Source organism: Vulpes vulpes, chromosome 1 (assembly GCF_048418805.1).
Source record: "Vulpes vulpes isolate BD-2025 chromosome 1, VulVul3, whole genome shotgun sequence".
NCBI lineage: Eukaryota > Metazoa > Chordata > Mammalia > Carnivora > Canidae > Vulpes > Vulpes vulpes.
Genome location: NC_132780.1, coordinates 81,019,271 through 81,090,898, shown reverse-complemented (window position 1 = coordinate 81,090,898; position 71,628 = coordinate 81,019,271). Strand labels below are relative to the sequence as shown.

General features: G+C 44.8%; 2 protein-coding genes and 2 pseudogenes across 2 annotated transcripts in view; 2 read left to right on the top strand and 2 right to left on the bottom strand.

Annotated features, from left to right (window-relative positions):
- RAET1E (retinoic acid early transcript 1E) overlaps window positions 1–11,955 on the bottom strand; it is a 16,010-nt gene extending 4,055 nt beyond the window's left edge. Inside the window, 5 exon segments of the mRNA XM_072748105.1 lie at window positions 10,166–10,240; window positions 11,085–11,261; window positions 11,264–11,356; window positions 11,541–11,801; window positions 11,949–11,955. Of these exon segments, the coding sequence (XP_072604206.1) occupies window positions 10,166–10,240; window positions 11,085–11,261; window positions 11,264–11,356; window positions 11,541–11,801; window positions 11,949–11,955 (613 nt within the window).
- A 361-nt stretch (window positions 11,956–12,316) lies between these two features.
- On the top strand, window positions 12,317–12,662 carry LOC112919438 (ATP synthase membrane subunit K, mitochondrial pseudogene; annotated as a pseudogene).
- Window positions 12,663–39,247: 26,585 nt separating this feature from the next.
- Window positions 39,248–46,922, top strand: LOC112919519 (UL16-binding protein 1-like). The gene is made up of 5 exons (XM_072718794.1): window positions 39,248–39,639; window positions 43,449–43,712; window positions 43,947–44,222; window positions 44,903–45,035; window positions 46,287–46,922. Exons 1-4 carry the CDS (start codon window positions 39,294–39,296, stop codon window positions 45,025–45,027), a joined length of 1,011 nt encoding a protein of 336 aa, XP_072574895.1. The 5' UTR covers window positions 39,248–39,293; the 3' UTR covers window positions 45,028–45,035; window positions 46,287–46,922.
- Window positions 46,923–55,650: 8,728 nt separating this feature from the next.
- On the bottom strand, window positions 55,651–56,721 carry LOC112919408 (zinc-regulated GTPase metalloprotein activator 1A-like; annotated as a pseudogene).
- Between the last annotated feature and the right edge of the window lie 14,907 nt (window positions 56,722–71,628).

Here is a 71,628-nt window from a genome sequence, read left to right as displayed (position 1 = left end):
CGATTATGATTTGTGATAGAGGAAATAAATCATTGATCTCCTAGTTCTAGTTTTTCTCCTTTCATCTTTATCAGAAAGAAAATATCTCTGTTTTGAAAACCTAAACATCAAAACCTTATCAGTGGCTGCAGAATCTGTATATGAGGATACATATATCAGGTCTGTGGGCTGAAAAGATGGAGATGTGTTATTGCTTTATAAGATCATTAAGAGTAAAGTCCAGCAACTTGGGATTTGCTCATTATAGATCCATTTATGCAATGTTGGAAAAAGATTGTTATCCTAGTGACCACCATAAATGCTTTACAGGCATTAAGTAAGTTAAACTAGTGCACACAAAGTGCTTAGAATAGAATCTAACTCATGGTAGATGCTTGATAAATGCCAGTGATTATTATTATTATTACCAGCTCCACTTCTCAAAAACTACGGTCCACAGAAATGAAGGAGCTTCTCCAAGATCAGAGATGTGCAACCCCTGAATCCTGAATCTCCTACAACCTGCCAGCCAGAAGGTCATTATACTATGATTCCTCCTTGTCCACACCACTTCCCAGAGTCTACTCTGCCCACATCCCTGAAGGGACAGCTCCCGCTTCCAGGTGCCCCACCCCTGTCCACTCAGGGAACCGATAGTGAGCACCCTGCCCAATCTGAGCCAGTCAGATACTCCCTCCTAGGAATATTTTGTATTTTATATTATAGAATTGAGAAACAGATGGAATCAATGAGAAGAACACAGCTGGAAAGGCAAGTGTAAGAGCTCCATGTAAGAGGACGATGGAGCAGATAAACTGCTCAGCAGAGAGACAAATGGAGCAGTCAGGAGGGGCAAGCAGAGAACAGTGGACACATAGCCCTGAGGGAGGAACAGAGTGAAGACAGGAGCTGACAACTTTAAAGCCCCAGATGGCTTTCCTGAGTTCCCCCTTGGCCTTGTACTTGGGGTATTTGCATGGACTTATTACTTGCAGCCAAATGATCCAGGTTTGTCTGGATTAAATCTCTGCAGATTGCAAACAACAAGCCACTTCATATTGGCTTGAGGAAAAAAGGGCTGCTGTGCATAAACATGTAAGATGACTTGCAGACAGGGCCAGACCGGCAACTGGGTGGGAAGGAGGACTTGGACCCAAAGGTGGAGAGCCCTGAGCAACCAGGCAGCTGGTCTCCCAGGGGCTTCTTCTCTCTTCCAGGACCAAGTGGTCTTGGTCTTTCTGCACCCACGATTCCTGCCTCTCTCAGTATGGCATTTTCTGCCCTCCTTGTGCCAAGCCTCAGTTTACCTCCCCTCAATTCTAGCAATGCATGGAAACTGAGAGCAACGACTGCCAGTCCCAGGAGAAAGATTCTGTTGCTGCCAGTGTGAGTCCCCAGGTGCAGTTACCAACGTGCAGAGATCATGACAGACAAACATGGCCTCAGGCACTGCCTTCTCTTCCCCCCGCTAAGGATGGAGTGAGAGAAAGGACGGGGGAGGGAATTGGGGAAGATCCTAAAAAGTTGTCTTCTACATTGACTAAGGCAATGCCCAGCGTTTGCTTGGATGCTTCTATTGTTTTTTATTTTAAATTTAAGAAACACTTATTAAGAAGTGTTGTGTTAGGATGGCCAGGAACTGTTTTGAGTTTTGCCCAACTGACTTTTTGACTCACAACAACCTATGTCGCATATACGATGATTATCCCCATGTTTTTTTTTTTTTAAAGATTTTATTTATTCATGAGAGTCACAGAGAGAGAGAGGCAGAGACACAGGCAGAGGGAGAAGCAGGCTCCATGCAGGGAGCCTGATGCGGGACTCGATCCTGGGACTCCAGGATCATGCCCTGGGCCGAAGGCAAGTGCTAAACCACTAAGCCACCCAGGGATCCCTGGACTCTCACCATGTTTATAGGGGTTGGGAATATCCTACTTCACATATCAAAGCGATTCCATCTTCGGGCAACTCTACTATATTCATTAGGATGTTTTTCCTTCTATTCAATTATAATCTATTTGTAGCTTCCAAGTATTTGTCTCAGTTCATTTTGTGGGGTCTCTCAGAGCAATCTGTACCTTCTCCTGAGTGACAGTCCTTCGAATATTTAAAAACTGGCACAATATCTCCTCTGCAACTCAGCCTGGTAAATATAGCACCAACAGCAGCACCTGTGCCAATACTTACTGGTTGTGTGGCCTTGGGACAGGCCTACTCTCTTTAAACCCCAATACTCTCATCTATAATACAGAAACAATTGCATTACCTTACCTCCACACTTGTGGTGAGGTGGGTAGATACTGGTTTGGTGGCCAGGAGTGTTAGGGGGAAGGAATATCTGGGGGTGAGGTGGGGTGTGATGTGTAAGGGACAGGGACAGTGGGTGAGAATTGCCTAGATGCCAGAGAAAACCCACCAGCAAAGCCCCTCTATTGCTCACTCCATCACCCTCCCTTTTGCACATGTTCATTTGCCTGTCGGCTCCACCATTTTCTCCCATTGACCAAGAATTCCCAGCCTGTCATTTGCAATCATCTTTTGAGACCTTTGTGATAACCGTGCCTTTAAGTTTTGTATGTCATGGGTGTTCACTTGCTAGGCCTGCTGTAACAAAGTTCCACAAAAATGGTTCTGCACTCAATCCCAGTGATGGTGGAGGAGAAAGGTCCCAGCACCAATGAGCAACTTTCCAGACACTAGCTGTATATCCTACAATTTAATTCAATTCTAACACTGTCTATGTGGAGATAGCGTTAGATCCCACATGTCAAGGGTTCAGTCCTACAAGGCTCCCTGACACACCACCCTTCAGATACCAGATGCAAGTCCAGACCGTCACCCATGCTTCTTCTGACCGACCAATAATCCCCTCCTTGGATTTCATTAATTTGTGAGAGCAGCTCATAGAACTTAGAAAAAACACTTTTCTTAGTGCATCACCAGTTTATTGTAAGTGGATAACTTAGGAACAGCCAGAGGGAAGAGATGCACAGGGCAAAGTATGGGGAAGGGCACAGAGCTTCCATGTTCTTTTCTAGAACATCAGTCCCGCAGTAAGTTCACTGATCCAGAAGTTCTCTGTACTCCAACTTCTTGGGTTTCTATGGAGACTTCATTACATAAGTAAGATTAATTAAATCAGTGGCTCAGGAGCTCTGAGTAGCTGAGTCTTGCTCTCTAGTACTGAACAGTCTTTGGACTTTAGAGGAAAAAAGAAAGTATTTATGCTAGACTCTGGATCAGATTATCTTGAATCTACCCCCTGCCTAGTGTCTCCTGATTTAAGACATTTCCCATCAACTCTTTTCCTCATCATTAATTTTTGCCTAATCTCCTCTTTCTTCTGTCACGACAGCAAAAGCAATGTCAAGAAATGCCAAAGGCAACAAAGTAGGGCTGTGTCATAAGCACACTAGCTCTCTTTATTCTTAGGTGCTGATTCTTCCTCTGGTGGGGAGACCTATGAGACACAGTGGGGAGGCTCTCCCCAAAGGTGGAGGAAGCATGGGAGGATACATTTTTACTCCATATCTCTAACACAGTCTTTCCTGGGCCTGCCCTGCCTTCCATCTCCCCTGAACTCAGCGTGGACTTCAATATTCACCAGGTGGACCCTGCCCTGTCCCTGTCCAGACCTGTAGCCCTTCAGTAGCAGACTCAGGTAGCCTAAAACAAGCTGGCATAGTTCCAAATCCCAGGTGTCCGTGGAGGCCCACCTTCCTTTAAATCCTCATTGTTGAGACCTAGTTTCTAAAATGGGTCATCTGCCTTCCTCCCTGCTCACTAATTCCCTTTGTGGCTGGGCATCTAGCCTAAACTCCAGCCTGCTTGGTTGAGGCAGGTAAGTCATCTTCAGGCACCTTCCATCAGGGGCGAAAGGCAGAGAACCCCGTGTCTGCAGCTCTGTGCATGGCATCCCCCACCCTATGAAGAGATCACCTGGATCCATCATGCTACTTCCCGTGCCCACATCTGCATATGTTTATTCCCTGGGCTCCTGCTGCCACCCTGCCACCCACCAGGTGGGCCCCTAAGGCAGCAGCCTGGTGTGACTTAAGCCAACATTTGCCAAGCATGTTTGGATACTCTTACTTTGTAAGTTCACATTTCACTTCAGAGTCCAGCTTTTAAAAAGAAATAAGCCTCAACCTTCTTGGGGCTTCCTGCCCTTTTTCACTGCTCTAAGATAGTGAGGCTTCATCATGGCTTAGAACTGAGCCTGTCCAGGTCAAAATTACTTTGTGATAGGAGGCTCGTATTTTTTATCAGGAGACAGTGAAGGGGCAGATGTGAAACTCAGAGGCTCTTCTCCTTGATTCTTTAATTTTTTTTTTCTTGAGAAAGAGAGAGAGAATGAGCAAGCAGGGGAGGGGCAGGGGGGAGAGAATCTTAAGCAGGGTTCCCATGATCCTGAGATCAGGACCTGAGCCAAAATCAAGAGTTGGAAGCTCAACTGACTGAAGCACCTGACCAAAAGTCTACCAGGAAATCTGTGACTGACTCATTCTACACACACACACACACACACACACACACACACACACACACGGAAGGCATTCAATCTCCTCCCAGGAGAATTATGTGTCTGTGCCACCCAGCTCAGTTACTTGTCTTATCCAGAATGTCCTTCCAGTGCTCCAAGAACCCTTCTTTTTGAGACCTTCCTGAGACATTCAGCTCTCTAACATTCTCTCCCTGCTCTTTAATGATCTGGTTGGTGCTGGAATCAATGTCCAGTGATCTTCACCAAATCAAAGATGAGAGAAATCTATCCATAAAAACAGAATCCACGATCCACTGGTGTGTCCACCTGCCTCAGGTTTACTGAGCATCTTGACTTGGAAGGTGGGAAGACCATCCCTTCAACAGCTACAGAGATCACTCGACAGAATCCTTAGGGCCCAACATGTCCTATAATTTGTGTCCAGAACATCTATATTCTCTCTATGCACATTCCAAGCTACTGCTCTAAGTCCGGTTCTTATTGTCAGTTAGGTTTTCTGGGCCCCTGAGGTAGGACCAATTCAGTTTTTCCACAGCAGCAAAGCTGCCCATCTCCTCTCAACATCTATTCTCCTGCCCACCCCATGGTCTTCAGGGCCTGCGTCCCAGCACACCTTTTCTTGGGCCCACACTTTCTCCAGCTCAATATTAGTCAAGATCATCAGGAGTCCTTGATCTACCACTAACACCTCCTCCACCACTGGGCACATACACATCCCCTTGTCACATATACTTTCTCCCCTACACTCAAGCCTGCTTGCTGCACCCTCTGCAAAGACACACAGGTTCCTTCCTTTAGTTGTACCTTTGCTTTTCATTGACTGCATGTGATGGTTAGTGGGCTGTTGCTGGGGCAGGGGGAGATCTTCCTTCTTTTTCTATCTTCCTTTCTTTAGTGGGGGGGGGGGGTTTAAAAGATTTATTTATTCATTTATTTTTAATTATTTTTCAAAATTTAAATTCAATTAAGTAACATATAATTATTATTAGTTTCAGAGGTAGAGTTCAGTGATTCATCAGTTGCATAACACCCAGGGATCAGTATATCAAGTGCCTTCCTTAATGTCTATCACCCAGTTACCTAATCCCTCCACTCCCCTCCCCTCCGGCAAGCTTCAGTTTGTTTCCTTCTCCTTTTTTTTTTTTAAGATTTTATTGATTTATTCATGAGAGACACAGAGAGAGAGAGAGAGAGAGAGGCAGAGACACAGGCAGAGGGAGAAGCAGGCTCTTTGCAGGGAGCCCGATGTGGGACTTGATCCGGGTCTCCAGGATCACGCCCTGGGCTGAAGGCGGTGCTAAACCGCTGAGCCACCCGGCCCGCCCATTCAGTTTGTTTCCTAATTAAGAAACACCGTAAGTCTTATAGTTTGCCTCCCTCTCTGATTTCATCTTGTTTTATTTTTCCCTCCCTTCCCCTATGATCCTCTGTTTTTTTTCCTTAAATTCCACATATGAGTGAAATCATGTGATAATTGGCTTCTCTGACTGACTTCTTTTACTTAGCATGATACCCTCTAGTTCCATCCACATCCTTGCAAATGGCAGGATTCATTTTTGGATGGCTGAGTAATATTCCATTGTGTATATATACCACCTCTTCTTTAGCCGTTCATCAGTCGATGGACATCTGAGCTCTGTCCATAGTTTGGCTATTGTGGACATGGCTGCCATAACCATTTGGGTGCAGGTGCCCCTTCGGATCACTACATTTGTATCTTTGGGGTAAATACTCAGTAGTGCAATTGCTAGGTTATAGGGTAGCTCTGTTTTCAACTTTTTGAGGAACCTCCATACTGTTTTCCTGAGTAGCTGCACCACCCTGCATTCCCACCAACAGTGGAAGAGGGCTCCTCTCTCTGCATCCTTGCCAACATCTGTCATTTCCTGACTTGTTAACTTTAGCCATTCAGACTACTGCTGTGAGGCAGTATCTCACTGGGGTTTTCACTTGTAGTTCCCTGATGCTGAGTGATGTTCAACACTTTTTTCACGTGTCTATGAGCCATTTGTATGTCTTCTTTGGAGAAATGTCCGTTCATGTCTTCTGCCCATTTCTTGTTAGGATTATTTGTTCTTTGGGTGTTGAGTTTGGTAAGTGTCTTAGAGATTTTGGATACTAGCCTTTTATCTGATAAGACTTTGCAAATATCTTCTCCCATTCCATAGGTAGCCTTTTAGTTGTGTTGACTGTTTTCTTTGCTGTGCAAAAGTTTTTTATCCCGATCAAGTCCCAATTGTTCATTTACGCCTCTGTTTCCCTTGGCTTTGGAGATGTGTAGAGCAAGTAGTAGGAGTGGACGAAGTCATAGAAGTTGCTGCCTGCATTCTCCTCTAGGATATATTTATTTAAAAGATTTTATTTATTTATTCATGAGAGCCATAGAGAAAGAGAGAGGGATGCAGAGACACAGGCAGAGGGAGAAGCCGGCTCCACGCAGGGAGCCCAACATGGGACTCGATTCCAGGTCTCCAGGATCAGGCCTTGGGCTGAAGGTGGTGCTAAACCGCTGAGCCACCAGGGCTGCCTCCTCCTCTAGGATTTAGATGGATTCCTGACATTTAGGTCTTTCATCCATTTTGAGTCTATTTTTGTGTAGGGTATAAGAAAATGGCTCGGTTTCATTCTTCTGCATGTGGCTGTCCTATTTTCCCAAAGCCATTTGTTGAAGAGACTGTCTTTTTTCCATTGGATATTCTTTCCTACTTCGTCAAAAATTAGTTGACCATAGAGTTGAGAGTCCAGTTCTGGGTTCTCTATTCTGGTTCATTGATCTATGCATCTGTTTTCGTGCCAGTTCCATACTGTCTTGATGATTACAACTTTGTGATCCAGCTTGAAGTCCGGAATGGGATGCCTTCTGCTTTGGTTTTCTCTCTCAATATTGTTTTGGCTATTTGGGGTCTTTGTTGGTTCCATACAAATTTTAGGATTATTTGTTCCAGCTCTGTGAAAAAAGTTGATGGTATTTTGCTAGGGATTGCATTGAATATATAGATTGCTCTGAGTAGCATAGACATTTTAACAATATTTCTTCTTCCAATGCATGAGCATGGAATGTTTTTCCATTTCTTTGTGTCTTCCTCAAGTTCTTTCATGAGTGTTCTATTGTTTTCTGAATATAGATCTTTTTACCTCTTTGATTAGGTTTATTGCCAGGTATCTTATGGTTTTTGATGCAGTTGTGAATTAAATCAATTCCTTAATTTCTCTTTCTTCTGTTTCATTGTTAGTGTATAGAAATTCAACTGACTTCTGTGCATTCATTTTATATCATGAGACTTGGCTGAATTCCTGTATTGGTTCTAGCAATGTTTTGGGGGATCTTTTAGGTTTCTACATAGAGTATCTTGTGAGAGTTAAAGTTTGTCTTCTTCTTTGCTGATTTGGATGCTTTTTTCTTCTTCTTTTTGGTGTCTTATTGTGAGGCAAGGACTTCCAGCATTAGGTTAAACAACGGTGGTGAGAGTGGACATCCCTGTCGTGTCTTGGCCTTAGGAGAAAAGCTCTGTTTTTCCCCATTGAAAATCATACTCAGGGATCCCTGGGTGGCTCAGAGGTTTGGCGCCTGCCTTTGGCCCAGGGCAGATCCTGGAGTCCCGGGATCGAGTCCCATGTCGGGCTCCCGGCATGGAGCCTGCTTCTCCCTCCTCCTGTGTCTCTGCCTCATGTCTCTTTCTCTATCATAAATAAATAAATAAATCTTTAAAAAAAAAAAAAAAGAAAATCATACTCATTGTGAGTCTTTCATATATGGCTTTTATGATATTGATGTATGTTCTCTCTATCCATACATGGCAGAGAATTTTTATCAAAAGAGAATGCATATTTTGTCAATGCTTTTTCTGCATCTATTGAGAAGATCATATGGTTCTTGTCCTTTCTTTCATTATGTTATATATCACATGATTGGTTGGTGAATGTTGAAGCACCCTTGCAGCCCAGGAAAAAAATCTCACTTGGTGTGCTTATAGCAGCAATGTCCACAATTGCCAAAATATGGAAAAAGCCTAGGTGTCCATTGATGGATGAATGGATAAAGAAGAGGTGGTATATATACACAATGGAATATTACCCAGCCATCAAAAAGATGACACCTTGCCATTTGCAATGATGTGGATTGAACTAGAGGGTATTACACTAAGCAAAATAAGTCAGTCAGAGAAAGACAAATACCATATGATTTCACTCATACTTGGAATTTTTTTTTGCTCTTTTTTATTTTATTTTTTTTAAATTAATTTTTATTGGTGTTCAATTTACCAACAAAACACCCAGTGCTCATCCCATCAAGTGTCCACCTCAGTGCCCGTCACCCATTCCCCTCCAACACCCGCCCTTCTCCCCTTCCACCACCCCTAGTTCCTTTCCCAGAGTTAGGAGTCTTTATGTTCTGCCCCCTTCCTGATATTTCCCAACATTTCTTTTCCCTTCCTTTATATTGCCTTTCACTATTATTTATATTCCCCAAATGAATGAGAACATACTCATACTTGGAATTTAAGAAATAAAACAGTTGAACATAGGGGAAGGAAAGGAAAAATAAAATAAGATGAAAACAGAGAGGGAGGTAAACCATAAGAGACTCTTACTCATAGGAAACAAACTAAGAATTGCTGGAGGGGAGGTGGTTGGGGGCATGGGACAATTTGGTGATGGGCATTAATGAGGGCCTTTGATGTAATGAGCACTAGGCGTTATATGTAACTGATGAATCACTAAATTCTACCCTTGAGCCAAAACAAAACAAAACCCGGGCAGCTTCCTTGTTCAAACTCTTTTATTTGTGGGCAAATAGCTTCCTTTTGTAAATTTAAAAAAAATGACCATGCCAACACATTGTAAGAGCCCCTTCAAGGGCCATGGGAGGAGTCAGTGCAAAGAAGGTTTTCTGAAGCTGAAGCTTCATTAGCTTCTTAGCAAACCCACCTGTGGTAAAAGATCATATTTAACCTTGGCAGTCAGATTGTCATTAATGTCAGTTTTTGCCACCAAAGGTTGGTCTTACTTTGTAGTTCCCTCATGGTCCAGAGAAGAAACTTCTGATAATGGAACAGCTATTATGACATTACAAAAATTGTTGAATACATCATGCTATCCTCCTAGATCAAAAAATTTTTTCATCAAAAAGCCAGAGGAGGGTAGCTCGCCTGGGTGGCTCAGCGATTTAGTGCTGCCTTCAGCCCAGGTCATGATCCTGGAGTCCCAGGATCAAGGCCCACGTCGGGCTCCCTGCATGGAGCCTGCTTCTCCCTCTGCCTGTGTCTTTGCCTTTCTCTCTCCCTCTCTGTGTGTGTCTCTCATGGATAAATAAATAAAATCTTAAAAAAAAAAAAATTTAGAAAAAAAAAGCCAGAGGAATCTTGGGGTAGATTGCAACAAAACAACACCCTCCCCAGGATATAGATCTTAAACCCTTCCCCACTTCAGGAGTAGATCCTTGGCTTGCCCCTCCCCTCACTGCACTATTGTGCTGCCTGTACCAACTTTTACCATACCAACATCAGAATAACTCTAGCCCCAATATGAGGTGTGGAGACTCAACACTAAGAAAGATCTCATTTCTTTGTAGAGATGGATCAGTGGACAAGGGCTTGGATGAGACCCATGGCTCACCTCTCCCAAGTCCTTAGTAGACTACATTCTCCCCCACAGCTCGAGGCAAGCTTGCTATACACTTACTTGATATGCAGAAGTAATTAGGACTGAACTGATCACTACTAGGATGATCCATAGCCTTTTCAGGATGGATGAAGACTGATTGGCAATTGGGACAGTTATTGATGGTGCTAAAACAAACAAAAAATAGAAGCCCTGTCAAACCTAAAAAAAAAACAAAACAAAACACTGTCCTGATAATTGCCAGAGGGAATGATTTCCAGGTAAAGGGAATTAAGTATCCACTTATTCTGATGAGTGCTGAGTAATGCATAGAATTATTGAATCATTATATTGTATGTGTGAAATTAATATATACTGTAAGTTAATTATATTGTAATAAAAACAAATAAAATACCTTCTTGAACACTTACCTTCCCTAGGCAACCTATGGCATGCCCAAATTGATTCATGCTGTGGCACTCTATCAGATCCAGGTTGTGCCCTATCCTCATGGAGCTCATATTCCTACTGAGGGAGACAGCTGATGTCCATCTGGTTATCACACAGTTTTATGTGTTCACTGTGGGCAGAACTTTATGAGGGTGACAGAACTGAGGATGCTTCATTCTGTCTGGGGGAAGTTGTGAGGGCTTCCTAGGAAGTGACATTTGTGCTGGTTAAAGGATAAATAAAACAGAGGAAGAAGAGAGGGCTGGAAGCACAATGATATTTATAGGTTTGGGGACTGCCTAGCAGTGCAGGGTGACTGGATCATTGGTTAGCAGGGAAGAGGGCCCCTGAGCAGAGGGAGGGGAGACAGAAAGGAGCATAGGCAGGAGGGCCTATGGCAGTCACTGACTTTCCAGTCCACCAAGAGATCAGTCAGGCAACTGATCCATCAAACCTCCAATTGCACACACATCCTCCTATCCACACAGGGAAGGCATTAGACCTATAAAGAGAGCTGCTGCAAACCTCCTTACCGTGCTCATTTAGTTACCTGAAGGCTCCAGCATTTTCTCCCAATGTTCTAAGAATTCCTGAAGCCATTGATTGCAGTCTCCCATTGAGATCCTCCTGAAATAGTCTGCCATTCCCTTACTCTCCCACTCCTCCTTGATACCTCCGGCTCCAGGATTCACGACTGTCCAGCTTATTTTCATTGCATCAAAAAGAGGGTCATTTGTCTGCTGATATTGAAGTGCTAGGACGCAGCAGTGCATCATTCTGCTTCACGCTGACAAGACAGCAGTTTGTGCAGTGTGGGAGGACCTGCAATCCACACACAGTCATTGGCTTGGACTCTTTGAGCTCCCTAATCTCCCAGTAGGTCCAGCGTGTCTCTGAGGTGGGACCTATGTTGACGTTTTGTACATGAGCCCCTTCCCTGCATGTACTGTGCTCTTTCCCTCTCTTGCTGACTGCCTCCATCTCCCCAGCCCCTTCCTCTACTTACCCTTGGTCATGTTCTCCAGTTTGATGTCAGGCAGGATCATCCTGAGCTCTTGCCCCACATCTGCCAGCATCTGGGTCAATTCTGTCCATGCTTTGGTGGCATTTACCTTCTTCCCCAGGAGACCTAAAGGTCTGACCTTGCTGCTATCACTGTCATACTGAAGGAAAGGCTTTTTATCCACTGAGCCCTGCACTTCATACCGAGGGTGTTCAGGTCTGGCCTGAGATTTGACGGTGAAGTTGAGGCAGAGAGAATGAGCATCTGTGAAAGAAAAAGGCAACTGGGGTCCCAAGACTCTCTGAAAGGCCTACTGCAGAGAAAGGGGTCTCCATCCCAGCACCCTCCATCTTCTGCATCCTTAGTCCCCATCTCTTATGGCTGAGCTTCAGTAAAGCACTTTGATACTACCTGCCATAGAGCCCTCGAAGGGCACATACTGTTACCAGAAGGATATATGTGACAAATACTTTAAGTGACATCTGCCAAGTTCTTAGGTAGAGAAACTACAAGGCACTGTCTGCCCTCCTGGGACTTGAAATCTAGCTAACAGAGAGGACTTTCAACAGAAAGGGAAAAAAAAAGACAGCATAGGATGCATGCCAGATTCATGATGGTTCCTGGGTAACCTGAAGAGGCTTTCTGGAGTAGAAGGTGGGAACTGGCAGGAGACAGAGAGCTGCCCTATGGGAGGAGCACAGTACAGGCAGAGTGCCTTAGGCTGGGGTCCCTGTCCTTAAGAGCACAAGGATACAGGCGGCTTCTTCCAAGGGGCCGCAGGTTAGCTGCGTATGTTGAAGGACACAACCAGTGGAATTGCTACCTTTTGCAAGATTGAAATCATGGCAGGTCCAGAAACTGATGCCCAATTCCATTTTACTAGCATCAAAAAATATTTCAACTCTTATACTCTCACAGGTAGAATGAATAGTGTATTGGCCGCATAAGGAGGCATTGCTTTGAAGATTTTATACTTCAAATTAAGGCCTAAAAAAACACCAGCTGTGAAAGCAACATAAATGGACTTTAACGTGGACCTCATCTGTTAAGTTCCCATGCTTGGAGAAGCTAATGTCAACTCATCATGTGATACTCAATTTGTACAATAAATTATGAACCTGGAAAAAAAAAAGAGCACAAGGATAGCTTGGCACTTGCCTGAGACATGGGGAAGCCCCATGTCTTCCTCCCCTTTCTTATCTCCCCAGCCAGGTCCCCAGATCCCAGGATACTCACAGTCTTCAAGGCTTGTGCCAGTGGCAGCAATGACAAAAGACCTGCAATGTAAGATACTGGCCACATTCCTGATAAGCACACCCTTGGAGAGTAAGAGGCAGGAAGTGGCTGTGGGGCAGGTACCTCCCAAAGTCATCACATCAACATGGTTGACGGCTCTGCTGGAATCAGACAGGAGCAAGGGGTGCCGAGGGAAAGTTTTGTACATGGTCAAAATATGATTACTCATTTAAAAAAAAAAAAGAAAAGACATCACAAAGCAAAGTTCACCACTCTCCTCAAAACCCCTTCCAGTGTGAGTGCGACTGTTGACGATAAAGTGAGTTCCTTTCCTCTCCACCCGTCACCCCCCTACCCCCCACTCCCATCACCAACTTCCTATTCCTGTCTTCCCACTGCCTCTTCTCCTCTCCCTGATTTTCCCATCTCCTCCTCCATCTCCCCACATTTTCTCCCCTCTCCCCTCTCCCACCCCTTCCTTGTCTACTGGATCGCTTCCCTCATAACTGATAGAGATTCACTTTCACCAAGTGCACACTGGTTAATTGAAGTAGCTGGAGACACATAGCACCTGGTCTATCATCAAAGATGAGTTGACGATCGAGTCCAAAATCCCCTGGGAGCCAAGACTTATGGACCCAAGAAAAGCCAAGTAGTTCATCATTAGAAAAAGTCTTAGGGCTCTGGCTTTGGAGTGTGAAAATTAGTCTAAGAACAAAGATTTGGTGTCACTTTGAAATTTCTCATGTCATTTTTCTCTTGAAAGTTCCTCTTAATTAAAAGACCCGATGTTTTTAAGCCCATTTCCCCCCTCACTTTTACAGCTGTCCCACCTATTCCATCCAATGATCTTAGCCAGCTTGGGCTGCTATAACAGAATAGCATGTGCCAGGTGGCTTAGAAAGTAAATATCTATTTCTCAGTTCTGGAGGCTGGGGAGTCTAAGATCAAAAGGCCAGAAGATCTGGAGTCTAGTGAGGACCCCTTCCCAGCTTGCACACAGCAGTTTTCTCCTTGTGTCTTCACCTGGCAGAGAGAGGCAGGCTACAACAAGCAATTCTGAGTGTCTTTAAAGCCTATAGAGGCTCCACCAATTACTTCCAAAAGACTCCCATTCTATTACCTTCATGTTGGGGATTTCAACATGAATTTTGGAGGGACAAATTCAGTCCATAAAATCATCTGTCCATCACATTTAAGTTCTCACTATGTGCCTGGCCTACTGCTGGCTATTTAAAATGCAAGTCACATCCATTTGGTAATAAATTGTGAGTCAGATTATAGGGCTTTCCTGATATCTATTAAGTGTGTCTGCATTACTGGCCTTCTTTTATCCAGATCAAACATGTTAGAGTAGGCAGTTAATTTTTAACCAAATAGCTGGAGGTCACCAATGAGGAAGTCAGGGGCAACTCTTAGAAATGTAAGAAGCCTGCCTGGTCGCACTGCACTTCAGGAGAAGCTGAAGCCAAATCAAACCAGCCAGGCTCAAGATGGTGGTGCCAAGACAAGGAACTCCTGACCAAACAAGAAGAAAAAGCAGGAAATCCCTACACCAAGTAATAAATATTCCACCTCTAGTTAACAACTGTCAACCCCTGTGCGTGCACACACTCTCTCTCTCTCACCTGCTCTCACATTTCAAGAGTATCACTTTAATAGCCTTTCCTGCTTATGTCACTCATCCCGTGTGTTGCATGTCTATCCTTGATTTCTTTCTCTGGACAAGACCAAGAACCTTTAGTGACTCCTTGGGATGGTCTGGGTTGAGGCCCCAGGGCCCAGGGTCTCCCTAAATCACCCAGCAACAAACAAACTTCAAAGAAAGTAGCCATAGACTATGTGCAGGATTTTCTCTCTGGGAAAAGGGGGCTGTTTGCCCAGAGGAATCAGGGTCTGTGTGTCTGAAGGGGCTGGTAATTACATCCAATGTTCCCTGGCAAGTGAAGTTGGATAACCTCCATCTGAGAACATGTTTCTACCCCCTGTCCTGGCAGAAGGATCACAGATTCCTGTAGAGCCCGTTCTTTTTTTTTTTCTTAAAGATTTTATTTATTTATTCATGAGAATACACAGAGAGGAGAGAGAGAGGCAGAGACACAGGCAGAGGGAGAAGCAGGCTCCATGCAGGGAGCCTGATGTGGGACTCGATCCTGGGTCTCCAGGATCACGCCCTGAGCTGTAGGCAGCGCTAAACCGCTGAGCCACCGGGGCTGCCCTAGAGGATGTTCTGTGTATACCTTGCTACCTGTGGGCAGGGAGGGTGACAGCTGCTAGTACTTCTAGAGTGGCAGGTCCATGAATAGAGTATGTGTGACATGACTACATTAGCTTCTTTCAGGGGCCAGTATTTTCCATAAGCCACTGAGTAAATGTGTTTGAGGTCCCAAATCTAAGCCTAAGCTGGAGGCAGTACCTTGAATTCACACGAAGACGTAAACAGCACTGGTGAAGGCAGCTACATGGTAAAGACGACAGACACTACAAATTTACTCTTTTTGTAATTAATTATTTTCTATTGATTTTTGGAAAAATTGAGACGTACCCGACATATAACATTGTATTAATTTCAGTTTACAACATAATGACTTGATGTCTGTAAATTCGCTACCTGATTTATTTTTTATTTATTTATTTATTTATTTATTTATTTATTTATTTTTTAAGATTTTGTTTATTTATTCATGAGAGACACAGAGAGAAGCAGAGACACAGGCATAGGGAGAAGCAGGCTCCATGCACCGGGAGCCCGACGTGGGATTCGATCCCGGGTCTCCAGGATCGCGCCCTGGGCCAAAGGCGGGCGCTAAACCTCTGCACCACCCAGGGATCCCTCACTACCTGATTTAAAAGAAAATTGCCTAAGCACCAATGATAAACCTGTTTGGTTTAAAATGTATGTGGGTTTAAAATGTATAGAGAAATAATCTGTATAACAGTAATGGCACAAAGGGGGAGGAAATCAAATGATAATGGCGCAATGTTGGTGTTATTCTGAACTAGATTGGTTTAGGTGGACTCGCTAATTGTAATCCCCAGGGCAACTAGTTAAGAAAAAGAAAAAAGAATAGAGGAAAAGAAACAGCAAGGGGATAGGAAATAGTTAAGAGGCAAGTGGTTTATTGGGCATGGACCCCGTAGAATATAAAAGATGAGGGAACTAGAATTGTCCAAGGAAAAACTGTAGATCATTATGCAGGTTTGGATACAGTGTTCAGAAGGGAAACTCTAAAACAGAAAAGACTAAGTCAGAAGGAGCAGACCACCATCCATGCCTATCTAGCAAAGTTCCCTACCGGCTCCTCATCCATAATGGTTTCCATCCGTAATGGTTTCCACACTTCATCCATGAACCTCCATAGTCACAGGCACAGAGGCCTATGCCCCCACACATGTACCCCTCATCTCACACCATCACCCACACTGACTCCATCTCCATAATCTGAGGACATAAAGGAGGGTTCCCATTTCTCCACATCTTCTTCCACATGCTCCAGACATCAGTGTCTTGTCTTCTTGATGCTAGCCATCCTAGTAGATGTGAAGTGATATCTCTTTGTGGTTTTGATTTGCATTTCCTTGGTGTCTCACCATACTAAGGAACTTTTCGTGTGCTTATTGTCCATTTGTATACTGTTTTGGAGAAATGCACACTCCAATCCTTGTCCTATTTTTAAACTGGGTTATTACCTCCGTATTATTCCATGTAAGAATTCTTTATATATTCTGGATACCAGCCTTACCAGATATACTATTTGCAATTATTTTCTCTCAGCCTGTAGGTTGTCTTTTTTACTTTCTTGATGGTGTCTTTGAAGCACAAATATTTTAAATTTTGAGGAAGTCAAATTAACCTTTTGTTGTTGTTACTTGTGCTATTGGTATATTTAAGAAGGTTTTTCCAAACAAGTTCACAAAGACTTACTTCTATGTTTTCTTCTAATGCTTTTATAGTTTTATCATATGTATATATATATATATATATATATATATATATGTATATACACACATATATCCATATATGTGTATATATGTGTACACACATATATATGTATATATACATATATACACACACACACAGTTTGGGTTAATTTTTTGTGTATGGTGTGAAGGGTAGTAGAATATGGTATCCTCAGATATATTGCTTTGACATATAGATTATTTTGAGCCGAAGCATTTGAGAAACAGCTAATGCAGGGAAAGGCTATCTCTGAGCACACCTCCACATCCGGTTTGTCTAAAGATACTCCAAAAGGAACTCAGATGTCAACAATCTCCTGGTATCCAGAGAGGACTGACTCATCATAAGTGTGGAGACTAGAAGTTCACACATCACACCAGGACAACTTTGCCACAAACTATTTTGCCTCTTATCTATTCTGAGGGCTCATTCATCTTTCCAAAAAAATCAGCTACTCTCCCCTAAAAGGCCTACATCCCTGCTTCCCTTTCCCTATTAATATGCCACTTAATCCTGCATTTTAAGCCCCCTCCAGGAGTTACTAATTTTTCCCTGGGTATCACCCCTGTGTACATGAGGTATACATTTTAATAAACTTCAGTTTGTTAAGGGGCAGAGTTTGTTAAGGGGCAGAGGGAGAGAATCTTAAACAGGCTTCCCATGACCCTTTGTTAGTGACCTGAGCTGAAATCAAGAGTTGGAAGCTCAATGGACTAGTCACCTAGAGAACTGCACCTTAATTTTAATCAAAGATATCATCTGGGACTTCTGGGTGACTCAGTGGTTGAGCGTTTGTCTCAGGGAGTGATCTCGGGATTGATTCTCATATCTGGTTCCATGCACTGGGCCTGCTTCTTCTTCTGCCTGTGTCTCTGCCTCTCTCTCTCTCTCTCTCTCTCTGTGTGTGTCTCTCATGAATAAATAAATAAAATCTTTAAAAAAATCAGATATGATCTCCATGGGTACCTGGGTGGCTCAGTCAGTTACGCATATCACATTAAATTGCAAATTCAAAGAAGCAGCTTCAAGTATGCCTTCAGCTTAGGTCATGATCTCAAGGTCCTGGGATTGGGCTGAGTCAGGTTCCCTGCTCAGTGGGAAGTCTGCTTCTCCCTCTCCCTCTGTCCCTCCCCCTGCTTGTGCTTTCTAACTCTAGTGCTTGTGCTTTCCCTCCCCCTGCTTGTGCTTTCTCACTATCTCTGCTCTATCTCAAATAAATACATAAAATCTTTTTTTTAAGGATATAATCTCCAAAAGCAGGGTCCCCACCTCACCACCACCCTCTCATCTTCACAGTAACTGTTGCCATCCTAACAACCATTATGTAGTTATATTACGCAAGAGAGAATTGAGATTACTCAATTTATAGACCTGTCACTTATGGTGGAGGTGTGGATGGTAGTGTTGAAAAGCAAACAGGAAATGAAAATCCTTATTTAGACTTGAGTCCTAAAAAGATGTCATTCCCAGAATCTGGTGTTTCCAGTTTAATTAAAACGTTTCGTTCTTTCCAATTTTACTGATCATTTAGCATGAACAGCCACTAAGAATTTTTTGGGACACACAGGTGGATGAGGGATGGGCCCATCAGCAGGAAGCTCAGGTATCTACATGAAGGAAGACAGCCTATTAGGACACAATGGGACAGTGTTTCTGTGCTCAGAGCTTTCAAAGTTTAGAAGGATAGGTGATCCCTTCTATCTAGAAGAGGTGGAAAGTGTTCATAGAAGGTGATTTTTGAGCTGAGTCATGAAGGATTATTAGAACTTGACTAGGTAGTAATATGGAGAGAGAGAATTCTAGGCAGGAGATGAGCATGAGCAAAAGACCCAGTGGCAAAACTGTGCACTTAGATTTCAGGAATTCCAGGTGACTCATGCATCAGATATTGGGGTACGAGATCTGCCTACCCCAGTGAGGTTGTATGGGATAGATTGGATGGTGGAAAATTCCTTTGGCCGTCATTGATTCCCCTGAGAAAGTCTACCAGGAAATCTGTGAGTGACTCATTCACACACACACACACACACACACACACACACACATTCACTTGTACTTACACCTAGGAAAGGCATTAAATCTCTTCGCAAGTGAATTACCATATCCTTGCCGCCCATCTCAGTTACCAGAGAAGTCCAGCAAGGATGATCCTGACTGACATTGAGCTGGAGAAAGTATGGGCCGAGGGAAAGGCATGCCAAGAAGCAGACCCTGAAGACCATGGGGGTCATTTGCTGGGCTTGCTGCAGCAGCTCAATGTCAGTCAGGATCATCCTTGCTCCACTTCTCCTTGCACGATTGGATCTGATCTGACCACACCTTTATGGCATTTACTTCTCTAAGAGAATGAAGGGTTTGAACCTGTTACTGCCACTATCCCAATGAGATGAAAGACTTTTATCTATAGCCCTGCGGAGCCCTCCACCTTGCACTGGGACTTGGCTGGATGTGACTGTGAAGTTGCAGGGAGGACAGTAAGAGCTGGGGAGAGAAAAATTCAAGCGATAGTTGGGATGGGAGTGTTACAGATTCAATGTCTGTCCCCCCTTTCAAAGTTGACACCCTGAACCTAACCACCGAAATGATGGTATTTGAAGGTGAGCCCTTTGGCAAGTGGCGAGGCTATGAGGATAGGCCAGGAATGGGACTAGTGCCCTCATGAAAAAGACCGTGGGGGCTCTCAGAAAGAGGTCGGAAAAGCAGGGGATGCTAATTTTGTCTGCTCCCTGGAATTCAGCTAGACAGCTATCAAGCTAGACATCAGCTAGACACCTTCTGAACACTTGAGAACTCAACTGGAGATCTAAGAAAAGAGTTGCTGCCATTCTACAAACAGAAAAGCGACCACTTTTTGCAAGGTAGAAGGTGCAGAGAAGTGAATCCGAGGTGGTATATTGGTAGGTTAACTGCAGAGGGAGGGAGCCTCTGTCAGCAGGTTACCGGAAATGCTAGGGCAGCAGAGCGCAAAATTGGAACTTTTAGACATCTGCTCTGATGTGGGCTGTCCCTACCTGAAAGGCACTCAGGTGGTGAATTGGGGGCGGAATCTTCGGTGGGACAGTGTGGTCTCAGGACCCCTAGGGTCACAGAAAGAATGGAGGTGCCTGAGTGCAACGGAGTTCCCAAGCATTGGATGTGGAGGCCGGCTGCAATCAGTGAGCCCAGGAATGGGCCCTCAGCTCTGTGTTGCCATAACCAGAATCGCATCAGGATCAGGCGACAGCTCTCTGTCGGAGCAGGGGCCCAGCAGGCGGGGGAACCAAGGGGAGACCCCCCTCACCCCTCAGGAGGAGCCGCAAGGGAGCGCACTACAGGAGTCTGCAGGGTTTGGCGACTCCAAGAGGGACCTGAGAGAGAAATGCTGGGTCACAGGCTAGGTGAGCATGGGAGTGCGGACAGAGGACTGGGGAACCCCAGCGATTGACTGCTTTTCCCTGAGGGCGCGCGAAGGAGTGGGGGGTGCAATCTTTCAGCTCTGGGGCTGGAGCAGGTCTGGGCGCTGTCATTTCATCCCCCAAATTGGGGCTGAATGTCTTCAGGCAATAAACAGCCACAGAGAGCATTCTGGAGCCACTTACACTGAGCCTATAGCACTGACGAGGGGGCGCGGATCTAGCATAGAAGATACTAGAGAATCCCTTACTGGAAAAATAAAAGAACTAAAATCTAATCAGGTTGAAATAAAAAAAGGCCATAATGAGATGCAATAAAAAAATGGAAGCTCTAATTCTTAGGATAAACAAGGCAGAAGAGAGAATTAGTGATACAGCAGACAAAATAGTGGAGAATAAAGAAGTCGAGAAAAAGAGAGATAAACAACTACTGGATCAGGAGGGGAGAATTTGAGAGATAAGTGATACCATAAAGGAAAACAATATTGGAATAATTGGGATCCCAGAAGAAGAGGAAAGAGGGAGGGGGGCAGAAGATGTTTTTGAGCAAATTCTAGCTGAGAACTTCCCTAATATGGGGAAGGAAACAGGCTTTCAGGTCCAGGAGACACAGAGAACCCTTCCTCAAAATCCATAAAAGTAGGTCAACACCTTGACATATAAAAGTAAAGTTTGCAAATTTCAGAAACATTGAGAAAATCCTAAAAGCAACTTGGGATAAATCCTTAACCTACAAGTGTCGAAGGCAGCAGCAAATCTATCCAGAGAGACCTGGCAGGCCAGAAAGGACTGGCATCATATATTCAGGGTACTAAATGAGAAAAATATGCATCCAGAAACACTTTATCAAGGCGGTCATTCACAATAGAAGGAGAGATAAAGAGCTTCCAAGACAAACAGAAACTAAAAGAATGTGTGATCTCTAAACCAACCTTGTAAGGATATTAAAGAGTATCTTTAAGTGAAGAGATCTCCCAAAAATAACATTCACTCCCTGCAATAGACAGATCACCTAAGATCAATAGGAAACAAGGGCTTTGAATAACATGCTTGACCAGATGGACTTCACAGATATATTCAGAGCATTCCATCCTAAACCAACAGAATATAAATTCTTCTTAAGTGCACATGGAATATTCTCCAGAATATATTATACACTATAGATTACAGAATAGATTACATACTGGGTCACAAATCAGGCCTCAATTGGTACAAAAGATTGGATCATTCCCTGCATATTTTCTGTCCACAATGCTTTAGAACTTGAACTCAGTCACAAGAGGAAATTTGGAAGGAACATAAATACATGAAGATTGAGGAGCACCCTACTAAAGAATGAATGGATCAACCAGGAAATTAAAGAAGAATTTTAAAAATTCATAGAAACAAATGAAAGTGAAAACACAACTTTTCAAAACCTTTGGGAAACAGCAAGGGCAGTCAAGAGGGAAGTAAATAGCAATAGAAGTATATCTCAAGAAACAAGACAAGTCTCAAATACACAACCTAACCTTACACCTAAAGGAGTTGGAGAAAGAATAAAGACTAAACCCAGCAGGTGAAAAGAATTAATGATCTCAATGAAATAGAAACTAAAGAACAGTAGAAGAGATCAATGAAAGTAGGAGCTGATTCTTTGAAGGAATTAATGAGATCCATTAAGCTTTTTCCAGACTTCTCAAAAAGAAAAGAGAAAAAACCTAAATAAATATAATCATGAAGGAGAGGAGACATCACAACCAACATAGAAGAAATACTATTATAAGACATATTATGAGCAACTATATGTCAACAAATTAGGCAATCTGGAAGAAATGGATGCATTCATAGAGACATATAAACTACCAAAACTGAAACAGGAAGAATAGAAAACCCAAACATGCCCATAACCAGCAAGGAATTTGAAGTAGTAATCCAAACTTATGGAACAAACAAGAGTCCAGGGCCAGATGGGAATTTTCATGGGAATCCTATCAAACATGTCAAGAATTAATACCTATTCTTCTGAAGCTATTTCAAAAGATAGAAATGGAAGGAAAAACATCCAAACTCTTTCTGTGAGGTCAGCATTACCTTGATCCCAAAACCAAAGACCCCAGCAAAAGGAGAATTACAGACCAATATCCCTGATGAACATGGATGCAAAAATTCACACCAAGATACTAGCCAATAGAATCCAATGGTACATTAAAAGGGTTATTGACCACAACCAAGTGGGATTTATTCCTGGGCTGCAAGGGTAGTTCAACACCCACAAATCAATCAATGTGATACACTACATTAATAAAAGAAAGGACAAGAGCCATCTGGTCCTCTAGCTGCAGAAAAAGCATTTGACGATGTATAGAATTATTTTTTTAATTTTCTAAATTTTATTTTAATCCAATTGATTTACATATAATGTATTATTGGTTTCAGAGGTAGAGGTCAGTGATTCATCAGTCTTATATATAAGTCTTATATATATATATATATATGCCCAGTGCTTTTTACATCACGTACCCTCCTTAATGTCATCCAGTTATTCCATCACCCCACTTCCCTCTAGCAACCCTCAGTTTGTTTCCTATGATGAAGAGTCCCTCATGGTTTGTCTCCCTTTATGATTTTTGTCTTTTATTTTTTCTTCTCTTCTCCTATGATGCTCTGGTTTGTTTCTTAAGTTCCACATAGCATCCTATATTGATTAAAATCCTTCACAGTGTAAGGATAGAGGTAACATACCTCAATATAAAAAATTCATATACAAAAGGCCCACAATGAATATAATTCTCAATGGGGAAGAACTAAGAGCTTTTCCCCTAAGGTCAGGAACACGACAGGGATGCCCACTCTCACCACAGTTGATCAACATAGTACTAGAAGTCCTAGCCTCAGCAATCAGATAACAAAAAGAAATAAAAGGCATCCATATCGGCAAAGAAGAAGTCAAAATCTCACTCTTCCCAGATGACATGATACTTTATGTGGAAAAGCCAAAAGCCTCTACCACTACAATTATTAGAATTCATACAGGAATTCAGCAAAGTGACAGATTATAAAATGAATGCACAGAAACAATTTGCATTTCTATACACTGAGACAAAAGAAAGAGAAATTAAGGAATTGATTTAATTCACAATTGCACCAAAAATCATAAGATACCTGGCAATAAACCTAATCAAAGAGGTAAAAAGATCTATATTCAGAAAACAATAGAACACTCATGAAAGAACTTGAGGAAGACACAAAGAAATGGAAAAACATTCCATGCTCATGCATTGGAAGAAGAAATATTGTTAAAATGTCTATGCTACTCAGAGCAATCTATATATTCAATGCAATCCCTAGCAAACTACCATCAACTTTTTTCACAGAGCTGGAACAAATAATCCTAAAATTTGTATGGAACCAACAAAGACCCCAAATAGCCAAAACAATGTTGAGAGAGAAAACCAAAGCAGAAGGCATCCCATTCTGGACTTCAAGCTGGATCACAAAGTTGTAATCATCAAGACAGTATGGAACTGGCACGAAAACAGATGCATAGATCAATGAACCAGAATAGAGAACCCAGAACTGGACTCTCAACTCTATGGTCAACTAATTTTTGACGAAGTAGGAAAGAATATCCAATGGAAAAAAGACAGTCTCTTCAACAAATGGCTTTGGGAAAATAGGACAGCCACATGCAGAAGAATGAAACCGAGCCATTTTCTTATACCCTACACAAAAATAGACTCAAAATGGATGAAAGACCTAAATGTCAGGAATCCATCTAAATCCTAGAGGAGGAGGCAGCCCTGGTGGCTCAGTGGTTTAGCACTGCCTTCAGCCCAGGGCCTGATCCTGGAGACCTGGAATCGAGTCCCATGTCGGGCTCCCTGCATGGAGCCTGCTTCTCCCTCTGCCTGTGTCTCTGCCTCTCTCTCTGTGTCTCTCATGAATAAATAAATAAAATCTTTTAAATAAATAAATAAATAAATCCTAGAGGAGAATGCAGGCAGCAACTTCTATGACCTCGGCCACTCCTACTCCTTGCTCTACACATCTCCAAAGCCAAGGGAAACAGAGGCGTAAATGAACAATTGGGACTTGATCGGGATAAAAAACTTTTGCACAGCAAAGAAAACAGTCAACACAACTAAAAGGCTACCTATGGAATGGGAGAAGATATTTGCAAAGTCTTATCAGATAAAGGGCTAGTATCCAAAATCTCTAAGACACTTACCAAACTCAACACCCAAAGAACAAATAATCCTAACAAGAAATGGGCAGAAGACATGAACGGACATTTCTCCAAAGAAGACATACAAATGGCTCATAGACACGTGAAAAAAGTGTTGAACATCACTCAGCATCAGGGAACTACAAGTGAAAACCCCAATGAGATACTGCCTCACAGCAGTAGTCTGAATGGCTAAAGTTAACAAGTCAGGAAATGACAGATGTTGGCAAGGATGCAGAGAGAGGAGCCCTCTTCCACTGTTGGTGGGAATGCAGGGTGGTGCAGCTACTCAGGAAAACAGTATGGAGGTTCCTCAAAAAGTTGAAAACAGAGCTACCCTATAACCTAGCAATTGCACTACTGAGTATTTACCCCAAAGATACAAATGTAGTGATCCGAAGGGGCACCTGCACCCTAGTGGTTATGGCAGCCATGTCCACAATAGCCAAACTATGGACAGAACTCAGATGTCCATCGACTGATGAATGGCTAAAGAAGAGGTGGTATATATACACAATGGAATATTACTCAGCCATCCAAAAATGAATCCTGCCATTTGCAAGGATGTGGATGGAACTAGAGGGTATTATGCTAAGTAAAAGAAGTCAGTCAGAGAAGCCAATTATCACATGATTTCACTCATATGTGGAATTTAAGGAAAAAAAACAGAGGATCATAGGGGAAGGGAGGGAAAAATAAAACAAGATGAAATCAGAGAGGGAGGCAAACTATAAGACTTACGGTGTTTCTTAATTAGGAAATAAACTGAAGATTGCTGGAGGGGAGGGGAGTGGAGGAATGAGGTAACTGGGTGATGGACATTAAGCAAGGCACTTGATATAATGATCACTGGGTGTTATGCAAGTGATGAATCACTGAACTCTACCTCTGAAACTAGTAATACACTATACTTTAATTAATTGAATTTAAGTAAAAGGGAAAAAAAGACCGTGAGTTCCCTCCATCCTTCTACGATGTGAAGGCACAGTAGAAGATAGCTGACTAGGAACCATGTAGCAGCCCTCAGCAGACACCTGCCAGAGCCTTGATTTGGACTTCCCAGACTCCAGAACTGTGGGAAAAGTTTTCTGTTATTTATAAGCCACCCAGTCTGTGGTAGTTGCCTCAGAACAGTATCATCCAACTAAGACAGGGAAGAAGGGAGTTATCAGAATCCTAGTGCTTGTGATGCCAGGTACCATTGTTCTGGAAGCCAGGACTGGTGAGGGTGAAGAGGAGGCGTCCTCTCTCCCAGTGTTTACTGATGTCTCCCTTGAACCATCTGATTTTTCTGTAAGTTACACGAAAGAGCATGCCTGGCCCCTACTGAGGACTTTCCCAGTGTACATACTGACCTGATTTCAGCACAGTAGATGTAACAAATATTTGGGAAGGCATCAACTATGTTGGGAGAATAGTGCAGGAAAGGTTACAACAGTATCTGATCCAACCTAATCTTTAGCAGTTAATAAAAATTAAGCAGCAAAGTACACAAATATTAGATATGCTAAGGACCCGGGAGTTGCCTGGTTTCCGGCCAAGACGAACATTTGGGAGACCTAGGAGGACAGCCCTGAGGTGCCCGAGGGTAGACTGCATGGGGATGGGGTGCCTGTGGGGAGCTGCTCTGCGATTTCCTGGAGCGGGGCTGCGGCAGCGCTGGGTTTGTTTGTTTTCCTTAAAGATTTTATTATTCATGAGAGGCACGCAGAGAGGGGCAGAAACAAGGCAGAGGGAGAAGCAGGCTGGCTGCGGGGAGCCGGATGGGGGACGGGATCCCGGGTCCCCGGGATCACGCCCTGGGCCCGAGGCAGGCGCCCAAGCACTGGGCCACCCGGCGCCCGCGGGCTGGGTAAGGAGCCTCCGCGGCCGGTGCGCCCAGCACAGCCGTCAGCCAGCGGGGGCCCAGGGTCCGGAATCCTGTTCTGCGTCCACGCGGCCACGGCTGCTGCTCCCCGACGGCGCCTCGCCAGGCTGGAGGGACCCCGGGTGGGGGCGGCGGGTGGGCAGTCGGTCCCGCTCGGGTTTCTCCAGCCGCGGCGGCCCCGGGGACCAACGGGGGACGCGGAGGCGACCTGAGCAAATCTGGGGAGGAGGGGGAGGTGGAGAGGGCGAGAGGCGGGGGAGCAGGGCGAGCGGAATTGGAAGGAGATGGGGAGGGAGAACAAGACGTCTCCCAGGAACGAGGGGGAACAGCGGGGGGGAGCCGCCCTGGGGAGGGGCGAGGGGCTGGGTGCTGCCCCCTCCCCCGTCCCCCGCAGTGGAGGGCTCCCGCAGGCACCTCCGACCGCCCTCCTCACGTCCAGCACCTGCTGCTCCAGGCTCGTTCCTCCCTTGCCTCCTCCTCCCCTGGGCCCACTTCCTGTCTACTGGCCTCCCCCAGCCCCTCTCCACCCCATTTCCGCACTCTCCTCTCCTCACACCCAACACCTGCCCCCCTCTACTTTCTTGTGAGGGTGGAGGTGGGTTTCTTCTGCTCGTTTTAGGATGGAGACGATTGAAGGGACCGATGGCTCAGGTAACAGGCAAGACTCTCTGAGGAGCCGACGCTAGGTCCCTCCTAGGACAAACCCGTTCCGGCCCTGCGCGATGGGACAGAAGATGAGAAGATAAGAAGATAAGAGCAAAGGCCAGGAAACCATAGCAACTGCGACGTCAGTGGTTGGGTGAGGTTTCTTGAGTCAAGCCAAACCACAACCACCCTCCCTGCCACCCAACACCTCAAAGACACACAAAATGAAACCAAAAAGGAAAAAAGGAATGTCACCACACACCCAATTTCTTAGCTGTCCCCTCCCCCTCCCACTTTTGGTTCCATTGCAGTTTCATGGTAAAACCATTGTAGGTTGTTGACAATCAAGGCAGGACAAATCAGAGGGAGCAGACCACTGTCCATGCCTCTTTAGTAGCGTTCCTTATGCACTAATTGTCATACATAATGAGCCTACCTTTCCCACATTGACACCTCCATTGTCAAACATGCATGCACCCTGACATCACAGCATTTCACACTATTGCCCACCCTCCGCCCTGTCCATCTCCATACAGTCTGCTCCCCAGCACTCTTCAAATAAACACATCCCCCCACATAGTCTTCCTGTTACTCATCCTCCTTCCATATACATACATACAAGTCACCCCTCACCATGCCTTCTGTACAGAAGGACTCCTAACACCCCCTCCACCACTGGGCACACACACCCCTCACCACATACCCTTTCTCCCCTATACTCAAGCCTGCTTGCCTGACACACACATGCACTCTCTGCAAAGACACACTGGTTCCCCCCTCCACTCATACCTTTGCTTTCTCACACTCTACACACACTCCTTCTACACAAAGTCCTGCCCACCTTCTTTGAAATTCTTCCACACAAAATATCCCAACTTACTTTTACGGCAATCTCCAGAAACATTCCTGTCATAGACATTTCCCTGACACTTTCTCTTACATACATGGTCTGGCCCAGTGCATCCCACTTCCTCATTCTACAGACACATACTACCCCTTCCCCTTCTTCCACCCCATGCTGACCTGTTCAGGGGAGATACAATTATCTCTGAAGACACTTCGGAGAAACACAAAACACACACATATATACACACAGACACCAAAACTCGCCAAAGTTCTCTGACACAAGGTGTACTTGCCCCACTACACACCCATATCAACCTTATGAGAAACCAGTTGGTGAAACAAGTTTATTCAGGAATAGGAGAGGAATTGCAGTTTGGATAAGCATAGTATGGCAAAGCATAGGGAAGTTGAAAAAAAGCTGGGAAGGTCAGCTTTTATTAGGGTTTAGGAGGAATTTGGGGTGGGCTATTTTGAACAAAGCTTCATTGGAAAAGAGCAAGAGTTTGAGGGTGCGGAGATTTCTCATCGGCTGCAAGTGGTGGTTAGTGGGCTGTTGCTGAGACAGGGGGAGACCTCCCTTCTTTTTCTTCACAGCAGGAGATAAATCCTTTGTGAAGGCGTCTTCCCTTGTTAGGATAAGAATGATCTTCCTTGCCCCCTTGCTGGTCATGCAGCCTGCAAGGAATGATGCATGCCCGAGAGTGCTCCCTTCAGGGCTTCTCATTCCATTTTAAGTGAGAGTCTTTAGTTTTGTTTTTTACTCCTTTTCACACCCAAAACCCTTCTCCCTAGTGTTCCCTCACTCTCCTCACACTCACCTTTCCTCTGCCACAAATAAATTTGTGTCACTGTCACACATACACTTCCCTCTCTCTTGCCCCTCTCCTATCATGCACATTTCTCCTCCCCCTCTCTCTGTTTCTCTCTCTAAAACACACACACACACACACACACACCCTGACCAGTTCTGCCCAAGACACAGGGCCCTTCAGCAGCCTCTGAGTCCACAGGGCAATTCTGCAATGAGGCTGGCTGCCAAGAACTCTGCCCCAGACTGAGATGGAAACTCTAGAACCTGCCTGGAGTAATGACTTCTCCTTTTGATGTTCCAACCCTATTTCTCAAGCTGCTGCCCAAACCGTTCTCTTAGGTCAAGTACATTCTTGATCTAACCAGCGGTTGAGAGGAACCTTACCCTTTCCAGCTGCTCCCTCCCACATCCTTCCAGAGGTAGCCTTGGGAGTCTCTTCCCAACAAACAGCTCATGGTGGACCCACCCTGTCTGCAGCTGCCCCACCCAAATCAGAGTACTGCTTGCCTCTTTTGATTCTTACCACACACCACAGGGCCCCTGCTTGGTAGAGATGAGATTCTGAATCAGGCCACTATTTTCGTTTGCTCCCTTCTACCTGGAAATTCAGTGCCCTCTTCAACCCACTGCCCAGCTCTAAATCAGAAAGGGCACCAAGCCTTGGTGTAGACAAATGGCCCACCGACAGCGTGAACTCTTTGCAACTTAGAGCTCATCTACTCAAGTGATGGCTACATGAAGTGGGAGACCTTAATCATCTTTTCTCAGCCCTCTAATGAGAAGGCTCCGCAGAGCGGGACAGGGGTGAGTGTGGCAGTCTGCGTGCCATCAGGAGTCAGGTACCACACCATGACTTAAAGGAGGGGACTTAGTGATCTGTAAGGAGATGCCCTATGGTACCCCAGGGCTGAGGGGAGTAGTTGAGGCAGGACAGACTTGCGAGCCTCCCCACTGCTCAGGAGAGCAGCGCGGCCTGCCTTAGGCTGGAGTCCGCAGGGCCCAGGAGGCGGGGCGGGGGAGGGGGCGCGGGAGCCAGAGGCCGGGGGGCCCTGGGCGCCTCGGGTCGGGGCCCAGGTCCGCCACAGACCTTCATCGGAAGGAAGTGCTCTCCTGCAGCTTCTGGGTTCCCGTGGTTCCTTCTTCCTCCTTGACAGTCTCGTGCAGGGCTTGAAAACGCGGCGTCCCTGGCGCTTCGCGGGCTGCTTCGGGGACACCTGGGAGGCCCCCGGGGTTGGGGGGGCCCTAGTGACCCGGGGGGCCGCGGGGCCCCTTGCTCCTGTCCGGCTCCGAGGGGGCCTGGCGCCCCGGAGTGAGAGGGTTACGCACCCCCCCCCCCCCCCCCCCCGTCGCCTCAAGCCACCTGCTCTGCGCAACACCCACCCTCCCTCCACACCCTGTAACCCCCTGCACAGTTCAAGCCCCAAGTTGGGCTTAGCCTAAGGTCCAAGTTTCCCCTGTAAACCTTTGGCTGCTGGGAACAGAGCAACTTGTTAGATGAATGGCTTCATTTCTAATACTCATAGTATTGGATGAGTAAAATGCTTCCAGGGGAAATATCATCCAGCATATCCTATCTTTATATGATATCCATTTGTGTGTCTCAGGAGGCTAGGGCTTTTGATAAAAACACTGGCAAAACTCAGGCACTTTTATCTTCTTATAGGTTCATATATAATTGAGTAATTATTAGTCTTTCTTTTTTAAACATATATTTTATTTATTTAAAAATACATTTTTTAGGCAGGCTCCACAAATAAGGTGAGGCTTGAACTCACTACCCTAGACCAAGGGGCAGATGCTCTACCGACTGAGCCAGCCAAGTGCCCCAATTGCTGGTCTTTCAAAGTGGGACCAGTGGCTGTGGGAACCCCTGGATGTCGCACACAAAGGTCCAGAGCCACAGTATGCATTGCAATGTTTACATATCCTATGCTACCTGCTTGGAAATGTGGATACGGAAAGTGAACATGGTTTGGAAAGTACGGAGCTGAGCTTAGTCTAAGGGAAATTATTTTAATCATTAATTGATTCTAGTTGCACCTCTCCTCACAGCCTAAAGGTATGTGACTAGTGTTCTATTGCTGTGTGACAGATTACTACCATTCATCTGTTTCAAGGGCACTCAGTCATTAGCTCAGAGATCTGTAGGTCAAAAGTCTGGCATGACTTCCTTGATGGCTTTTCTGCTCAGGGTCCCAGAGGGTGTCATTAAAGGTATCAGTCAGGTATCAAGTAATTCCTAGAAAGAAGAGAGTTGAATAGGGGCACCTGGGGGCTCAGTCAGTTGAGTGTCTGCCTCTGGCTCAAATGATGATCCTGGGGTCCTGGTTTTGAGCCCCTCATCAGGCTCCCTGCTCAACAGAGAGCCTGCTTCTGTCTCCCTCTGCCCCTGCCCCCTGCTCCCTCCCTCTCCCCTGCTCATGGTCTCTCTCTCTCTTTAAGAGATAAACAAAATCTAGGGCAGCCCGGGTGGCTCCGCGGTTTAGCGCTGCCTTCAGCCCTGGGTGTGATCCTGGAGACCTGGGATCGAGTCCCACATCGGGCTACCTGCATGGAGCCTGCTTCTTTCTCCCTCTGCCTGTGTCTCTGCCTCTCTCTCTGTGTCTGTCATGAATAAATAAATAAATAAAATCTTTAAAAAGAAATAAAATCTGAAAGAAAAGAGTTGAAAGGAGAACCTTGCCAATTCAGATGCATCAAGAAGCCAAATTTTGTGGCTTTTTTCACAAACCCATGAAATGTATTCAGTGGGCATCCAGGGTTAGAAATGCTCCCAGTTAGATCATCCCCCAGCAGAAAGCTCTACTGTGGAGAAGTATAGTTCAGCAGGAACATGCAGTGGGCTCACATGGGTCTGTTTGTTTTGTTCAAGCCAGTAAGGTTGCAAAGTGGGAGGCAAGTCACAGAAGAGCCTCAAGAGTGCTTTGGTGGCAACATCCACTGGCAGCCAAGGTCAGTGTTTTCACAGGCATCCTCCTGAAAGAGCTTAGAGTAGCCAGATCTGGCTGCTGATTTGATGAGCACTTGGCAAGTCTTTGCCCTTGATTCCTTCACCTGTGAGGTGGAATCCTAGGAAGGACTGGCTTTCACTTTAGGAGAAGATCCTGCAAGTCCTGAAAATCTACCCAAGCTTTGTCCCAAACTCTCACGCTTCCCATCTATCCTTCAGGGCCCTGGTCATCTTTCCTAAAAATCATTTATTCACTCTCCTCTAAGAGGCCTATATCCCTGCTTCCCTTTCTCTCTTAAGATGGAATTTAAGGCAGTTCTAAACTGCCTTGGGAGTTATTTTTTCCCCCTGGGCCTCTCCCATCTGTATATGAGATACCTATATTAATAAATTTACATTTCTTTTTCTCTCATTAATCTGTCCTTATTTCAGGCATCTCAGCCTGTAACTCCAAAGGGTAGAGGGAAATTTTTTTTTTCTCCCCTACAATACTAATATTTTAGAAAAATACATCATCCTTTCCCAAGCTGAGGGTTTATGTGGCTTGTGCTGTGCTGGCTGGAGAACTACAGAGTGCTCACTAGACCACGGGTCCCAGGCTATGCTCTCAAGTGTATTGCTGTGGAGGAGCCAAGGCCACCCTCCCTAGGGCTGCTCCCAGCCACTGACAGAGCCTACTAAGACAGGCCTCTTCCTGGGAGACCTGGGACTCCTCTGATGGCCCACTTTTACTTAAGGACTCTCCTGAGACCTTGTGGACAGGTTGGAGGTGAATGATGCCACCACTCAAACTCTGCCTCTCCTTCACTTGTGGTCTGAACTACTATGATGTGAAAGATCTCCTAGATGCCCCCAGGCTTCATTCTCTTTTCTCATGGGGGCTTCCTCCATTGAAATCACTGCAGGTTAATCCCATCCTGCTTTCTGCTTCTCAGGACTATCACATGGATTTATAGGTTGAAGTCCTATTTTGTGATATTTCATGTTCTGATAACAACTACCATTCTGCATTGCCTGCAATACAGCAAAAGTGGTAAGTGATGTTCCTTGGTCATTTGGGTCCTTCCCTTAAATTCTGTAAATTCAGATCTTTGAATTGTTTTTCATTCCATATAGGCAATTTGGGCAATGCCCTAACATAAGGCATTTTGTTTGGTCATAGCTCACTAAAATAGAGATTGCATCAAAATATTATTCACTTCTCAAATCTTGAAAAAATGTCACAGTTGAGGGTAATTCTGATGCTTTGTTTCAGTTGGCACAGTAATTCATAAAAAGGTATACAGCACCAAGTCTGATTTGAAAGGTGGTAGGGAAGTAAAACTATCCAGAAGGCAAAAGTAAAGCTTCTTTTGTAGACCTGTTCTTATGTAAATTTGTCAGTGAACACAGAAGATGGTCCTGAGCTTCCTGCTTCTCCAGAGCTCCCTGAGGTCTTCCTAGTAGATGTGGTCTATCCCAAAGCAGCTGAATAGCTACTCACCATCTTTTGCCTCCAGGCCCCAGGTGCTCATGTGTACTAGGTCCCACCTGAAGGTCCAGCCCCAAATTTGATGTAATATACTGGGATACTTATTTCCTCCACCAACTAAGAAGTAGATTTGCAGGGCAGCCCCGGTGGCCCAGTGGTTTAGCACCACCTTCGGCCTGGGGCATGACCCTGGAGACCCAGGATCCATCCCACTTCGGCTCCCTGCATGGAGCCTGCTTCTCTCTCTCTGTGTCTTTGCCTCTCTCTCTCTCCCTCCCTCTCTGTCTCTCACAAATAAGTAAATAAAATCTTAAAAAAAAAAAAAAAAAGTAGATTTGCAAAACCAAAATTGAACCTAAAACGAAACATAGGTCTCTGGACTTAACAGCTGGTTTATAGAAAATATTGTCAGCCAAACAACATAAACAGGCAGAAGGATGCAATTGGCCAAGGATCCCCAGGGATCCCCAAAATATGAAAATTCTATTGGAAAATTCTCTTTCTGTGAAGAAGGCAGGACTTAGCAACAGAAGGTGTGAAGAAGAATGGGAGGATTCGAAGGAGGAGTCCTAAATCAAGGCCCTGTGTTCCAGCACATCCAGAGTTGAGGGGAGCAGTGCGAGGAAGGATTGCCACCTTGGGGTGATAAGAGTCAAAAGTAGGGAGTAGGCTAGGCTTTCCAGGAACTGAGAGGGAATAGCATTCCTGGTCACTGTCATGTTAATCCACAAACCTCACTAAAACACGTGTGGAAGACAGAGGACAGACAGACAGACATGCGTGAACAAAGAAAGAGGCAAAACCCTAAGCTTCTGGCTCACAAGATTTAGGAAATGATGAAAAGGACCTGCCTTTCTGTTAGGTTTTTTCCAAAATGAATGGTGGAGAAATTTAAAAAAAACAGCAGGGATCCCTGGGTGGCGCAGGGGTTTGGCACCTGCCTTTGGCCCAGGGCGCGATCCTGGAGACCCGGGATGGAATCCCCCGTCAGGCTCCCTGCATGGAGCCTGCTTCTCCCTCCGCCTGTGTCTCTGCCTCTCTCTCTCTCTGTGTGACTATCATAAATAAATCAAAAAAATAAAAATAAAAAATCCTCAAATATTTATAAGAAAAAAAAAAAACAAAAAAACCCCCAGCAGAGCCAGGCAGTAGGTTTGAGAGTGCTCTAATGGGGAGCGCTCCTGGGCAAGGTTCCATGACTCGGAGAGGTGGCCTGAGTCCGGGAAGTCGCGCTGGGAGAGAATTGGCAATGTTCTTTTATTGAGTTGGGGTGGAGTCTTGGCTTGTGCCCCCAAAAGGCGAGGTATATGGTGATAGGTATGTCCGGGAGAAGGTGTGTCTGATCACCTCAAGGCAGGAGTATGAGTTCATATACGGTAAGGTATGCGGTGTTCAGGGGGCACGGGGCGGCAAGTAGGTGATTGGCACTTCCCAACTGGGAGGTTCCTGGGTGGAGAGTATGGGTCTTCTGATGGTGACGTGGAGGTCCGTTGTGAGAGTGGCGGGAAAGTTCACCATCTTGGTGCCCTAACTTCCCAGCTGGCCCATCACGTTCTTCCTTCACCAATACAGAAACTTTCAGTCCGGGTCAGACAAGGAGCAATGCTGCAGGACAATGATGGATTCAGTGAGAGAAAAGAGACTGCACCTTCAAAGAAGCATCCCAAGGCGATGCTTGCAAGCTGAAGCAATAGCAAGAATGCTATCATCCAGGGGCACCAGGATGGCTCAGTGGGTTAAGCATGTGCCTCTAGATATCAGCTTGGGTCTTGATCCTAGAGTTGTGGGCTCAAGCCCTGTTGTAGGGACCTACTTAAACAAACCAACAAAAAAGGATTGTCATTTAGGTGTCAGAAGGAGGAGGCATTGTGTGAGGCCAGGCCTGAAGCCATTACCCTCTCTTGGACTTCAAGTTCTTGCTCCTCTTTGGGGGGTTGGTGGGACCCCTAGAGCAGCAGAAACAGGCGAAAAAAGGGATTCTGGGCTTGGGACTCAGCCCAGTTATGTTTTGGAGTAGCACAGGTTGTTTGGAGTCAGCTGATGACACCAGAGACTGGAAATGTAATGGCTCCTGATGGCAAAGGCACACCCCCCCGGAGTGGGCACATGAGGTCTGGTGAAATGTTTCTGGGTGGTTCGGTACTCCAGGATTGTAGTTTCTGTGTTGGCCTACAGGATGCAAGGGTCATGAACCTTTCTCTAAAGGATTCTCAACTGCCAAAGAGGTAAATGCCTATTGAAAAGTCAACAGGAGGGGTATCTGTGTGGCACAGTCTGTTGAGTGTCTGCCTTTCGACTTGGGCCATGATCCCAGAGTCGTGGGATGGAGCCCCAGTGGTGGTCCCTGCTCAGCTGGGAGTATTTCTCTCCCTCTCCATCTGCTGCTCCGGGTTTGTGCTCTCTCTGTCGTAAATAAATTAAATCCTAAAAAAAGAAAAGTCAATAGGAACACAAAGAAAGTTCATCCTTGCTCACCCATTGCTCTCTTCTCTCCCTCTCCAAGGGCCACCTCTTTACCCAATGTGGTGTATATCCCACAGAACTTTGCTTTCCATTTAATATGTGCATAGAGGGCTATCCTGCTATTCAACACTTTGGTTCACTCATCGCTGAATCAAGGATATCCTTTCCTGTCCCACACATGTCTATTTTGTCTCTTTAATGGTTGGGTGGAACATCCTATGGTCTGCACTCAACACTTTGGAAATGCTTCCTTAAGGAGATGGATACCCTTTCTACCTGAATTTATCAATTAAATTAATTGGCAAAAAAGCCTGGTTCGTAGGCAGTAGGTGCTGAAGATAGCATGTCCTTGGTGTTAGGGACTTGACAAAAGCATTCACTGTATGTCTTTCAGGCCTATAATGCACGGCCCTAACCCTGTTCTGTTCTCCTGAGCCCTCCCCTTGCCCTTCCTTACTCAGTTTCCTCTTGAACTATGAATAACAAGGTATATAAGGACAGCAGTTCTTTCTTATGAATTTCCATGTCTTGGACCCCCTTGGCTCTGGGGTGGACAGAAGAGCCCTAGTATTTCACTTTTCCTTGGAGCCCTTACTGGCAGCCTCCTCGGATGCCATGAGGCTCCTCTGTCAGTTTCTCTAAAGTTCTGCAGGCTTTCTCTCACTCTTATGTCAATGTCCTCCCAGCTTCCACCTACTGCTCCTTCCAAAACCACCCACACTGTTTATAAATTAATTTTTTGATTTTGAGATAACTGTATATTATGCGGACAAATTCATATATAGTTATTAGAAATAGTACTGAGAAGTCCCAGGTATTCTTTTTCAAGTTTCTTCCAAAGGTAAAAAATCACAAACACTATGGTGCAATATCACAACCAGGATATTGACATTGCTACCATGCACATGTTATTCCAATTCAAGATGGTATTTGGAGGCTCTGGCAGCCTCCCTAGGTAGGTCACAGCGTTGGCCCTTTAGGATTTGGAGCAAGGCCCTGCCATTAACCACACATAACTAACTACTCTCCTTTTGAAAAACAAATCTTGGTCTGCAGGAAGCCTTATTGGGCCTGAAAGCTTGACAGTGGGCCACCTAGTCACCATGAGACCTGAGCCGCCCATCATGAGGTGGGTGTTTTCTGAGTCATAGAGCCATGGAGTTGGTCAAGCACAGCAGTACGTACATGGTCTGGCCTGATCAGGTACAAGCAAGTTACACGATGAAGTTGCCTAAATGCTCACGGTCCCTCCTCCTGCCTCACTGCCTCCTCTCTCCCAGCCTGTACCTCTGGCCTCATGGGAAGTTCCCTACTATCAGTTAACAGAGGAAGAGAAGACTCAGGCCTGGTTTTCAGATGTTTCTGTAAGATACTCGGGGTTGGGCCTCAGCATTATAGCCCTTTTCTGGATTATTCCTGAGTGTCAGTGGGTAAGGGAAATTTCATCAATGAGTACAACTTTAGGCAGTACACCTGGTTGTACACTTTGCTGGGAAGGAGAAATGGGCAGATGTGCAATTATATACCAATTTCAGGGGTTTGGGTGGATGGCCAGGGACTTGGAAAATCCAATTGGAAATTTGGTGAAATTGGAAATCCAAAAGGAAATCTGGGGGAGAGTTTTGTGGATAGTATTCTCTGAAAACATGAAGATACGTATGTTCCATTTGAATGCTCACCAAAGTGTGGCCTCAGAATAGAATGATTTTAAGAATGAAGTGGCTAGGATGACCTGTTCTGGGGGTGCCGGTCAGCCTGTTTCCCCGGGCACCTCAAACTGCCCAGTGTGCTCATGAACAGAGTGGTTGTGGTGGCAGGAATGGATGTTATACGTGGGCTTAGATGCATGGAGTTCCATTCACTAAGGCTGACGTGGCTGTGCCCACTGCTCAGGACCCAGTCTGCCAGCAGCCAAGACTCACACTGAGTCCCTATATGGCACCACTGCCCAGGGTGATCTGCCAGCTGGCATGGTGATTATACCCAACCACCTCCAGCCTAGTAGGCATAGCATTCATCTTTTTTGAAATAGATACATATTGTGGATATTGATTTGCTTTCTTTGCATGCAGTGCTTTTGCCAAAAGTCACATCCACGGACTTACATAGTTCCTTATCCACTGTCACTGCATTCTATACCCTGTTGCTTCTGATAAAGGAACTCACTTGACAGGAAAAGAAATGTGGCGATGGGCCCATGCTCATGGAATGTACTGGCCTTAGCATGTTCCCCACCATTCTGAAGCAGCTGGCTTGACAGAATGGTACAACGGCCTTTAAAGAAAAAATAAAACAAAACAAAACACTTCGCTTACAGTGCCGGCTAGGTGGTAATACCTTTAAGGTTGGGGCAAGCTCCTCCAGAAGGCTATGTATGCTATGAGTCTTGCTCCTCTCCTTGGGATGCCATTTCTGTCCTTGCTGCCAGAGGTTGCCAGTCACCAAACAAAGGACTCCAGACAGTGGAGGAGCCTGGGGAGGAGAACTAAGGAGGGGGTGGGGGCTCCCCCCAAGGAAGAATTCTGTAAATATGTCATACCCATAACTGTACCCCTCTTAATCTCACCCTCTCCCATGTCCCTGAAGAGTTGTGTCAGCAAAATCTGGCAGACTCTTCCCCAGAGGTTTTCAGAGCGGACCTAATCAGAATGGATATTTGTAAGGTGTTGAAACTAGAGTTCAGATTAATGATTATAAATAGATTATCTGGGCTTGAAAAGAGCATAGAAGACAGTAGAGAATTCCTTTCTGGGGAAATAAAAGAACCGAAATCAAATCAAGTTGTACTCAAAAAGACTTTCAATGAAATGGAATATAAAATGGAGGCTCCAGGGTCGCCTGGGTGGCTCAGCAGTTGAGCGCCTGACTTTGGCCCAGGGCCTGATCCTGGAGTCCTGGGATCCAGGGCCGGGATGGACTCCGGCATCTGGCTCCCTGCATGGAGCCTGCTTCTCTCTCAGCCTATGTCTCTACCTCTCTCTCACTGTGTCTCTCATGAACAAATAAGTAAAATCTTTAAAAAAAAAAAAACCCAAAAAACAAAACTCAGTACAGTAAAAGGAATGCAGACATGGAGCGGGAATCTTTAAGGCATGTTACATGAAAACTATGATGGCTGAGATAACTCCTACTTTATTAGTGATCACAATAAAGTACTAAAAAACCCTCCAATTAAAGAACTGAAAGTCACAAGTTAGATTAAAAAATAATCCAGTGCACATACAATCACTTCCAAGAGCCCACCCTGAAAATGAAACGTAAAGATTAAAAATAAAAGGCCAGAGAATCAGGGTATTCTAGGTTCACTGCAGAACAACATTAAAAGTTGAGATAGGAGGGTGAGTCATTCCTCTAAGCCCCCCCCCCCCCCCCCCCGCTTTTTTCATTTTCCTTTGTCTTTTTAATTTAAAAAAATTTTTTATTGGTGTTCTATTTGTCAACATATAGAATAACACCCAGTGCTCATCCCATCAAGTGCCCACCCCAGTGCCTGTCACCCAGTCACCCCCACCTCCCCTTCCACCACCCCTTGTTCGTTTCCCAGAGTTAGGAGTCTCTCATGTTCTGTCTCCCTTTCTGATATTTCCCACTCATTTTCTCTCCTTTCCCCTTTATTCCCTTTCACTATTTTTTATTTTCCCCAAATGAATGAGACCATATAATGTTTGTCCTTCTCCGAGTGGCTTACTTCGCTCAGCATAATACCCTCCAGTTCCACCCACGTCGAAGCAGATGGTTTTTGTCCTTTCTAATGGCTGAGTAATATTCGAAGCCCTTTTTTTAGAGAGCGGCAGATCGCAGGCCCCGGGTCACCTGACTGAGGCCCCGCCCATTTCCCCTGGGTGCTGCCCGGACTCGGCACCGCTGCGCGCCGCAGAACCCGTAGCGCGCCGTGGGCAGCGGGTCGATGGGATCCTTCGGCAGCCCGGCCGCCCGCCCTCGGACCTGCCCTGGCAGCCTGGCCTCCGCGAGCAGGGCATGGACAACTGGAAGAATCCTTAGCACTGAGTACGAGTCCCTCCCGGAGAAACCTGCAAGGAGCAGGACTTGCGCTCCGGCGCAACGCCCTGGGGCGCCCGCGGGCAGCCCGGCCCCGCTCGGCCCCCGAGCCCCGCGCCGCCGCGGCCGGGGAGTGCGCCGGCGCCCGCCCGGGAAGCCGCTGCCCGCGGCCCCCCGCATCCCGCCGCGCTTTGTGCCCCTCGGGCTCCTGGTCCTGCTGTGCTGGTCCCGGGGGGCGTCAGGCCAGGCGACAAGTGAGTCCCGGGGTTTCGGGAACCTTGGGGCGGGGGGTGGGGGTGGGGGAGGGGAGGGGGGGTGGGGGAGGGGAGGGGGGTGGGGGAGGGGAGGGGGCGGGGCGTGGGGAGGAGGAGGGGGTGGGGAGGGGGAGGGGCGTGGGGAGGAGGAGGGGGCGGGGGAGGGGCGTGGGGAGGAGAAAGGGGCGGGGGAGGGGGTGGGGGAGGGGAGGGGAGGGGCGTGGGGGAGGGGCGGGGGCGGGGCGTGGGGAGGAGAAAGGGGCGGGGGAGGGGGCGGGGGCGGGGGAGGGGAGGGGAGGGGAGGGGGGTGCAGCCGCCCGTCGGAGGGACCCCGGGCTCGGCGGCGGCCGCGGGCGCTCGTCGCCCTCCGGGACCTGAAAGAGGCGACGGGCGGCCAAGTCCGGCCAGGCTCTGGGCGCCCGAGGCCCGGGGGAGGGAGCAGGGCCGGCCCTGAGGGTCCGCGCTCGCCCCGGGCCCCCTCCTGCCCCTCGGGGAGCCGAGCCCGAGCCCGGAGCCGCCAGTTGGGGGCAGGACCGGGCGCTGGCGCAGGGCCTGGTCCCCACTCAGCCCCCCGGCCCTGCGCCACCCCGACGAGGTCTCGGGAGCCCCCGTCCCCACTCCTGGCCACCCTTAGACTTCCCGGCGACTCTGGCAGCGCGTCCAGGCATGTGCCGCGCCTGGCGCTCCTTCACCAGCCGCACGCCAGCCCCACGTCCCAGCTCAGGACCGCGGACCTCCGCGCTGCAGGTCCCTGGGCTGTACCTGCCAACTTGCATTTTTACTTTTTAAAGATTTTACTTAGTTTTTCATGTGAAGCGCAGAGAGAGAGGGGCAGAGACACAGCAGAGAGAAGCAGGCTCCGTGCAGGGAGCCCGACGTGGGGGACTCGATCCCGGGTCTCCAGGATCTCGCCCTGAGCCGAAAGCGGACCCTCAACCGCTGAGCAGCCCAGGCGTTCCACCTGCAAACTTTTGTATTTTAATTTTTTTAATTGGAGTTTGATTTTTCAGCATATCGTGTGACACCCAGTGCCCATCCCATCAGGTGCGCCCCTCAAGTGCCTGACACCCAGTCACCCCACCCCCCGCCCACCTCCCCTTCCACTACCCCTTGTTCGTTTCCCAGAGTTAGGAGTCTCTCATGTTTTGTCACCCTCTCTGATATTTCCCCACTCATTTTCTCTCCTTTCCCCTTTCACTATTTTTTATATTCCCTGAATGAGTGAGACCATATAATGTTTCTCCTCCGATTGACTTACTTCACTCAGCATAATACCCTCCAGTTCCATGCACGTCGAAGCAAATGGTGGGTATTTGTCGTTTCTAATGGCTGAGTAATATTAATATTCCATGTATACATAAACCACATCTTCTTTATCCATTCATCTTTCAATGAACACCGAGGTTCCTTCCACAGTTTGGCTATTTTGGACATTGCTGCTATAAACATTGGGGTGCAGATGTCTTTCACTGCATCTATATCTTTGGGGTAAATCCCCAACAGTGCAATTGCTGGGTCGTAGGGCAGGTCTTTTTTTAACTCTTTGAGGAACCTCCACACAGTTTTCCAGAGGGGCTGCACCAGTTCACATTCTCACCAACAGTGCAAGAGTTCCCCTTTCTCCACATCCTCTCCAACATTGTGGTTTCCTGTCTTGTTGATTTTCCCCATTCTCACTGGGGTGAGGTGGTATCTCATGGTGGTTTTGATTTGTATTTCTCTGATGGGAAGTGATAAGGAGCAGTGCTTGTTGGCCATGTCTATGTCTTCCTCTGAGATTTCTGTTCGTCTTTTGCCCATTTCATGATTGGATTGTTCCTTTGCTGTTGAGTTTAATAAGTTCTTTGTAGATCTTGGATACTAGCCCCTTATCTGATATGTCATTTGCAAATATCTTCTCCCATTCTGTAGGTTGTCTTTTAGTTTTGTTGACTGTTTCTCTTGCTGTGCAGAAGATTTTTATCTTAAGTCCCAGTAGTTCATTTTTGCTTTTGTTTCCCTTGCCTTCATAGATGTATCTTGTAAGAAGTCACTGTGGCCATACATACACAGAGATAAACTCAAAATGGATGAAAGATCTAAATGTGAGACAATCCATCAAAATCCTAGAGGAGAGAACACAGGCAACAACCTCTTTGAACTTGGCCACCTGCACACTTTTAAATGTCATTCCCAGCTGCCATCACTAGGGGTCTCTTCCTGACCTTGCATCAAGATGTAAAACTGCACTTAGCATGTTTGCTACTACAATACCTCTGTGTCACAGGGTCTACAGGGTCCTGTGGCCCAAGAAGCAGGTCCAGGCCACACACTCACCCGTGTATGCCTATGGCTGCTTCCCTGCTGGCAGCAGACATGAGTAGTTACAACAGGCCTATGCCCTATTTAATATCTGCAGAGAATCTGCACCAGGTTCACACCCTTGAATCCTCAGCTTTTAAGGTCAATATTCAACTCTGTCATTTGATCCAGGAAAGGGCCCTCTTTTACATTGTACTTGGAGAAAAGAGAAGACACCATAAGAATTTCGTACTTGAAATTCCCTACTGCACAGCCCTCAACCCAAACAACTGCAAAGATTTCTCATTACTGCTACAAATAATAATCACTGTGGGTACTTGAACCAAATGACATCAAGTGAAGCGTACCTGGGACACCTGTGTTTTCATGACCTGACCCTCACCCCTCACCATGTACAACACACACATTACCCTGCACTACAGCAGTTACATGAGGCCATATTGACACTTGGATCCCTGATGATGATGTCAACTCACACACTAGGTCGCACTCTGAATGTCCGGATGGCCTCTGCTTCCCACCTGTAACGAGCACGTGGCTTTTTGGGGAAGGTGAGCAGGAAGCATTGCTCTAGCTGCAGACCTGAAGGGTCCCTACTCATCGGCGCTGGCTTCTGCTTCTACTAAAGGGTTCCAGCTCTGAGAAGTGGCTCAGCTCTGAAACCTGGGCAAAAGACCCAGACTAGCTGTTGGGTAGCTGCCTTCAGCCTCATCCTCATGACCTCTGGGGCTTGGTCTTTGTTTTTATGAAATCCAGTGGCCCCTGGATTGGCTGTCCAGCTATTTTGCCTCTCCAGTCACAGTGTTCTTTGAGTCAAAGGGATGGAGAGCAGTTTGTGGGGCAGGGCCAGGGCTGGCATTCCACCCTCTAGGGTCATTTCAATCATTGCTGTCTCCCTGCTCTGACACTTGAGCACCTGTATCCCAAATCTCTTATTTCAGGATTTATCTCCCCAAATACATGCTACTGGGCATCTATCTCTGCAAAACCGTCTCCTACTGCCAAACTTGGCCATCAACTACAACCATAACTGAGCTCCTTGACAATGCTGGTGCCTGTCTCACCATGCATTCTTTATGAGTTTAATATAGAAAGTCTTTCAGACCTGTCCATGAGTATAGTTGGTGGATATATTTTTAGTTTTGTTTTTGGTATCTCTTACCATATGTTATCTGTCATATGCATGTCTCTGGACCTTTTAATCCTTTCTTCTGCTGTCTTCCTTGGCAATTCCTGATATTCGAGACTGTGCAGTGAGGACAACCTTTTTTTAAAGCTTCCAGGTCAATCGTAATGGCAGATGGTCACCATCTCCACAGCTGTAGTAAATCCTGTGACCCATCATCGTGACCTCTCACTTATCAAAGAAGGTGCGGTTTTGCAGGGGCAGGCCGTGCCTTGACAGCCCAGCGCTACAGAGATGATGCTATGCTGACGCATGGATGGGACAGAGGTCCTGCCACTCTCCTCTTCCAACTCCCAATACTACCTGCGTTTTTACTTCACAGATGCTACTTCTCTTTTTTGTGAATTCTCCATCAAACCTCAGTCCAGTGCTGAACAACCATGGTGTGAGGTTCGAGGCTACGTCAAAAGAAACCTGTTTCTTTCCTACAACTGTCAGAGCAAGGAGATCACACTTGTTGGTCCTATGAGGATGAGGATGAATGATACAGGGTTTAGGGAGACACAGAAAGAAACTCTGAACGACCTGATGGAAGAGCTCCAAAAGAAAGTGCGTGACATCAAAGCAGAGATTTACCCTAAGAATGGTAAGTGAAAGGCCCAGGATGGAAGCAGAGCAGTTTGGTAGGCCCAGGGAGCTATGGTGTTCGTGGAAACCTTGGAAGTTGGGCCTACACGAGCAGCCCAACAGCCAGGCAGACAAGGAGAACAGAATAGGACTGGGAGGATTGGAGGGGAACTGAGGAGAGGAAAGCACAGGTGCAAAGAAAGGATTGTTTAAGACCAGAGGCTGACTTCTTTCCTGTGGCGGGGCGGGGTAGGTTCTCTCGACCTGCATGGTGAGATGAAGTGTGTTCGTGGGGCCAGCAGATACACCAGTGCATCCTGGAAGTTTACCTTTAATGGGCAGGTAACCCATCACTTTGACTCCGAGAATGGAAACTGGACAGTGGTTCAACCTGCAGGCCGACAGTTTCAGGGAACATTGGACAGTGACAGAGATGTGACCAACTTCCTCATGAAGGTCTCGAAAGGAGATTGTAAGAGCTGGATGGAATACGTAATGAACCACTGGGATGAGAAGCTGGAGACAACAGGTAACTCAGAAGATTGGATGGAATGGTGTTCTCTTGAAACGGGTTTGACCTACCCCACTCAGTGTGCCTGTGTGTGAGTGAGAGAGAGAGAGAGAGAGAAAGGAAGAGAGAGAGATTAATCCATCCATGGTGACTTTTCTTGGTGGAATAATGGCCCCAGGTCTGTTCTAGCATCCTTCCTTTCCCTTCTCCTCTCCTGGAATCACCTCCTGGCTGTACCCACCTGTACTCCTCTGGTATTTCTTAGATTTCCTGCTGGCCTCAAACAAGGGGGTGTCAGTCTGGCTCCAGAGATTGTCTTCTTACTGTTCCCTTTTCTGAGAATCACTGATCTTTTCTCGTCACCTGGGGCATTGCTGGAAGTCTGTTAGTGCCACCTGGGCTGTCAGCTCCTGAGAGGTGGTCGCTGTCAGCATCCTCATCCTCCAGCACTTCTGGTCCTGTCACAATGGAACAACTTATATGGCCACCCCTGTTTCCCCTAAGGCTATAGGAGCCCCTAGGGGACAGGATGTGTCCCTTCCCTCCCTCCAGACATCAGGACTTATCACCCCAGCTGCCACAGTGGGATGATAGACACTGTCTGCCTGGTAGGATGGCCGTGGGGCTGCGGGCACTGAGGAAGCTTCTCCCAGTCTGGGTACCGGACTGGGGCTCTCACTCTTGTGTTTTCATTTCAGTGCCACAAAGCAGGCCTCAAGACATGGCCCGATCTGGGGCCTCAGGCAGCACACCCAGCACCTGGATCTTCCTCCTGTTCCTCTACTGTGCCATCCTCCTTGGCATCCATGTCGGGGTCCTTTAAAGGGACAGGTACCGGCAGCACAATGGGAGGGAAGGGAGGGCCCCATGGCCTGGGGCGGGGACAGGGACGGGAATCCCCAGGCTGCACCTGCTCACTCGCCGAACCTTCTCACAGAGCAACGAGACCAAGTGAAAGAGGTCTCACATCACTTGTTAGCAATAACCTGGATATGCTCAGCCCTGAGTGCTGACACACGCTCATGGTTCAGGTACCTGGAAAGAGAGAGGGGCCCCCCAAAATTTAAGGCCTGGGGATACTAAGGGGATTGACCAAGCTGGGCCTGGGCAGACCTGAGTCTCTATGGAGAGTCAATCTGGGCCCAGAGAGGGTGGTGTGGGACAGGAGGGACCCACAACCCAGGCGGTATTCACCTTTGAATGACAGCAGCCTGCAGGCTCCTTGTGATGTCTCAAGGGGGAGAGGACTCCATTCAGGGGCTTCCAAAGAGAGGGTCCAGAGTCTAAGCCCAGCAAGAGGGAGTGGGAAGGCCTCTGCAGAGCAGCTCTAAGTGCCAGAGAGTAGTGCTATGTCCCCCCCAGAATGGGGCTCAGGTTTTTGCATGGAAAGCAAGGGTGAGCTGTAGAGACTGAGGAGGACAAGACTAGAAGGGGGCCAGTTCTGCATGCACGGGTAGGAATTCTGGCTCAGGTTGGTGTAGTGCCTGGCAGCCGGCTTCCCGAGGACCTCAGATCCTGAGCCACTGAGCAGCCCCTGCTTTGAGCAGAGCTGACCTGGGAGATGGGGGAACTGAGGCTCTGCATGTGCTCACAGTTGAGCAGCACCAGGAATGGATGGGGTGGGGGAAGGGATCATCATGCCCAGCGCTCCGTGTGCTGCTGGCCAGGACGTGGGAGGGCAGGAAAGGAAGGATCTGTGCCTGCAGCATTCCCCAAGGTTACAGTTGTCAAGTGTAGGTCCTTGCCTCCTGTCAGATGCCGCAGCAGGTCCCTGAGGGCCTGCCAGGAGAGGGAGAATTAGAACCTGAGTCAAGGGAGCAGATAGATCTATGCCTCACTTTAGCCCTGAGCTCAGACCATTGGTAACATGGCCTGGGCTGACTCAGTGATTTGCTTTAGGAGGGAGGAGGTTTGTGAAGGTGGCCGGGCCCAGGGCTGGGGAGATGACTGGGTTCAAGTGCCTGCCGCTTGGCGAGGGCTGGGCTCGGGCTGGGCTCGGGTAGGAGTGCTGGCAGAGGGCAGCCCCGGGATTACCAACTGAGGATTTCCTCAGCCACTGAGACAAACCTGTTCTTTCTCCAGGCTGGCGAAGCTACCAAGGAGCCCAGGAGAGTAGGGTCCAGCTGCGCAACCCTGCCTTTGTGCAGGCTGCCTTTGGATGAGCTGCTGTTCAATTTTAGACCACTAGACCTCGTGGCCTTACATTCCAGAGACCTCGAACCAGACCACATGGTGCAGCCCTTGGACATTCTGTGTCCCTTCCTACATTCAGTGCCTTTCCTGTTCAGCACTTTGCCTTGGCAAATTCCTGCCATTTTTTTTTTTCCCTGCCATTTTTCTTGATGCTAAGTTATAGAGTCTTTTTTTTTTTTTTTTAATATTTGTTTATTTATGACAGTCACACACACACACACAGAGAGACAGAGAGGCGGAGAAGCAGGCTCTGTGCAGGGAGCCCGACGTGGGACTCGATCCTGGGTCTCCAGGATCACGCCCTGGGCCAAAGGCAGGCGCCAAACCGCTGCGCCACCCAGGGATCCCGTTATAGAATCTTTGAATGGAAATATCTAAAGGTATTATCAAGAAATCTCAACAAAAAGAATGTTCTTCATCTTGTCCTTTGCTTGTGCAATATCAGAATCTCCTCTGTATGGTGACATTGTTCTTGTACATAGTATTTTTTTTAAGGGGAAGAAATAAAATCCATATTTTATTGAACTATTTTTCTTGTTCGAGGTTTTTTCTAGACCCTGAGTTTCTTCTAAATCAACCACAAATTTGGGAACATTGCGAATGAAGTCCACTCTTTGATGAGAAAGTTTAGTTCCAACTGGGGAAAGTTACCTGAGTCCCAGCCTTTATAGCCTAACATTACACCTTACTTGGAAAAATAAACCAAACATCCAAGTGCCCATCTTGGGTCAAAGGAAAAATGTTATGTTTTTAGAAAACTGGAGCTACAGAATATAAAATGCCATAAAGTCAGAAGGAGCTGCATAAGGAGCTGCATAAGGCATTTTTGCTTCTTTTTCTCTGGGAACCACCCCCCCCCCCCCCACACACACACCCATTCTTCCATGCCCAAAGTTGAAGGCAGGTCATACTAGAGGATCTGCCATATTTTCTGGACAGAAAAACCACTTAAGCCACCTTTGTTCCTGTCTTCGCAGCATGGAAAACCAAGTCTCAAGTATATGTAAGAGTCCAAAAAAAGAATGAAGTTATTTGCAATATAGCAGCCTCTCTCATCTGAAGGAGGTGAACAGGGTTCCAACTGGACTTGAAGCTACCTGTTTTGTTTCCCTTTTCCAACCTTTCAATAAACCCAAGCATGCATTCATAGAGTTAGCAAATGTACAGTGTGATCCTTCCTTAGAAGAATGAAAAATCATTTAAAAATCTCCAAAGACTTCTGAGATAGAAGCCAACAACAGCTTCCTTTTCTAGGAGAAAAATCCCTCTTCTTGTCCAAAATGTAGATTTACACATGTAAAGATGTGTATTTTACAGAGATTCTGTTAACCTCACATTATCTTGTCTTTATGTTTCTTTGTCACATCAAAGGTTTTACTGCAAAATTGGACCTTTGTTCTTTTCCAGCAAATGTACTTCACAGGATGAGTCAAGGTTTAGATATTTAATATCTAGTTTTTAACCATCTCTTTCATTTCATATTAGAATGCACCTTTGGAATTTACTCCTTGCAGACTCAACTGTGCTTATGACAGTAGCTGAAAGTAGAAGACATTAAAAAAAAAACAACAACAAACCTGATGTCATCCATACTTGCTATTTATTTAGTCTTCTTGTTTGGAACAAAAGGTAAAGAATTCACAAATACCAACATCTAAAAGCACCTGTTTCAAATTTAACATCAGCTTCAGCTTCCAAAATAATTTCTTTATAATTAGGCAAAAAAAGCAGAACAAGCAGGTCAGTTGCTTCTTTCTTCTTGGAGAACTCAGCAAGACAATTGCATCCTAGGAGCAAGGTTGAATCTGAGAAGTGGAACAAAAAGAAAAGCAGCCTTTTCTGATCCAAATCATGGAGGTAAAATGTGTAGAGAAGAGAGATCCACATTTCAAGAATAGGAAAAGTGGCTGGATAAAAGGAGGACTACCTACTCCAGGAGACAACAGAGAATCCTTGCCAAATCCTGAGTTCAGAATTTTGTTTTCTTCTCAAGATGAATACCAAAGCACCTGGAAGCCAAAGAAAATGCTCTTCCTCAAACCCACCAGAAGCCCTGCACCGTCCGGGGGCTTTATCGCCCTGCGCCCAACGGCCGGCTGGCAGCGGAACGTCTCACTCTGCCATCCTCGCTCCTTTCCAAGTCCGCCAACCCTCTTCTCTTGTACATAGTATTACCAGAAAGACACTGAAGGTAAGAACAACTTACCTCAAAAAAGAGAACAAGAGGCAGTACTGACTGGTAGGGACCTAATTGGTATGTATATAAATAAGATATTAGAACTAGAGTTCAGATTAATGATTGTAAACAGACTAGCTGGGCTTCAAAAGAGCATAGAAAATACTAGAGAATCCTTTTCTGGAGAAATAAAAAACTAAAATCTAATCATAGATCCTCTATGATGACAAAATAATCCCTCCAGGGTGACAAAAATAGAAAGATGAAATCAGAAAGGGAGACAAACCATGAGAGACTTTCAATCATAGGAAACTTATAAATATAGGAAGGGAAGGGCGTGGTGGATGGGGTAACTGAGTGGTGGGCATAAAGATGGGTCCATGGGGTGATGGGCACTGGGTATTATGTCATGATGAATCACTGAACTCTACCTCTGAAACTTCCTGCAGGCTGTATTTTAATTAATTGAATTTAATTTAAAAATGAGGGCAGCCCGGTGGCTCAGTGGTTTAGAGCCGTCTTCAGCCCAGGGTGTGATCCTGGAGATGTGGGATCGAATCCCACGTCGGGATCCCTGCATGGAGCCTGCTTCTTCCTCTGCCTGTGTCTCTGCCTCTCTCTCTTTGTGTTTCTCATGAATGAATAAATAAAAATTTTAAAAAAATTAAAAATGATAAAATAAATGTTATTGAATATTGCATCATAAAGAAAAAAGAAAGGAAAGAAAGTCTGTTATGTTTCTGGGTCCGGAGAGAAATGGCTGCATAAAGAAGTGGTCATATCCTACCCATGGCCTGGCCCTTCAGGAATCGTTTCTAGTGTATGCTGTGTGCACTGTGTTTGGCTGCTCTTTCCCTCAAGCCAGTCCTCGGCTGAGTCTCTCCTTGATTGCAGTGAGGAGTGTTTGGACGTGGGCCAGAGGGTGGCAAGTTTTAACGGAATGAGCTCTAGTCTGCTTGTCGAAAGGGACCTGGTGCTATTTCTACCAGAGCTGAAGCTTTGCAGCACTCAGGAGACTTGGTGCATGTGGGGGTTGAGGCCTGTCTTCTAGTGGGGAGACGGGGTGCAGCTCTGGTTCTCAGGCTCACTTGCAGAGTGCAGGGGATGGGGTTTGGTGTCAGGGGTTCAGGCCTCCACTCTGCTGCTCAGTGAAGACAGTCCCTGCTAATGGGGGGCAGGAGGTAAAAAGGGCCTCCGCCCTCTCCCTCATCCCTGGAGAGGGGCGTTTGCACCTGCCACTGTCTGGGAAGCCCTCACAGAAGAGTAGATAATCTCTCCTCGCACGTCCGTCAGATCCCTGCCTTCACCCTGTCTGTGTCCGGACTGCTTGCCCACCCGGGAGTGCAGTGCATCTGTGTTCTATCCTGGGCACACCGGCTGAGTTTCAGAACTACAGACTTTAGGGACCTGGCATGGCATGGACCTGTGCTGATCCTCTGGGGGAGAGGATCTCACCACTCTGGGACTCATGAAGCTTTGCCCCAGAAGGGCAGTCACAGCACACACAGGAACTTGGAGTTTGGAGAAGAGTGCAGCAAAAAGCCAGCTTCAAGGTTAGTCACCCTCAGCAGGTGTCTGCCACTGTGCTAAGGGGTGGGGGAGCGCAGTAGTGCCCGCTGGCTCTTTTGTCCCCTCAGAGGCCATGCCCCTCTCCAGATGCTCCCCAAGAGGGGAGAACTCTCTTTCCCAGCGCATCCCAGGGGGTCCTCAGATTGCACAGTTGCTCACCTTCCAGGTTATCTGCCCTCCCCATGGGAGCCTGGCTATGCCTGCCGGGCTCCACACCAGACACACCACAGACTTCTAGAACTCCAATCTTAGATCTCTGCTGGTTGGAAAAACTCACTGTAATCAACCCATCTCGTTTTCCCATCTCGTCAGTGGCTTTGGAGAAGTGTTTTCCCTGTGCAGTCGCCTGTGTGCTCCCTTCTCCCTCTGTCTTTCTCTCTCTCTGCCACTTCTCTCCATGGCCAGATCTTCCTCTCCCCTGCCACACTTGCAGTCCTCTTCTCCTCCCAAACCACACCTCCACAAATGCTACCTTCCACCATGTGGCCTCTTCTCTCCCTCTAGTCGTGTAGGTCGTTCCGTCAGTTCTCAGATCGCTTTCTTGGGTGTTCAGAATGATTTGATATTTATCTAGCTGTGTTTAAGGGATGAGGCAAGCCTAGGGTCCTCCTGCTACTCTGCCACCTTAGCTCCACTCTCTAATCTTGTTTTATTTAAAAGACTTGAGGTTGTGTCTCAAAAGAGAGAATCTTTTTTTTTAAAGGTTTTTATTTATTTATTCATGAGAGAGAGGCAGAGACACAGGCAGAGAGAAGCAGGCCTCCCCATGGGAAGCCTGAAGCAGGACTCGATCCCAGGACCCCAGGGTTACAACCCGAGCCAAAGGCCGATGCTCAACCACTGAGCCACCTAAGTGCCCCAAGAAAGAATCCTTGAGGTTCTCTCTTATATACTGTCCTATAGTAATTTTTTTTAAGCAACAAACAGGATCATGATACTAACAAGGATCTGATTTCTGATACCAGATGAGACATTGGACCATAATCTCTTTGTACAGAATTCTTGTTTAAGCAGTTAAGGCAAATGTAGGAATCCCAACAATTAGCTCCAAGAGAAGATAGTATTATTGTTAAGAAAAGGTGCAGAGAGGGGGATCCCTGGGTGGCGCAGCGGTTCGGCGCCTGCCTTTGACCCAGGGCGCAATCCTGGAGACCCAGGATGGAATCCCACGTCGGGCTCCCGGTGCATGGAGCCTGCTTCTCCCTCTGCCTGTGTCTCTGCCTCTCTCTCTCTCTCTCTCTCTCTCTCTCTGTGACTATCATAAATAAATAATAAAAAAAAAAAAAAAGAAAAGGTGCAGAGAAAGATCATCATGTCCCGAAATGAAGGCAATGAGATGCTCCATTCCTGCCATAATCAGGATGATCTGGAGGATTCTGTGTTTGCCATAGGGATTGATATGAAGGTAGAAAGATCACCCACCAATAGGGAGAGTGGATGTTGGAGAGTATATCGTCAGGGCCTCCTTGGTAGCAATTTCAGTCTCTACAAGAGAAATAGGTGTTTGTTTAAACTTTTCCCTCATTAGCACAACACAGAGTCAGCTCCAGGACGCCCACTGGACAATGGGGTTCAGGACTAGAGCCAGGAATGATTAATGTGTTCCCTTTACTTAGATCCTCCTGGCCCACCCTACAGCTGGAAGCCCTACCCAAAGACAGGAACATGGATCCTGGTTCTTGTAGCCCTGGAGAAGGTTGGAGCCACAGATCATTCTTCCCTTTTCTTTGGCTTCTCCTCATCCCAGTAGCTGTCCTTGCCCTGCCACATTCTTTCCTGGCCGGGTCAGGATACAGCATCCAACTCCAAAGCAGCTCAATCCCATCTACCTCCTGAGTCTGCTCAAGGTGGGCAGTTCAATGAGCTTGAGATCTGGGCTCTATAGGAGGCCGGCTGAAGGCAAGAGCACAGGGGCTGAGCCAGGAATCCCAGGGCTCCATGGAGATCTGGCCTCCTAAAGGCCTAAAGGGAGAGTCTCTCCATTGGCCTTCTTTCTTCCCTGCCACCTCCCAAGCAGAGTTGTGTGGGATGTAGCCCTAAAAGCCAGCCCTTTGGTTGGGTCTGCAAAGGCCTTTCCCCTCCTCTTCTTGGGGTCAGACTCTGGACTCTCCTGTATGCACCACGGAGAGGTCCTCTATCTCTAGGACATATCAAGTGCAGCCAGCAGGCTGCTCTCCCCCCAACCAGAGTGTTGTCTATGCCTTGTGTTCCCACTGCCTCTGCAAATGCCCTCACGTGGGCCCCTCCCCAAGTGAAAAGCTGGTCTGAGCTAAGCCTGAATTTGCTAAATCCATTTAGCATCAACAGGACCTAAACCTTGGTGAGGGCCCCTGTGCTTTCCCACTGGCCTTTGACAGTGAAGAGCTATCAGAACTCAAGGCTGAGCTTGCCTAGGTCATTACTATCAAGCAATGTAAGGTCTTGGTCCTGCTTCCTTTTATATATTAACTTGATTGTGCTAAGGAATGCCCCAATAGTGGGAAAACATTCTTTCTGGGTTTGTCTATGAGAGTGTTTCTGGAAGAGATTAGCATCTGAATTAGTTGACTGAGTAAAGAAGACTGTCCTCACCCAATCCATGAGGGCCTGAGCAGAACAGAAGGCAGAGGAAAGGTGAATTTGCTCTGTTTGCCTGGGGCATCCTACCCCCCCCCCCCCCCCCCCAGACATTGGTCATTAGGACTCCTGGTATTTGGTTCTTTGGACCGGGGCCTAGATTTACACCAGTGATACCCTGATCTCAGGCCTTCATGTTTGCACTGGAACCCCAACACCAGCTTTCCTGTTTCTCCAGCTCACAGACAGTGAATAATGAGACTTCATATACCTCCATAATCGTGAGCCAATCCCCTGTAATAATTATCTACGTCAACATCTACAGCAGCAGCTCCTGATGATTCTCTTTCTTGGAGAACCTAATACAGTCATATGCACAAGGTCTCATTTTCAGAGTGAGAAGTTTCAAGCGATAGGCCAAGGAGAGGCCTGGCTATTCACCTTTCTGTGTGCTTGCTTCAGGCCATCTGCCTTTCACTTCCCATTCAATTCTGTCTACATTACCTGTTGCATAAAGGACTCTGCCTTAGATTCCAAAGAGGATTGAGCCAGTGAGGAGGAGCACAGGGAGGATTGAGGTGATTGGTCTGATGGCTGTGGCTTGACTTGGGCTAATATGGGAGTTGTGGCTGATGCTCCTGACATGGAAACACAATAATGAAAGCCCTTGTAGACAAGGCTCCAAAACTGAGAGGATGAGTCCTTAGCTCCTGCTCCTTCAGGTAATGCTATGATACAGGGCCTCCTGTAGCCAACTTTGTGGTAGCTACTGTGACAGGTGCTGGGAAAGGAAAGAAGATAGAGGGTGGGCTCATACAGATCAAACAGCTAATGGGAGAAGCAAGGGTTTCCATATAAACAATAACTCTTGCCAGGACAGAAGAGGAGGTGACAAATATGGATGGTGATGGACATCTTGTTCAGAAGCTAACATTTCAGTTGGCATTGAAAGATTTCAAGAAATAGACCAGGTGAGATGAAAAACAATCATGATGATGATTGCTCAGAAAAGAATAAGATAAGAAGAAAATCTCTGGAAACAGAATGATCCCTTTAGGATAGGGGCCAATAAGAAATCCACAGTGAGAAAACCAAAGGTGTGTGCAGTGGAGAGAGATGCCAGGAGGAGGGAAGGGAAAGGAAGGATGCTAGAACAGACCTGTGGCCATTATTTGGCCAAGAAGAATTGACCATGGATGGATCAATATCCCTTTCTCTCTAGCTCTCTATCACTTACAAACACACACACACACACACACACACACACACACACACACACACACACTGAGTGGGGTAGGTCAAGACCATTTCAAGAGAACACCACTCTATCCAATCTTCTGAGTTGCCTGTTGTCTCCAGCTTCTCATCCCAGTGCATCAATGGGTGTTCCATCCAGCTCTTATAGTCTCCATTGGAGACTTCATGAGGGAGTTGGTCACTGTCCAATGTGCCCTGAAACTGTTGGCCTGCAGGCTGAACCACTGTCCACTCTCCATTCTCTGAGTCAAAGAGGTGGATTATCTGCCCATTGAAGGCAAACTGCCAGGATGCACTGGTGTATCTGCCGGCCTCATGCTCACACTTCATCTTGTCCTGCAGGTTGAGAGAACCTACCTAGCCCTGCCACAGGAAAAAAGTCAGCCTCTGGTCTTGAGCAATCCTTTGCCCCATATTCTGTGTCCTCCTCAGCAACCCTTGGCCCCTCCTGGTCCTGCTCTGTTCTCCTTGGCAGCTAGCCCCTCCTGTAGGCCCAACTTCCAAGGTCTCTATGACTCAGGTGGTTAGGGAAGGGGCCTTCAGACAGGAAATACCTCAAACTTCTCTGTATTGGCCTGGAGGTCTGGGAGCCCTGCTGGATCCCCGCCCATTCCTCTACCTGGAGCTGCGCCCTGGACTCTTTTGTTGCTCTCTTTCACTATATGGGGTAAATATAAGTGGTAATTCTGCTAGATTTCCTGTGGACACAGAATTTAAGGATTGCTCAGAAATCAACTTTCAAGCATTCATCTGTCAGGATCCTGACATGCCAGATGCAAACAAATAATCTGGGAATGAAGCATGTGAGAATCTTGATGATTTCCCCAGGCCCCACACGCCTGACTGACTCTTCTGTATCCTTCTTCAGTGCATAGAGAGTCTTTACATCAGAAACAAATCTGCTTCTTACAGTTGATTTATTTCCCCTTAACAAGGATCGGTATTGGGACAACTGGGCGGCTCAGCGGTTGAGGGCCTGCCCTTGGCCCAGGGCGTGATCCTGGAATCCTGGAATCAAATCCTGCGTTGGGCCCCCTGCACGAAGCCTATATCTCTCTGCCTATGTCTCTGCCTTTCTCTCTCTTGCCTCTCATGAATAAATAAATGAAATCTTAAAAAAAAAAAAAAAAGAGATCGGTATCCAGAATATACAAGGAGCTCCAACACATAAAAGTATAGTTCTCCTAAGAGTTGGGCAAATTCGTATCACAAGTCACAGTGTATATAAATCTTGGAAATCATGAGTATATGCAAAGTAATCAAAATAACACAAAGCACAATAGGATCCTTACACACACATCAAACTCACAGAACTGGAAAGGTACCTATAGCAAGTGGTGGACAGGAAATTGAATCATAGGATTTCTCTTAAATATTGGTAAGAGTAGAAAAGGAATCACTCCTTGCCTGTATTTCACCCTATCCAGACAGTGGTTGATGTGTTCATCCTACTGCATGATAATAGCAGTGTTAGTTTCAGGCTGGAAAACATGGCCATCAAAAAGCATGGAGATGTATGGTTGTTTGCTGTCATCTTGTGTGTCATAGCAAAAAATGAGCAATATTCTATCCAACTGAAGTACAATATATACAAGATGTTAAGAGATTTCTGCTTCTCTCAACTTGAGACTACATAGCCTGAACTAACACCAAGAAATGACACAAGGATGGACCAGTACATGGGAGGAACAAAGCTTACAAATATATATTTGAGGACTTCTGGATACATACCACTTTTCCTAGTCTATTTATTGATCTAATGGCTATTCTTAATTTGCTTAAATCCTTTTCTGAAACCGTTTTATTAATGATGATGATATCTGCCAAGGCAATTTGCCTAGAAGCTCCATTGATAAGGCCATCAGGTTTTTCTTCTTCTAATTGTTTTATTTATTTATTTATTTATAAAGATTTTATTCAACTAGTCATGAGAGACACACACAGAGAGAGAGAGAGGCAGAGACATAGGCAGAGGGAGAAGCAGGCCCCATACAAGGAGCCTGATGTGGGACTCGATTCTGGGTCCCCACGATCATCCCCTAGGTCAAAGGCAGGCACTCAACCGTTGAGCCACCCAGGTGTCCCTTCTAATTGTTTTAATCCATATTTTGAAATCACAACAGTTATGATGCCATCAAGATAAATATCAATTCCTAATTCAGCATCAACCCACACATAGAAGCTCCAGCACCCATAGCTGTTAACCCAATGGTCTCTAGTAGTATGTACTCAAATTTCTCCTTCTGCATCAAATTCTCAGTAGTCCTAAGGCCATCGTCCTTTACTGAACAGCAGGGGCAACTGTTTCTAAGGTCCAACCATTTTCCATAGAACTCTACGCCTTGGCTGTTAGCTAAAGATTTCTCTACTGCACTTCCTTCCCCAAATTCATTTAAAATAACTGCTACTCTTTTACTGTGTTCCTCTGTCAAAATATAGTTCAGAAGTGTTGTCTTTCTAGTACCTCAGAGATATTTGCTGTCTGCCAGAAGGCCCAGATGCCTAAGGTGAAGAGGCACCGGCAGCTCCCAAACTCACAGGATGCCAGCGTTTATGGCATTTTCTGATCAGGATGGTTAGTTACCTAAATAGCCGGTGATAAGTGTGACGGGATCTTAGTGCCAGGACCAGACTTTTCCTCCTCCTCTATTAGCTTCATCTCAATAGGAACCAATTCAGGACAGTCCTCCTCCCTCTGCTCCTCTTCCTCATCTGCAGCACCCATACTTTCCTTCTTAATTTTCACAAGAAATTAGGGTTTTTAAGAATGAGAAAGTCTAATATAGAAATGTAACAAATATTTTTTAAATAGTTTAAAATACATTTAAAAATATGCATAACTGTAAATTGTAGTAAAACTTTGCCTTTGAGGAGAAATCATTAATTTTGGGTTTACCATGCAGGGTGGCGCTATAGGAAAACATGTAAGAGCAGGAGAATTGTACTTTTACCAGTTCAAATGAACAATGAAAATACATATTACCAGAGTTACCATGGGATGCTTAGACACTTCCGTGCAATGTGAGCATTTTTCTCCCTAGAAACTGCATAATTGACTGTTCAGCTACAGCGGGCAGACACCATGTGGCATAGCAACAATGGAGCAAGAAAACTAGGAAAGTTTTCTGTTAGAAATCAAATGATTTCAATTTTTTTTTGCAAAGCATTCTTGGTAAGGTTCCTGCTCCTCCCAACAAACTAACTAGCAAAGAACAGCAGCAACAATGACAAACAACAGTTAAGTCTCTGATTTCTGCAGTAATGGATGAAAATTATTAATTAAAGCAATTAATATTTATCTGTAAAGAAAGATGTATGGACATAATATTAAAAGCTAGTAATATACATTTTCATGAAAATGTTTTGCTTTATTAGCAGAAATGTGCTAAACATTTAATTACACCTGTATTTACTAATCCGATTTTATTTTCCAGTTTTTCTGATTTTTTGTGTATATTACATTTTTCCCACAATATTGAATACTTAAAAAAATTGCTTTTGTCAGAGAATGTCATCCATTTTAACTATTGTCAAAATATTTCTTAACTCAAAAAAAATATTTCTTAACTCTTTGTAACAGTAAACCTTATTTCAAAGCAATGTGCTTGCTTTCTGTTCGGTTTCTGCTTGAAGAATATTCTTACCCGATGTTATTTGAATTCTCTCTTACTTTTCTTTTTTTTTTTTGGTAAGGACCCTTCTTGGTCTCCATTTTGAGCCAAAAAAGATTAATCTCTGCTATATCTATCTATCTATCTATCTATCTATCTATCTATCTATATCATGTGAATGGGATGGGGCGGGAAGGACAGAAAGAGAATCTTAAGCAGGCTCCATGCTCAGTGTGGAGGCCAACATGAGGCTTGATCTCATGACCTTGAGATCATGACCCCACTCAAGATCAAGAGTCAGATGCCCAGCCAACTGAGCAACCCAGGACCCCTCATCTTCACCATCTTAATAGCCTCTCTGCTTCCCTCCTAGAAAACATTTAACCAGTCACCGGTATTCCCCAAGTGAGTCAAAGTTACTGAAGGTGATGCTCATTTTCTCTCAAAGCCAGGGCTAATCACTTGTTTGGTAGCCATTGGCAGAAAAGAGAATTGATTGGGCCATAGCATGAGTAGTCAGGGACATGCCCTGGAAAAGAAGGAGGAGGTGGAGGAGGGGAGGAAAAAGAGAAGAAACCTGTGGGAGAAATACATGAATTGTAAACAGGGGTGTCAGATGGTGGTGCACTGCTGCTCTTCATATAATGAACATTTGTCTAAGAGTTCTTTGACTCATTTGTCACCATCCCCTTGGGTTCCCTCTAGTATGGGGGAAATCTCTTCTTGATGTTTCTTGAAGACACTGTCTAGGCCTTTCTCTCAGAGTTTAGGATTTTAGGAAAAAGAAAGGAGTCTTTTCTATTTTTCTACTCTGCTGTGAATCTCTCCTGAAGAAAGGAGCCCCCAAACCTACTTGCTTATATGGGGAGAAGGGAAGGGGGAAATATTGAGAAAAATGTAATGTTTATCTTTATGTTGCTATAAATAAATTCTACTCAGCTGACATAGGTCAGGTTAGATTTTATTCCCTTCAAGTTTAACCTGGATAATACCACATGAGAATCATTCATTGATGCTATTCCTATGTGTTTTAACTGGTTAAGATTTAGGATAAATTTATCCGTCTTTAACTGAGAGGTATGGCATTTTAGGTTTAGAGTTTTGGTTCCCCATCTCCAAGGTGGGAGGAATATATAAATCCTTTTTAAAAAGTACAACTAACTGGGGATCCTTGGCTGGCTCAGCAGTTAAGCGCCTGCCTTCCACCCAGGGTGTGATTCTGGAGTCCCGGGATCGAGTCCCACATCAGGCTCTCTGCATGGAGCCTGCTTCTCCCTCTGCCTGTGTCTCTGCCTCTCTCTGTGTCTCTCATGAATAAATAAATAAAATCTTTTTAAAAAAAGTACAACTAACTGAGTTTATATGAGAGGGAAATTTATAGGGGCCAAACATGAAAAAAAATGTTAAAAAGCAGAATGGTAAGCTAAGGGTGGACACTGAGTTTTCCAAAGGTTGGTGGGAAGATAGGTAAGGTGGAGGTTGTTGGCCTCGGTATGCCAGGGGTTTAGATTTTACTCCTAGTCAGGGACAGGGATTAGGCTATGGGCTTTATCAAGGTGAGGAGTTGGAACTGAGACCACATATAAAGCTGAGGTATAGTAAAAAGGTGGGTTAGGAAAAAAAAATCTGCTCAGGTGCACAAGGAGATACTACAAAAGAACACAGCAGGCACATTTCTCTGTCTTGGCCTGGGTTCTGTGTGTAAAAAGAAAATAAACAAGACTATCCTAAGAATGAATAACTATAAGCTATCCTTATTTGGCTTTCAGTTTAGAATTTACTCTGCCTGACTGACCGATCCAGGTATCTCAAGCCACAAAATAACCTAAAAAAATTCTGGCTGGTAGAGATCCATGCGCATCTAGCAGAATCAAACATAATATCCCTCTAGAGCACAACCTCAAATAGGCTGCAGAGATTTCCTATAGATGATGCTCTGCCAAAGGAAACTCCTGACTTAATTGACATTAATCCTCAATTTCTGGAAACACAAGATATCCCAAGTAGGATATAGAAAAATAAATTCACTTGAAGGTACAGTATGGTGAAATTGCAGAAAATCTTTGAGATCTTCAAAGAGAAAAAGGGGAAAAAATTTAAAAGCAACGATTACTACAGTTATCTTCAGTGGGAAGACAATCAAATTGACAATAGACTTGTAAACAGTTTTGAAAAATTCTCAGCTATTATCTTTCCAAATATGACCTTGTCCCTCTTTTCTTTTACCTCTCCCTTTAGGATGACAGTTAAATGTGGGGTGAACCATTTCATGGTGTTTGCTCTCTCACTCTTCTATATTTTTCTACTCTTTGGTCTTTCTGTGCCTTATTCTGGATAATTTCTTCTGATTCACCTTCCAGTTGACAATTCTCTCTTGAGCCATGTATAATCTGCTATTAAAGGCATTTGCTGAGTTCTTAATTTCAGCTATTCAATTTTAAAATTATAGATTATTCCATATTTCAAATATCTTATTTTACTTTTATATAATTTCCAGATCTACACTGAAGTTTTTCAACCTCACTTTTTTTTAAAGATTTTATTTATTTATTCATGAGAGAGAGAGAGGCAGAGACACAGACAGAGGGAGAAGCAGACTCCATGCAGGGAGCCCAACGTGGGACTCGATCTGGGGACTCCAGGATCATGCCCTGAGCCAAAGGCAGAGGCTTAACCGCTGAGCCATCTAGGTATCCCTCAACCTCACTTTTTAAAAGCTCATTAAGCATAGGTATTTCAACACTCCTGCCGGATATTCTAAAACCTAAAGCTACAAGATCCAATATACAAGTTACTAGCCACATTCAGCTAATGAACACTTGAAACATGGCTAGTCTGAATTGGGATGTACTACAAGTGTAACATGCACACTAGATTTTTGAATAGTATAAAAATGTCAACTATCTCATTATTAATTTTTATGTTGATTACATGTTGAAATAAAAGTTCAGGTTAAATAAAAATTTGAGTTAAAATAAACTGATTTAAATAAAACAGTTTTAAGAACTGATTTCATTTGTTTCTTTTTACTCTTTCAATGTGGTTACTAGAAAATTTAAAGTTGCATATGTGACCCACATTTGTGGCTTGCATTATACTTCCATTTAAGCACTGATATAGATCTTTGGTGTGTTTTCTGTTTCTGTTGTATGTTTCTGCTGGTTCTTATTCTTGTTATTTTATTTCCTCCTGTGCTTGGCTATCTTTGTCAGTGTGCTGGGTATTATATTTTGAAAACTATTGCTGAAAGAATTAGAAGTCTAGGATGATTATTTCCTTCCTTCATAAATGACTTCTTTCAGGTACTTGGTAGCTCTGAATCCAGAATTGCTTTCATTACATTTTAGGAATTAAGATATGTTTGGCTATATAGACTCTTTGAAGCTGGACTGTAGTCTGTTGGAGGACTGGTTTACTGTAGTTCATCTTAACCTAGGGTCTAGTCTCTCAGGACTCCCACCCAAAGAAGAGGGGGTTTATCAGTGTCCCTGCCTTTGGCAAGTTCTGGACTTCAATGTTTGTTTGCTTTGCCCCATGAGTCTGTCCAGAGCCTGCATAAACCACAAAGAAGGCTACTCCTTCTATGATGAAAAAGCTGCTGGTTCCATTACCATCCTGCTACTGCCACAATTAGGAAGCCGCCAAGACAAGGATAAGAAACTACTGTAACCAGGAGGTCACCACAATCAGAAGCCACAGCTGCTGGTGCTGTCTCCAGAGCCAAACCGTGCCTGTGATGATCTGCACAAATGGATGCCATGTGCCACGTGCCCTGCTCTCAACACGTCAAAGCCAGTGATCAGAGCCCAGGACCTCTGCTAATGCTCCTACAGAAATATCACATGTCTCCACAACCAGGCTTGCCAGAAGGAACAACAGAAGCCTGGCCTCTGCTCCAACTTTGCCACATTTGATTGACAGAATCAAAACTCTGGTTGTGAAGGAGTCCTGGGAAGGAGTCTGGGAAACAGAGTTTTTGGTTTTTATGTCTCTATAGTATAGAAAGGCACACTAGAAAGAAGATGGGATGGATGTTAGGAACTGCTTCCTCCCATCGGCCCCAGGTACATGCCATTATGATGTTACTTATTTTCTGGTATGGCTTAGTGAGTTAAATGACTTGTTGTAAGGCAAACACCCATGTATCCACCATCCAGGTTAAGAAGCAGAATTTTGCGAGCCACCTCAGCAGCTCTCCATCACCCCATCCCAACCTAACCTTACCTAAGTAACCGCTTCCTTATGTTTGTGCGTGAGTGCAAAATATTCTCAGGCAGTATAGTGTAGAGTTGCCTATTCAAAAAAACTGTTTGTGTCCACTAAATCCATCTCAATCCATGAATTTCCTCCTTCATTTGTTTCTTTGTATCTTGCCCTTCGGTATATCATACATACATAAGTACGTGCAGATCCATTATTTGTGTCTGTATAGCTACATACCTCCAACTACGCATACGTTTCTGTAAAGGCTTCAAGCATAGTAGTGGTTTCAAGCATAGGTTCTGGAATCAAGTTACCTAATTCAAAACCTATATTTGTGTGACCCTGAGCATATAAGTTTCCTCAACCCCTCTTCCATAGCTTATTTTTCTCTTTCTGTAAAATATGTATAATGATAGTACTTACTTCAGAACATTTGCTGTGAGGTTCAGATAAGAGAATGTATATAAAAGACTTAGCATAGTGTCTGGCTCGTGAAAAGTAGTTCGGAAATTTTAGCACTTTTTATTATATGGTAGCAGAGGATCTGCACGATAAACCTACTCATTATATTACCTTGGCAAGTCATTTGATTTCTCTGGGTCCTGATTTTTTTTTTTTTTTTTGTCTTTTGGTTGAGGGAGTTGTCCTACCTCCAAGTCCACTACTGAAGAGTGTGAGGCACTGGAAGAAGATATTTATCAGCATTTTATTAAGTAAGTGGGTTAGAGAGTCTGGCTTCTAGGCATCTTTCTTTCTTTCTTTCTTTCTTTCTTTCTTTCTTTCTTTCTTTCTTCTTTCTTTCTCTTCTTTCTCTTTTTCTCTTTCTTTCTTTCTTTCTTTCTTTCTTTCTTTCTTTCTTTCTTTTCTTTCTTTCTTCTTTCTTTTTTTTCTTTCTCTCTTTTCAAGTCTTATACTTTTAATGTATCTCTGGATGCTACTTAAGTATAAAACTCCTGCTATTAAGCACTTTGAAACAGGACACAGAAACCAATGATTTTGGTTGCTAAAATCAAGAGTAACACCAGAGGGCACTTCCATTAAATGGTGAAGTGGAAGACAGCAAGGTTGAATGTAGCCAGTCTTTTTAGAGGGTGAGAAAAAAGTGTGAGCAGAGGCCTGCAGGTGAAGTAGTTAGTCTTTCATGACAACCAAGTGAAAAAATGTTCTTTAGTCTTCAGCTAGGTGAATGGGCATGGTTTGGGAAAGTGGTTGTAGATGGTTTTGTTACCCTCATCTGGATTGTTCTTATAAAGCTTAATGAGTCACATTAATAAAAAACAAACAAAAACAGAGACAAAAAACTTTATTTTTTTGCTGTGGATTCTCATACAATAAGAAGTGCTTCCAGGATTTTCGTATTTGGTGAATGAAAAAATGTTCTTATTTACAGTGTCTGTCAACACTACAGTCTTTCACAATACTTAGGGGAAATGACCCCTGGAAATGAATTAACCTTGGGGCACGATACACACAGTGACTTCAGTGCCCAAGGAAAATTTAGTTTCAGAGAAATGCACATTTGACTATAATAAATATTGGAGATGGGTAAAGATGAATGAGTAATAATTGAAATATAATTAATTAAAATTATATGATTTAATTAAACCATTTTTAACTCTCACAGAGATGATACTTTTTTTTTTTTTTTTAATTTTTATTTATTTATGATAGTCACAGAGAGAGAGAGAGGCAGAGACACAGGCAGAGGGAGAAGCAGGCTCCATGCACCGGGAGCCCGACGTGGGACTCGATCCCGGGTCTCCAGGATCGCGCCCCGGGCCAAAGACAAGCGCCAAACCGCTGCGCCACCCAGGGATCCCCGAGATGATACTTTTTAAAAACTGGAAATGGGGAAGCCTGGGTGGCTGTGGTTGAGCGTCTGCCTTTGGCTCAGGGTGTGATCCTGGGGTCTTGGGATTAAGTCCCACATCGGGCTCCCTGCATGGAGCCTGCTTCTTCCTCTGCCTATGTCTCTGCCTCTCTCTCTTTGTGTCTCTCACGAATAAATAAATAAAATCTTAAAAAAAAAACCCTGGAAATATAAGCAACTTCATAGATGCCAGGATCTCATGAATGTTCAATGCTACACAGGGCTCATAGATTACCTTTCAGTATCTGTTTCTGTGATAAGGGTTTATATACTCTCCTATACTCTTTTTTCTTAGTTAACATAATTTCAAGGGAACAAATAAATGTCTTTATGGCCTTTTGTAATACACTAAACTGCCCTTCAGTTCAGAAATAATGAAAATCTAGGCAAATGAAACATCTCTTAGGTTAAAAAAAGATTTCATTAACTATCACCCTCCATCTTAATCTAAGTGCTGCCCGTCTAGAAAATTGAAAAGCTGGAAAGTCTCAGCAGCTATAACTGTAGCTTTGACATCTGAAAATTGACCAAACTGAGCAGATGCCTATCCATGCACGAGGGACTTCCATGAAAGGAAGAGCTTAAAGACAGTTTTAGGATTCCTTTTGGTTACTCAGAGCTATCAAAAGAAGCCTAGATGTTTTTCATAAGAAGTTCACAATAGACTAGCTTAGTGCTTAGTAAGTGATAGAGTAGTGATTCACATCTAATCTGAAGTCCTAGTTGTTGCATGCTACACTGAAAATCAATAGGATAGTCGTTCATTCGGCATGGAGCAAGTATGACTTTCAGGTAGACAACTCTTTACCTGGTATCTGACTGATCCTTTCTCAGGAGATACTTGGGTCCTGGGCCAGGCTGGTGTGGGTAGCGGGGGGTGGGGGGGCAGGTTCTACCCATTGTGGAGCTTATGTAAATGTAAGAATCATTAATTGTTCACTCCTCAATACTCATTATCAAATGTGAGTATGATTTCACACCTTTTTTTTTGAAGCCCAAGTACAGGATGATAAGATGTGGGGATGGAGATTTAAGAGATTTATAATTGCCTGCATCTCACACTGAGGTGTGTGCAGTTGCTGAGTGACAGGGAGTACACACACACACAAAAAAAAAGCCACAGGAAAAGGCCACATATTGCCCTGGAGAATCTATTTTAGCCAGAAATTTGTATGGGATAAGCTTACTAATATTAAAAACAAATCCAAATATATTATGGAGCAAAATGCAGACCTGCACATGATTTTTTTTTCATTGAAAACAAGGGATTTTAAAGAAGCTTCTGTCTTGCAGAGCCATGCCTGGGTTGGATGTCTTGGCCTTTAGATGTAAAGCAAATGCTTGTTCACATTCTTCTGCCATTAGTGATACTTTAGGGGAAACATTTGGAATTCTTGCCTAACAATCTCATTTGACATCCAAGGAAACTGAAGCACAAAGAGGAAACTTCTAATTAATGAATGTGGTTTGGGCTTTATATACTTTCCTTCTTGATTTAACCTTGGCTATTCCTTCCTACTCCCCATCCTAGCAACAGCCAATTAAAAAGTTCAGAAAAACTTGATCTAATGGGAATGAAGAACATTGTGCTCTCCATAATATTAGTTCCTGTTCTCCCACTAATGAACTGTATGATTTGGACAAGGGATTTAATTTCTCAGTCCCTCAGCAATAAAGATATGCACTTAAAAGTAAAGAAATAAAAATACTCATTGTATTTGCCTGGCATGATTGTTAGACCAAACCAGGTAACATGTGAAGTTCAAAGTGGTATAAAAAGAGACACCTGCTTTTCAACAAATGGTATCAAGAAAACTGGGTATCCATATGCAAAAGAATGAAGCTGGATCTTTACTTCACACCATGCACAAAAGTTAACTCAATATAAGACCTAAAACAACAGAACCCTGGGAAAAACATAGGACAAATACTTCTTGACATTGGATTTGCAATGGTTTTTTGGATATGACACCAAAGGCATAGGTAATGAAAGAAAAAATAGACAAATTTGACTTCATAAAAATTTTAAAAATTGTGCATCAAAAGAGTAAAAAGGCAACCCCAAAAATGGGAGAACATATTTCCAAATCATATAAATGATAATTAAAATCTAGAATATATAGGAAACTCCTAAAACTCAACAACAAAAAGACAAACAACCCAATTTAAAAATGGGCAAAGAACTTGGACAGACATTTCTCCAAAGAAGATACAGAAATGGCCAGTAAACATTAAAAGATGTTCAACGTCACAAATCAAAATTATGATGAGATACCACATCACACCCATTAGAATGTCTACTATCAGAAGAACAAAAAAGGGGCACCTGGCTGGCTCAACTGGAAGAGCATGAGACTCTTGATCTCAGGGTTGAGAATTCGAGCCTCTGGGTGTCGAGATTACTTAAAAATAAAATATTAGAAAAGGAAAACAGGGGTGCCCCGGTGGCTCAGAGGTTCAGCATCTGCCTTCGGCTCAGATCATGATTCCAGAGTCCCAGGATTGAAGCCTGCATTAGTCTCCCTGCTCAGCGAGGAGTCAGATTCTCCATCTCCACCTGCCCCTCACCTCATTTCTGCTCTCTCTCTCAAGTAAATAAATAAAAAATCTTAAAAAAAAAGAAAAAAGAAAGCAAAAGAACCAAAATCAAGTGTTGGTGAGAACGTGGAGAAATTGGAACCCTTGTGCACTGTTGGTTGGAATGTAAAAATGGTATATCTGCTGTGGAAACCAGTATGGCATTTCCTCAAAAAATTAAAAATTAGAGTTATTATATGATCTGGTAACTCCACTTCTGAATATATACCCACAAGAACTGAAAGCAGGGTCTCAAAGAAGTATTTGTATACCACGTTCATTGCACCATTACTCACAATAACTAAAACATGGAAGCAACTTATGTCCATTGGTGGATGAAAGGATAAGCAAAATGTGGTATACATACACACCCTGGAATATTATTCAGCCTTAAAAAAGAAGGAAACACATGAATCTTGAGGACATTATGCTAAGTAAAATAAACCAGTCACATACACAAACATGCACACAGAATATTGTGTAATTCCACCTATATGAGGAAGTTTAGAGTAGTCAAAATCATAAAGACAGGAAGTGTAATGGCAGTTGCCAGGAGCTGGAGGTAGGAGAGAATGGAGAGCTGTTATTCAATAGGTGTAGAATTTCAGTTTTAGAAGACAAAGAGTTATGAGGATGGATGGTGGTAATGACTGCACAGTAAGTGAAGATATTTAATACCACTGAACTGTATAATTAGAAATTAAGACGGCAAATTTTATGTGTATTTTACCACACTTAAACCAAAAGAGAGAGGTGGAGTCCAGTGCTTGAAGGCACTTTGTTAAGGGGTGGATGTGGGCTTACAACAAACAATTCTAGTTTCAAGACTGCTGCTTTGTGGGGCACCTGGGTGGCTCAGTGGGTGAAGGGTGTGCCTTTGGTTCAGGTCATGATCTTGGGGTCTTGTGATGGAGCCTTACATCGTCTCCCTGCTCAGCGGGGAGTCCGCTTCTCCCTCTGCCCCCCCTCCTGGCTCATGTTCTTTCTCTCTCTGTCTCTCTCAAATAAATAAATAAATAAATAAATAAATAAATAAATAAATAAATAAATAAATAAAATCTTTAAAAAACAACAGACAAAGCCTGCTGCTTTGTCTGCATGGTCTATGACTTAATGATTCATCAGTTTGCTTCCACTGCTAAGCTTTGTTCTATTCCTTGGCTACCGGCTAATTCTGAGCCATGCATGCTAGAAACACACACTCAGACCACCAACAGCAATGGGTAAGAATAAGAAAGAACCTCCATCAATCCACCCCCCACTGTTGGGAACCAGGATCCTCTGAAGCGTGAGCCCTGGGAGTGCTGCATGATTGTCAGGCGTTGTGTTCACTATAGCTGTCTAATTCCCTCAGGAATGTCATTAGGTTGGGGGTATGTCTTCTCTCACTTTATACCTAAAGAAATGGAAGATTACACAAGGTAAGTGTTTTACTCGTGTGTCCTTCTATCTGCAATGCCTCTCCTTATTTTGGCGGGTGAATTTCTGTCCTCCATTTACTATCCAGCTCCTTGTCACCTCTCTGAGGAACCTCTCCTAGGTGCTTCTGTGAGGTAGCACACATGGATTCCTCATTTTTCTCCCAAGTGTTTGAATCTCTTTCTCCTGAGATGCATTAAGAGCTGTGCGTATAGGACTCTGTGTCCCTGTGTCTGGCAGGGGGAATGTTGTAAAATCCATGAATAAGTGAGTAAAGGGATGCATGAACAAATAAATAAGTATTTTAAAATAGTAGGTCCTCAAACGAGAAATTTATTCTGGTCTTGATTTTCTAGAACTTCTTATCAAGTCATCCTCTTTTTGGCTATTAATAGTTTGGCCCTATCCCAGCTGGTAGGAGTTCAAATGTCACTGAGACTATATTTAGAAAGGGGAATTTGTTCGGATCCTGCTGGCTCTGGCCCCATCAACACTTTCGAAGTCATTGTTAAGCCTGACGCTGGAAAGTTCCTTGATGGAGCAGTGTCTTACGAAGAACACACAATTTGAGTATGAACAAGCCAGTTTAAAGCAGCTTATCTGTTGGCAATTGTTTTCAGCCCTCCATAATTAATTTCATACTAATTAATTCTGTGTGCTCTTTAGAAAGACAGCAAATTCTCTGGAGATTGTGCTGGTCTCAGAGAAGATTCGATGGCCCCCAGGAGTTCTCTCCTTGTGTGGGATAAAATAACTGAGATGAGAAGGCGACTGCTCTAGAAAGGCCAAGAAACACTCTTGCACACGGGACTTAGTTTACAAGGCTGATAAGGGTACTGACTTGACTTCTCACCCCCTGCAGTCACACTAGGGAGAGAACAACACAGCTCTGCATCTGGGACCTTAGCTGGTGGCAATGAGTGGGAGAGGGACATGCTAGGGGCGGGGAGGCTCTTTAGTATTTTTTAAGTGTGGGTTATTTCTAATCTCAAAGTTGGACCACTCAAACTGAAGGCATTGTTTTATGGCTGTGCCTCTGTCAGGACCAGAGGCTGATGACCCAAGAGCTAAGTAACACCCCTTGGCCTGCTGGTGGGTCGCACAGACCATTTCTAAGTATCCCCCCCAAAACTCACCTCACCCATGACACGTATTTGATATCAGTTGGGATATCGCAGATGTTTGTCTTTCCCAGGTGACTGTTGTCTACTTGTGATGCAGGGCAGGGGCCAGGGCTGGGTCACACATCACTTAATGGAGACTGCCATGCCCCAGGCTTTGTGGTTAGTATGTTATTGACATGTGTCCCTATCTTTGATGCACAGTTAGATTGGGTCCCTAGTCTCCAAACTGTGATGACTGCTATGGCAGGCAAGCACAATATAGAAAATGTGGAAAACACTGCTTCCTCAAAGAAGCCCTCTCTGATTTCCGGTAAGGTTGAATCTCACTGTCATAAGCCTCTATGTCACCTTGTACTAGACGTGAAGTTCACAGAGGAGGAGCCATTTCCATCCTGCTCAGCGCTGTACTTCCAACACAAAGCACGGTGATTAGCATATCACAGGTGCTTAATGAATGTCTGTTGAATGAATGAGAAGTCCTGAAAAGCCTCACAGAGGTGGTGGCATCTGAGGTAGGTTTTGACAAATGAGAAGAGTTTGCCAAGAGAAGAGAATGAATAACTTTATAAAATAATTGCACACGATTCAATGAATGGCCCTCCTAGTTAGCATAGGGAAAATCCCCGATGCTTACAAGTACTCTTGATGACAGGATGAAGAATAGGCAGATGAAGTGTTTTCAAGGTACTCCTAGGAGCAGAAAGTATTTGTGATTGTTCCTCTCGATGTACTTGGGAAACTGATCTGTGATGTACTTGGGAAACTGATCTTGGTGAGCTGGAGGGTCCCAATCAGGGTGGGAGAGCAGAGCTTGCCATTCCTTCATTCTTGCTCTCTCCTCCTAGGAAAGAGAGTTGACACCCCTTCTCTTCACCCCGTGAGACCATGAAGAATTAAAACTTGAAAGAAATCTTTGAAAGATTGCTGTTCTTTGGTGAGTACTATTTATTTATTTATTAAGGATTTTATTTATTTTTTTGAGAGAGAGATAGTGAGAGAGAGCACAAGTAGAGGTGAGGGGCAGAGGGAAAGGGAGAAGCAGGCTCCCCTGCTGAGCTCAATCCCAGGACCCTGAGATCATGACCTGAGTGGAAGACAGATGCTTAACTGACTGAGCCACCCAGGTGCCTCTGGTGAGTACTTTTTAAAAAGTCTTCCTCTACCTTCTCTAATTGGGATGAAGATATTAGTGACAGGGCATTTACCAGTTGCAATGTAAATTAGGAGTTTTGTTCCTTAAATTCCACATATGAATGAGATCATAACTGTGTTTCTCTGATTGACTCATTTTTGCTTAGCGTAATATCCTCTAGTTTCATCCATGTCATTGCAAATGGCAAGATTTCACTTTTTTGAGAAGTAAGTAGTATTCTATTATATATATAATGTGGTATTATATATATACATTATATATAATATATTATCTTAATATAATTATAATAATTATATATTAATATTATTATATATTAATATTATATATATGTGTGTGTATATATATATATATATATACCACATCTTCTTTATCCATTTCTTTAATTTTTTATTAATTGGTTTATATAATTGGCTGCTCCCATGTTAGGGGCATCAATATTTACAGTTGTTAGATCTTCTTGTTGGATAGACCCTTTTTTTTTTAAAGATTTTATTTATTTATTCATGATAGACATAGAGAGAGAGAGGCAGAGACACAGGCAGAGGGAGAAGCAGGCTCCATACAGGAAGCCCGATGCGGGACTTGATCCCTGGACTCCAGGATTGTGCCCTGGGCCAAAGGCAGGCGCTAAACCACTGAGCCACCCAGGGATCCCCTGGATAGACCCTTTAATTATGATATAGTGTCCTTCCTTATCTCTTATTACTGTCTTTGGTTTAAAATCTAATTTGTCTGGTATAAAGATTGCTACCCTAGCTTTCGTTTGATGTCCATTAGCATGATAAGTGGTTTTTCACTCTCTTACTTTCAATCTGGAGGTGTCTTTGGGTCTAAGTGAGTTTCTTGCAGACAGCATATCGTTGGGTCTTGCTTTTTTATCCAATCTGATATAGGGCAGGGATTTAAACTCATGTTTGGTCTGACTCTGAAGCCTCTATATGCCTGTATATACCTGTATTCACTGTGGCATAAATAAGCTATTTAACTAAATATCTTGCAGTGAGGAGAAAAGTGGTGGAATTTTCAGGAAACTTCTTTGTCTACCAGATTTGTAATACAAAATTTTCCTCAATTTCTAAAGCACAAGGTCCACTGCCCATTGATCTGAGGAGAATGAGGGTTTGGGAGAGGTTCTTCTCACTTAGCAGTAGGAGGAATCCAAATGAAAAAAAATTGGTTCATGAACACTATAGAATTGGTTCTTGCTTTGATCAGACAGTTGGAATTTCATATCTGGTTTCTATTTTTTAATTTAAAAAAATTTTTTTAAAGTGAGGGCTGGAAGAAGGAAAGGAAGAGAATAGTGTTGTTCTCCATAGGAAAGAGGGCGCAGGAAAGAGAGGACCTCTTAATCATAAGCCCAGTGGGCTCAGTGAGCTTGTGGAGCTGCTGTAGTACAATATGGATTGAGAGCCCTGGGAAGAATGAGCTGGGAATCCAGTTCCCACGTGTAGGATGGTTTCTGATAGAGGGCAAGTTCCCAGTTCTAAAACTGGCAGTCAGGGGCTCCTGCCTGGCTCAGTGGATAGCCCATGTGATTCTTGGTCTTGGGCTTGTGAATTCAAGCCCCAGGTTTGGTGCAGAGATGACTTAAAAATAAAAATAAAAATCCTTAAAAAATAAAAATAGTGGGCAAATGAAAGTTTGACTGCAACCTGGTTATAAGTTGAGGTCATAATAATATTAATGATTTTAGATTCAAAACAAATTTTAAAA

Excerpts from the sequence above, each read along its gene's own strand:
- LOC112919519 (XM_072718794.1), top strand. The coding sequence starts at position 39,294 with ATGGGATCCTTCGGCAGCCCGGCCGCCCGCCCTCGGACCTGCCCTGGC. Across the intron at positions 39,640-43,448 it reads GGCGTCAGGCCAGGCGACAA|ATGCTACTTCTCTTTTTTGT; the intron begins GTGAGTCCCGGG and ends TTTACTTCACAG. Across the intron at positions 43,713-43,946 it reads AGAGATTTACCCTAAGAATG|GTTCTCTCGACCTGCATGGT; the intron begins GTAAGTGAAAGG and ends GGGGCGGGGTAG.